The sequence below is a fragment of the Vombatus ursinus genome, unplaced genomic scaffold (genome assembly GCF_900497805.2).
Source record: "Vombatus ursinus unplaced genomic scaffold, bare-nosed wombat genome assembly UNPS02014802.1, whole genome shotgun sequence".
Taxonomy (NCBI): Eukaryota; Metazoa; Chordata; class Mammalia; order Diprotodontia; family Vombatidae; genus Vombatus; species Vombatus ursinus.
In genome coordinates this window covers 5993735-6063267 of record NW_020954580.1, presented here as the reverse complement: position 1 = coordinate 6063267, position 69533 = coordinate 5993735, and the positions used below count along the sequence as shown (strand labels likewise).

The 69533-nt window shown below is 45.5% G+C and overlaps 4 protein-coding genes across 15 annotated transcripts in view; all 4 read left to right on the top strand.

The window, feature by feature from the left end:
* PNKD (PNKD, MBL domain containing) overlaps positions 1–7178 on the top strand; it is a 21513-nt gene extending 14335 nt beyond the window's left edge. The window contains exons 6-10 of the mRNA XM_027873713.1: positions 1–62; positions 636–799; positions 1284–1370; positions 2175–2290; positions 4689–7178. The exon at positions 1–62 is cut by the window's left edge and continues 31 nt beyond it. Of these exons, the coding sequence (XP_027729514.1) occupies positions 1–62; positions 636–799; positions 1284–1370; positions 2175–2290; positions 4689–4862 (603 nt within the window). The 3' untranslated portion in view covers positions 4863–7178. The remainder of the gene's footprint in view (positions 63–635; positions 800–1283; positions 1371–2174; positions 2291–4688) is intronic.
* A 5377-nt stretch (positions 7179–12555) lies between these two features.
* On the top strand, positions 12556–20172 carry CATIP (ciliogenesis associated TTC17 interacting protein). Of its 5 annotated transcripts, XM_027873789.1 has the most exons (11): positions 12556–12606; positions 12809–12908; positions 13652–13848; positions 14238–14293; positions 15062–15148; positions 15338–15505; positions 15949–16073; positions 16963–17039; positions 18462–18550; positions 19016–19311; positions 20107–20172. In XM_027873789.1, the coding sequence occupies exons 1-10, from the start codon at positions 12594–12596 to the stop codon at positions 19304–19306; spliced, it is 1203 nt and encodes a 400-aa protein (XP_027729590.1). In that variant the 5' UTR covers positions 12556–12593; the 3' UTR covers positions 19307–19311; positions 20107–20172. The 5 variants fall into 5 exon arrangements, with proteins under 5 accessions (XP_027729590.1, XP_027729591.1, XP_027729592.1 ...); XM_027873790.1 differs by lacking the exon at positions 20107–20172 and having other exon boundaries at positions 12809–12904; positions 13651–13848; positions 19016–19487; XM_027873791.1 differs by lacking the exon at positions 20107–20172 and having other exon boundaries at positions 19112–19487.
* Positions 20173–33969: 13797 nt separating this feature from the next.
* On the top strand, positions 33970–49244 carry SLC11A1 (solute carrier family 11 member 1). 6 transcript variants are annotated; one of them, XM_027873676.1, is made up of 15 exons: positions 33974–34159; positions 35112–35245; positions 37481–37631; positions 37998–38149; positions 39371–39477; positions 42843–42913; positions 43348–43415; positions 43774–43929; positions 44639–44797; positions 45270–45356; positions 45658–45777; positions 46291–46440; positions 46666–46739; positions 47320–47473; positions 47963–49244. In XM_027873676.1, exons 1-15 carry the CDS (start codon positions 34135–34137, stop codon positions 48131–48133), a joined length of 1779 nt encoding a protein of 592 aa, XP_027729477.1. In that variant the 5' UTR covers positions 33974–34134; the 3' UTR covers positions 48134–49244. The 6 variants fall into 6 exon arrangements, with proteins under 6 accessions (XP_027729475.1, XP_027729479.1, XP_027729476.1 ...); XM_027873677.1 differs by having other exon boundaries at positions 33976–34159; positions 37481–37603; positions 38030–38149; XM_027873674.1 differs by having other exon boundaries at positions 33970–34159; positions 46291–46739.
* A 4844-nt stretch (positions 49245–54088) lies between these two features.
* On the top strand, positions 54089–63803 carry CTDSP1 (CTD small phosphatase 1). Of its 3 annotated transcripts, XM_027873585.1 has the most exons (8): positions 54149–54234; positions 56778–56984; positions 57344–57492; positions 59071–59172; positions 59400–59456; positions 60394–60486; positions 60999–61184; positions 61461–61765. In XM_027873585.1, the coding sequence occupies exons 2-8, from the start codon at positions 56975–56977 to the stop codon at positions 61587–61589; spliced, it is 726 nt and encodes a 241-aa protein (XP_027729386.1). In that variant the 5' UTR covers positions 54149–54234; positions 56778–56974; the 3' UTR covers positions 61590–61765. The 3 variants fall into 3 exon arrangements, with proteins under 3 accessions (XP_027729387.1, XP_027729385.1, XP_027729386.1); XM_027873586.1 differs by lacking the exons at positions 56778–56984; positions 61461–61765 and adding an exon at positions 61772–63803 and having other exon boundaries at positions 54089–54234; XM_027873584.1 differs by lacking the exon at positions 56778–56984 and having other exon boundaries at positions 54091–54234.
* Positions 63804–69533: the final 5730 nt, after the last annotated feature.

The window sequence follows — 69533 nt, the reverse complement described above, 5'->3', positions numbered from 1 at the left end:
CGGCATAATAGAGGATGCCGAGTCTACGGGAACCCCCAGGATGGCATTGCTCACCTCACTCAGTAAGTAATCTCCTGAGCTACTCTTCGACTCCCTTTCTTCCAAGTCTTTCTCTCAAGTCAAGACTTTAAAGAACTGTATTCCCAGTCCAAGCTAGCTGTAGCTAGCCCCCCACCCCCCACCCCGAGCCATAGTCCACTTCCTTAGTGGGCATTCTGTTTTTCCTCTTTCCCCTTCCTCCTACCTGCTGCTTTTCCCACCCTGCTAGGCTTCTGTAGCCCTATAGGCACTCAGTTAAGCAGAAGAGGGACTTGATACTCTTTCCCTGCTTTCTCCCCCTACCTAATTTTTCCACCAAGTGAGCCCTTGATAGGCAGGCCCCAACACATCCAGACCACCTCCGTGCCCTAGGACTAAGTACTATCCCTTCTTCCTTCTCATCAGTCCTTCCCCAGGACTTTTGGAACAAGAGTTTAGGGCTCTGAATCAGAGATTTTGAAAGCCTGGGTGACATAATCTGCTTTCATCCAGGAACCCCTCTCCAGAGTCTACTGCCCAATTGTCAAGCAGCAGTGAGAGTGGAGAAGGTTAAAGTGCATGCTAATGTGTTTCCTTCTCTATTCTTCCTTCTCCAGTCCCCTCTGTCACCGGGATATGGTGAGTGTGGGGAGGCTTCAGTTCCAGGCTCTGGCCACCCCAGGTCATACCCGGGGGCACATGATCTATGTGTTGGATGGAGAACCCTACAAAGGCCCCTCCTGCCTCTTTTCAGGGGATGTTCTCTTCCTCTCTGGCTGTGGTGAGTCCCTCCCTCAGATGGATGGGTGTGAGGGATGGGGTACTGGTGAAGGGAGAGAGACTCCTAGAGAAAAAGGGGAGGGGAGCCCCTGTATTAAGAGGAAGACACAGGGCCAGAAAACCAAAGTGAATGGTAAAGGTTCCCAGGGGTCCATGAGGTTAGCCAAAGGATGCTCCTGACCAAATAATGGAAAAGGACTACAAGTCCACCATATAATGTAGCATAACAATTCACTCAGTTTCCCCTAATATCTAGTAAAGAAAAGCAAGGCACAGAGGAGACAGGAAAATGCCTGCCTTGGAGGTCTTGGCTCCCCGGATCCCTAGATGAAGTTTATAAAATTGTATAAGGGGGAGGAGATTGGGGAAGAACAGAGGGCCAGGTAGAAGAAAAGAACCAAAAAATGGTGTGGTTAAGCCTTCCAGATTAGTCTGCTCCATGCCCTCACTGTATGTCCCATCCCATTCTCCTCTCTTTCCCCTAGGCAGAATATTTGAAGGGTCACCTGCAACTATGTTGAACTCGCTGGACCTCATCATGGGCCTGGGAGATGATACCTTGCTTTGGCCTGGTAAGGGAATCACTGCTGTCACGCTATGTGTCTTTACCTATCTGTCACCCTATCTTTACCACTGCATTTCCTTCTCCCTCCATCTGCCAACCTGGGGGCAAGGAAAACCGTCCCCCGAGTTAGAAATATTGTCTATATCAGATATTGGATACAAACGGGCCCAGAGAGAAAAAAAAAAACACATAACCTTAGAACGCAAAACCCCAACTCTGAAAGAGGTGATTGTAGTCTGGGTTTGCCAGCTGAATCTGCAGCCTGGATGGCACATTTGAAATCATTTGTCTCCCCTGACTCACCCCTTCCTAAGCAACTGGGATCATAATCTTCCTCCTCCTCCAGACCCAGTATCCTAACACTTCCCACCTAGCTGATTTAGCAGCAATAGCAGCAACAGGGAGAACCTCAAACATTCTGCTGGAATATATCCAGAAGAGATTGCCTAACTTGGTTATGATGGGAGGGAGGTGCACTCAGAACTGGCTTCTGATTAAGGAACCCAACTTAAGGTGTGCCTAATAGCCACAGCTCCATGAAAGACACAGTCTCAGATTTTCCAGAAGGAAATCAGTGTGAGGTACAATTTCTGATTGTCAGTGTTGCATATTAAAGAGTGGGTTCTCTATTGGTTGGAACTGGATCTTAAGACCCGCTCTGGAGAGGCTGCCTATGGCTCTGTACCTGTGATTCTCACCTTGATCCCCCTCCTCCCAATTGCCCAGCCACGGACTTCTGAGGGGAGGCGAGAGTTGGCACCCTTTTCTTATCAGGTGACACGCATCCTTATTTCTCTCCTGAATGGGCCAGGTCATGAGTATGCAGAGGAGAATCTGAGCTTTGCAGGTCTGGTGGAACCAGAAAACATGGCACGAGAGAAGAAAATGCAGTGGGTTCAGCAGCAGCGCCTGGAATACAGGAGCACGGTGAGGAGGGAAGGCATGGGACAAGGCACTTCCCAGGGAAGTGAAATAGTAACAGCATTTGTAGTGACGTGCCTTTTTAGCCCTTCATAGTATTCAGAGCACTTCCTTAACAATTTTCCAGGGGGTGAGGTAGGGTAATTTTATCTCTCTTTCACAGACAATAAAGTACTTTCCTCGTTTTACCGGTGTTAACTGACTGCCAGAAAGGGAAATGACTATGCATATGGTCATTGATGGAGTCAGGTCTTCTAGCTCTCAAGCCCAGTCCTTTATCTAATCTGCCAGCCCAGCTCGTCAATGAAAAAAAAATTACAGCTCACCTCCCCACTCTGGCTCTCCAGAAGTACCAATTTGCTTATCACCCTAGAAAGCACACTAGACTTGGCATTAAGAGATTTGGGTTCAAATCCTGACTTGGCTAATTACAAGAATCTATGCGACCTCATGGAATTAATTCAATTCAATAAATATTTATTAAGCCATTAAGCACTTCCCTTTTGCCAGGCACAGGGCATATAAGGATAAAAATGATACAACCCCTATAGACACAATAGTGTATAGTCTACTGAAGGGGATATGACATGGAAACAGGTCAATTTAATGCCAAGTAGGGGAGTATTATGTAAGGGAGTTAACACATTCTCATCATCATCCTCATTTTAAAGAAGAGGAAACCAAGGCTCTGAGAGATAAGCTCCCACAGTTAGCATGGAGCAAAAGTCACTTTTTGTCCCTCCAAAAATAAATTTGTATCATGCTGTATTCTTTCCAATGGCTTTGATATCTCAGGTGAGCCCACATATATCCTTTTAGGTGGGATGACAGAAAGAGAACACATAGCCATCCTTGAATTTCAGTGACCAGCCCCATATGACCTGCATCCTTGGAGTATCAAGAGAACTGGCAGATATGATTTTGGAATCATTGCCAGTAATCTCTGAAAAATCTTGAAAAGCAGGAGAAGTACTCCAGGATTGGAGAAGGGAATATGACCTGATTTTCATAAAAGGAAACACAATCTAGTGTGTAACTGTAGGCCAGTGAGCTTAATTCCTGCAAAATTCAAGAGCCCATTATCAAAGGAACGGTTACTGACCATCTAGAAAAGGAATTGGTCATCATAGTGATCCAGGATGGCCTCATTAAGAAAAGGTCAGGGCAGACCTCATTTCCTTTTTGGACAGATTTCTAAATTGGTGGAACAAGGGAATGCTATAGGTATGGTTTTCCTGGATTTTAGCAAAGCATTTGACAATCTCAAACTGTTCTTAAAGGATAGAGATCTTATAGGATCTTATAAGACGGAGAGATGTGAGCTAGCTAACTTACAACTGTGTGAATTTTTAAAAGGCTGAACAATCAGAACCAAAGAATAGGTATTAATGAGTTGATGACAATTTGGAAAGAGGTCAGTAGTGGAGTGCCCCAGAAATCTGTTCTTGGGCCTGTAGCCATCTTTATCAATAATTTGTATGACAACATAAATGTTCAGGTGATACAAAAGTGAAAGGGAACACTACTGCATTGAATGAGAGAATCAGAATCCAAGAAAAATTCAACAAGCTGAAACAATGGGCCAAATCTAATCAAATGGAATGTAGGAGAGATAAATGTAAACTCTTACCCTTGGGTTCAAGAAATCAATTTCACGAATACAAGATAAGGAAAGTGTGGCTAGATAACCACAATTCATTTAAAAAAAAAAACTTTGCTGTTATAGTAGACAGTAATCTAAATGACTCAAAATAGCCGCTGAGAAGCAAAGTGTTCTGCTCGCTCCTGGTTAGAAAACATCTGGAGTATTGTGGCACCACATTTTAGGAAAGATACTGATAAGCTGGAGAGCCTCCAGAGGAGGGCAACCAGGCTAGTGAGGATAAGCTGAAGGAACTGAGTATGCTTAACCTGGGAGAAAGACAACTAAGATAGAGACAAGGAGGAGAAAAAGACCAGAAGAAAAACAAAGTTGGGAGGATTGCTTGGGGAGGACCATGATTGATGTCTTCAGATATTTGAAGGGCTTTCAGGTCAAAGAGAGATTAGATTGGATGTGCTTGGCCTGAGAAGGCAAAACTGAAAGCAGTAGGTGGAAATGGTGGTGAGGCTTGATATCACAATAAACTTAACAATATGAGTGATCCAGAAGAAGAATGGAGTGTCCCCAAAGGTAGCAGGTGGCCCCCTTTTAGAGTTCTTTAAGCAAAGGTTGGATGACCACTTAGATATGTTATAGAAGGGATTCTTGTTCAGGTATGACATTTGGTGATGTGGCATAATAATGACTTTAATTACAATTACATTGGGTTCCCCAACTCCAAGCCCAAGTTTCTTCAAGCCCAAGCCCTCTTCAAGCCCAAGCCCTGCATGCTAATGCTTTCTATTGTCTCACTCCCCACAGTGCCCATCGACAATTGGAGAGGAGAAGACATACAACCCATTCCTGAGGACCCACTGCCTTGCTCTTCAGGAGGCCTTGGGACCACTGCCTGGCCCTGGCGGGGATACTGGCCCCTCAAGAGCACGACTGCTTGAAGAACTTCGAAGGCGCAAGGATCAACACAAGGGCAAATGATACCCCCATTTGCTGGGGTCCCTTTTAATTCTTCATTCTCTTCCTTCCCTATCATTAGTACATTTGCCCTTCCTGATATTGCCTCTCTCCCTCTCATTCTGATAGAAGAGGGAGCAGAAAAAGGCATTAACTTTATGGCGGACTTCAAAAGGAGGGTGTGGATGGAAAATGAGATCTCTAGGGAAAGGGGGCTGGCCACAAATGATGGGATTCATGGGTGGGGAGAAGAAGAGAGAAAGGAAATAAAGAGTATTCCCCCCTCCCTCAGCTCCTACTGCTATACCACCACCACCCCTCCTTAGTCCTGGGATGTCCTTGAAGGTAGGTTGGGAGTCTATGAGGAAACTGGGCAGTTGAGGTCTTCTGGGTCAGCCTGTCTATCTTGAGCCATCTCTGCTATCCTAACCTCTGACCTCTACCACTGGAAGCCTCCATCCATACAAACCCTGGCTGCCCAGTGCTGCTTTTTCCCACTGTAGACTCCAAATAGAATCCAGTACCAGAGGAGGCAGGAGGAAGGAGGGTCAGGTGAGATGAGGGCATCTGTGACTTAGATCTGGTCCTCTCTAATCTCTCCCTTTGCACTCTCCCTCCAGGGAGTTTGAAATGAAGTCCTTCAAGGGGATCAGCTAACGTTGGGCTTCTTTTGGAAAAGATTGTGGGGTTCAGTGTCTGTCTAGCTTTGGTTGTCCCAAAATAACCCCCTCCCCTCAAAAACAAAATCCCTTTGTCCACTGGTTTCCCTGGTACCAACACCTCCTGACTCTTTGGAGTCAGTCCCAAAGACCAAAAGAAAATAGAAAGGCGAGGGAATCATCCCTTTTTACATGTAGGTGCTCCTCTTCCCTTGACTGTATTTCAATGTTTCACCCCCTACCCCAACTCACAAAAAGAAAACGTTGCTTTAGAAGACCACCTTGCTTGACTACAAACCCAAGACCCTACATGGGCATTGCTGAAGTTCTTAAAAATAGGGACCTGCCCGTTCTAGTAGGCGTGACACATTTCAGCATCAGGAGCCTCTAGGGGTCATGCCGACCAACCACTTTGCCTTCGTCTGGGCTGGTGGCCCCTCCTTCAGAGAGACCGCAGAGCTTCTCGTTCCGGTTGTCTCCTGCTTCTTATTCATGATAAGTCTTCATCTCTATCGAACCTAAATACTTCCTGCTGGACTCTCAATCTATTTCCTTCTGTCTTTCATAGAGATGGAAAATACCTGGAAAATGAAATAACCCTTCTGACTGAAAATCAATTATTGGCCACCCTCCCCACTTCCTTACCATTTTCTTTTGCTAGACCTCTGATTTCATTGGTATAATGAGCTCCCTAAGAGGGTACTCCCTTTCCCAATGCAGATGACTACCTGCAACGGGAATAGTGTTGAGAGTTGGCTGGGGCATCCAGCCAGTATGTGTCAGAAGCAGAACCTGAACTCGAGTTTTCCTTAACTCAGAGGCCTGTTCTCCAGCCACTTCTGCTTTTCTTTTCTTTTCTTTTTTCTGCTTTTCTTCTTTATAAATATTGACTGGTTAATGATTTGGTTGGTTTGGTTTTTTGTTTGAGAGAGTTAACGATCAACTCCCCTTTACTTAAGTAGGACTATAGCAGTATTAATGACAAGCTTGAAGTGATAATAATTTTTACTTGACTAGAGTGAAAACAATGTGGCAAATTTCCATTTTTCTGAGCTGTCTAGCTTTTAAGGTTTAGGTTAGCCACTTTTATCCAAACCTCCAGAATAATCCATCATTATTGTTTTAAGACCAATGGTTCACATGGGCCAGTGTGGTAGTCCAGATACACCTCTGCCCCTTCTGAAGACAGGCTGTCTGCTGTATACAGGAAGATCTTCCTTCCTAGTATTCCTGCCCTGCCCCTTCTCTATAACCTCCTGTATCTGAAATTTTACTTGGTATAAACTCAGAACTTTCCAGCCAATTCTGGCTTACTAGCCTGAGGGTGGGAAGTCAATCAGACACCCCTGCCGGAGAGCTTGACCTTGTCTCTCTTCCCCCTCCCAGACCAACCCTGTTGTTTGGGATGGCCCCAGGTGTGCCCAATACAAGAGCATCATCAGGTCCGGAGGGCGCCTCTTTCTGGACCCCCTTATTCTTGCCGCAACCTAATCATCATTGTACCAGACCCTATGCACCCTGTCCCCTCTGGTGTTTCTTTGCCTAACGTGTGACTGTGATCCAATTGTATCTTTGTGCTCCGAGTTCCCTTATTTCTCCGCCTGTATCGCATTAAGCCGCTAGCCTTCCCTTGTGAGTTAATGTATCCCTAATAAAAGTCTCTATATATTTTTTGCATTAATAGCTGTTCTTTCTTTTTCAAAATTCCTTGAAGTCTCTATAATGGATGCCCACAACAAGCTTCCCGTGTAATGTCAAGAGTTCTAGACAGCTATGAACGTCTTGGATAAACTGCCTGTGACAGTTATGGAAGGATGTCAATAGTCAATGATCATTTCTTAAGCACCTAGTAAGTACCAGGTACTGTGCTAAGTGCTGGAGATATAAATATGAAAAAGACAGTCCCTGCTCTCAGGAGGCTTACAGTCTAGTAAACAAAATTGTTATTCAGTCATTTCCAACTCTTTGTGACCCATTTGAGGTTTTCTTGCCAAAGATACAAGAGTGGTTTTCCATTTCCTTCTCCAACTCATTTTACAGATGAGGAACTGAGGCAAACAGGGCTAAGTGACTTGCCCAGGGTCACACAGCTAGTAAATGTCTGAGGTTAAATTTGAACTCAGGTCTTCCTGACTCTAGGCCTGGCACTCTATGCACTGTGCCATCGAGCTTCCCTACTGGAGGGAAACAACACAAAACAAAGTTGAAAGTGTGGAGGGGGAAGTGATCCAGTGAAGGAGCATGGTAAATTCAAAGACATCCAAAATGAGTGCAGCCAGGTGGGATATGATACATCTAAGGAGAAACATGGACAAGAGTCACATCTCCATTGAAGACTCAAAGTACCACCACGACGATGAGGTTGCACTTCTGAAGACCAGTAGGGATTAGGTCTAGAGCTCCCATCATTCAGTCCTCTCCCTGGTCCTCCTTCCCTTACTCATTATTCCCATTCAATAGCATCGGTGCCCTAGGCTTCTTACTTTTGACCTTGGTTCTCCTACCTTTGCTTCTCCCTATACTCCAACATCATCCGCTTAGGACAAGCTCATCCTAGCTCCTGAGACTACAATTAGCTGATTTGTTCAACTCATTATATTAATGCTAGGTGGCCCAGTGGATAGAGTATAGGGCCTGGAGCCAGGAAGACTTATCTTCATGAGTTCAAATCTGGTCTCAGACAGTAGCTGTGTGACCCTGGGCAAGTCACTTAATTCTATTTGCTTCAGTTCCTCATCTGTAAAATGAGCTGATGAAGGAAATGGCACACAACCCCAGTAGCTTTGCCAATTTGGGATCACCAAGAGTCAAGTATGATGCAACAACACTAACTAGTATACATTGAATAAGATAATAATAGCCAATTCAAATGACCTTGGTGTAAAATATCTCTGGTACCCATTGAAAATATGTGTGTATATTATATATGCATGTAATATGTATATGTGTATATATACATATGCCTATGTATACACATATAAGTATATGTGTGTATATATGCAAAAGCATAGATATCTCTATGCAGATTTTATATTTGTGTGTGTGTGTGTGTGTGTGTGTGTATGTACAAGCGCCCATCTCTACACAGACAAAATCCATTCTAGGAAAATCTATCATTCATTTTAATAGTGTAAATTATGGAGCATTCCTGGACCCTCCACAAAAATTATCCCGTCACTTTAATATGCCCAAATAGACATGGTAGAAGGGTGGATAAAGAGCCAGCCACAGAGTTCTAAAGATCTGGGATCAAATTTGACCTCTGACACATACTGGCTATGACCTTGGGCAAAGTCACCAGATTTCTCAGTGCTCCCATGAACCTAAGTCTATAAATTTCAGAGCAGACATTCATATATATTCATGGAGGGAATTTCTTCCCTCAGAATTCCCTACCTGGATAACATAAGATCTAATCTTTTTTTTAAAATGTATATAGAAATGGAATTAGGGTTAGAATTAGAAACAGAATAAGAACTAGAGTATAGAGATAGGATTCTTCAAAAAGTTATATTTGATCATTAACAGAAACAGAAATCAATGTTCTGGGACTTGAAGATACTTGAAGCACACTCATTCATTGCTGGTGGAGTTAAAAACATGTAAAACCTTTTTAGACAGAAATGTGTCAGTGCACTTTTAAAGTTACCCAAAAAGTCATCCTACTCTTTGTCTCAAAAATTCCATTGTCAGGGCAGCTAGGTGGCGCAGTGGATAGAGCACTGGCCCTGGAGTCAGGAGAACCTGAGTTCAAATCTGGTCTCAGACCAAACAGTTGACACTTGCTAGCTGTGTGACCCTGGGCAAGTCACTTAACCCCAACTGCCTTGCAAAAAAAAAAAAAATCCATCGTCAGGAATGTACCCTGACAAGTGTCATCAAATCTAAAAACGATCTATGTGGTCAAAGAATTTCAAAATAACATAGGTAATCACACACACACATACAGAAAATCCCAACAATCCTGGAAACAACCTAAACGCCCAACAGGGGAACCACTAAAAAAAATTGTGATACAATAATGTAATAGAATGCTACTTATAAAATGGGCAAAGCAAAAAAAAAAAAAGAGAGAGAGAGAGAGACAGAAACCAGAAGTAAATATTAACTATAAACAAAAAGTAGGTGAAAAGGAATGAATAAAGAATTCTCGTGAGTGACTAAAAAAACTTTCATGATATTTCATCACTTGAAATTAATGAATTTAAATGTAAATACTTTGCAAGTTTGGCTGGTTGTAGTGATTTTCAATGTTATTTTTATTCTTTTTAATGTCCACATTAGTCATGTTGTTGAAAGAAGAAATAGAACAAAAGGGAAAAACCACAAAATAATTTTTTAAGTGAAAATAGTAAGATGGACAACTTTCAATATCATACATAATAGTTAACATAAAGACTTTTTTGAAATGAAAAGTTATTGCTATATATTTTGAATCCTCTCCTATGTTCTGCTGTGCACATAACATTTTTTTCTTATTTTATATTTAAGTTTATAATGTTTCTTTTTTGCTTATTACGTATTTAAGCTTTAGCATTTGTCTAAAATAAAAAAATTAAGAAAAAAATTAATGAAACAGAAAAAGAAAATAGTATGCTTTGATCTGCATTCAGATTCCATAGTTCTTTCTTTGAATGTGGATAGCATTTTCAATCATGAGTCTTTTGGAATTGTCTTGGATCAATGTTTTTAATTAAATATATATATTTTTTTAAATTGCAAGAATATTGGGGGGAGAACATCTCTTTTCCCTTAAAAGGTTGTTGACCTCTGACCTTGTTGAATATTGACTGAACCAATCACTACTTGTTTCATTTCCTTGGGTCACATATTGTGATGGTATTTAGATTGGGCAAGGAGATTGGGGTGAGGCTGGTGGATGGAGAAATAAGGGAAAGTAGCAAGGTGAAATGTGACCTGTGTGTCTTAGGGTGGATGATATCGGGGAGGGGAGGAATGTCACTTGATGCCTCCATGTGGTAGGTTACAACCAAAGTTGGGGATGGGGTGAAGGTTCGGAGCGGGGGGAACCTCTTCTGAAGCTAGTAGGGCAGTGACCCCTAGTGGGCAGTCAGCTTCAGACATCAACAAGACTGCTTTCAAGTGAAAAAAGACCTTAGAAACAGAATGCTGGAATGTGAAGAGTTTATTTGATGAATAGAGAAACTGAGGCCCAGAGACATTCAGTAGCTAATCACACATTTAACTAGGGGTAGGTCCCCTAGGTATGATTTTTACAGAAATGCAAAGGAAGAGACCTGTAGAGATCATCAGTCTCCTCTTCACAGCCACCCCCTTAGTTCAGGCCCATATATCACTTTTGCTAGGACTATTGTACTAGACTACTAATTATGCCCCAAGTTTCTAGTTTTTATTCTCTCCAACCCATCTTCCCCACAGCTGCCAAAATACTCCTCCTAAAGTACAAGTCTGATCTTGTCACTCCCTTGCTTAAAAATCTTAAAAATCTTCTTGCCTCTAGAACCAAGTACAAAATCTTCAGATTGGCATTTATAACTCTTTACAGTCTGGCTCCAGCCTACTTTTCCAGTTTTGTTACACATCACTTCCCCTTATGTCCTTTGTATTTTAAAAATTATTTATTTTTAACATTCATTTAAAAAAATTTGAGTTTTAAATTTTCTCCCTACTTGTGCCCCTCCCCCACCCACTGAGAAGGCAAGCAATACATCAATTATACGTGTGAAATCATGCAAAACAGATTTCCATATTAGCCATATTGCAAAAAAAAACCAAACACAATAAAAAGTAAGAAATGTAAAGTGAAAAAAGTATGCCTCACTCTGCACTCACATTTTTTCAGATTTCTCTCTGAAGGTAGAGAACATTTTTCATCATGGGTCCTTTGGAATTGTCTTGGATCATTGTATTTATCAGAGGAACTAATTGTTTCACAGTTGATCATTGCTGCAATATTGTTATTGTGTACAATGTTCTGGTTCTGCTCACTTTACTTTGCATCAGTTTATATAGGTCTTCCCGGGTTTTTCTGAAACCATCCTTCCTATAGTACAATAGTATTTCCATCATGATCATATGCCACTTGCACAGCTGGAAACGGTATTTGTGAAAATACATTATAGTAACCAAAGAACAAATATTTGGATCCTTTGCAGAGATGGGTGTGGAACAAGGCATATAAAGAATATGATGGCATATAAACCATGTAATGGTCCCTGGGTGTAGAACAAGGCATATAAAATCAAATTGTTTCAATGTATTGGTTGGTTTTATTGAATTTTTTTCTCTTCTTTTTTCTTTTAAATTATTGTACAGTATGGTTCTCTGGGAAGGGTAATCAGAGGAAAGGGAGAAATTTAGGTAATATAAAAACCAAAGATATCAATAAAAACCGATTTAAAAAAGATTCTAAAGGTTCCTTCAAGGGTCCAACAGAAAGGCTTTCCTGATCTCCCTAGTTCTTGGTGCCTTCCACTCAAAACTACCTTGTATCTATCTACCTTGTATATACCTTCATATGCATAAACATGTTATCTCCCCCAGCTAGATTATAAATTCCTCAAGGGCGAGAAGGCTTCACGAGGCTTCACGAGGCTTCACTTCTCTATTTGTATCCCCAGTGCCCAGCATAGCACCTGGTCCAAAGTAGGCGGTTAATAAATGCTGGTTGATGGAGTGACTCCCCTTAGTTGTTGGGGGGCTCTCTCCCTCTTGGAATTATCAGGTATTTTATTTGTTGTACCGCCTTCCTCAGTAAAATGTAAGCTCTTTGAGGACTAGGAGTAGGTTTGGGGTTCTCTTTGAATCTCTGGCACCTAAGACAGTACCTTCCACGTATTAAGTGCTTGATGAATGATTTTTGGATTGGGTTGGTTGATATCCCCTACGCACTCACACACACCCCAAACAAGGAGTGTCAACCACCCAGTATAGACCAGCGTGGCTAACTGAAGCGTTAATAGCTCAGCCCACGGTTTCCCTCCGAAGTGAATTTGGGAGCCGTGCTAGAAGGGTGGAGTAAAAGCAGGGTGATATTGGATGACGGCTCCTTTAAGAGGCAGTCGGCTGCCGGTTGCCCTGGGGACCAGTGGATACATTCTGGGGCGCCGGCAGCATGCCTGGCAAACGTAAGGGGTCTGCGCATTTAGGGTGTTGGTGAATCAGGTTCTGCAGCGAGGGGACTTCCTTATCTCGTACTGAGCCCACCTTAAGAATCCTGGGGGCCCAAAGGGGTGGGGGCTAGGAATTGCCTCCTGACTCCCTCCTCTTTCTGGACCTGCCCCACCCCCACCCCGCTCTCACCCCAGTCTGTCTAAACTGTTCCCCCAGGAGCCAAAAGCCCGGAGCCCGAAGTGCCGGAGGAAACCCCGCCGCCTCCCCCACCTGAAGCCAATTCCGAGGCTTTGGAATTTCTAGCTACAATAAGTGAGACTTAGAGCTTCCCAGGCCCGGGGGGTGGGGGGTGGGGCGGGCGGGTGGGAGAACAGAGAAAAAACTGCCCCTTGTGCCACGGTTCTGTTTAAGTGAGGCCCCTCCAGGAAACCAGCTGGATTTGGGCTCAAGAACCTGCAGCTCACTACCCGTGTGTGACCTTGGGCAGCTCACTTCAAGTCTCGAAGTCTCAGGGTCCCCATATGTAAAATGAGGCACTCCGACTACCAGAGGCCCTTTCTGGTTCTAGATCTGTAATCCTGTAATCATTAACTGAAATGGGTGGTTGGACTCATCCTTCTGGCAGTAGTGAAGCCCGTGGACCTCTTCTCAGAATAATCTTTTTAAATAATTGAAGTAAATACTAAATTTTAATTAAATCATAGTGAAAACAGAGACGTAATTTCCTTCCCCTCAACTTAATGGATCCTCTGAAATTTATCCAAGAGTCTTTGTATGTCCAATGACCCTAGGTTAAGAACCCCTCCCTGTATTAGATGATTTATAAGGTCTAGCTGGGAATCCTTCATATCTGAGTTCCCTCCTCCCTCCTGGCCTCAGTTTCCACTTCTGAACCATGATGGACAAATGTCTGTTGTTTGGGCAGTGGAGGCTAGCAGAAGCTCTTTAAAGATTACGGGACCTTAGAGGGATGGATGTGGCTGGGGAGGGGTACAGAACAGGTGCTCAGGTCTGGAGCTTTGTACAGTCCCCATCTCCTTTGCTTCTCTTGCCCATAGGTGAAGAAATTCAGTTGCTCTATTTCTCTGAAACTTTGAACATGATTTCTGAGACTAACCAGATTCTGGGGGAGTATTCCCTGGACATAAAGCAAGCCTACTACTATAGCTCTGATGGGGACACCAGACTCAGTATCCTAGTGCATGCCACCAGCCGGGGTCAGCTAGAGGAAATCCCCTGTGGGACATCTATCTCAGGTAAGACTTCTGATTCTTGACCCCTCCCTTGTACTCCCTCCCAGCTAATCCATCCTTGTCAACACCTCAATTCTTCACTAAGTATCTCTTCCCCATTGTTTTGTAAGGAACTGTGTGAGGCAGGTGAAACCTATCAAAAGCCTCTGCATGGGCAAGGCTATCTCCTAACAGTGTCAGGGCATCTCGAAACACTCCAAACATTGGAAACAGCCCCTAGCACTCCAGCAGACCCTTGGAGGCTAGATTCAACCTGCTTCTTCAAAACCCCAAAACCCAGTCCATAGACTCTCGGATCCCCCTTACCAAGAACCTCCCTACCCTTCTACCCTGCTCTCAAACAAATGAGTTCTACCCCATGCCTCCTCACGAATCTCTGGTCTTCCTTTCAGGCTATCTCGATTGGGATTTGAAAACATATGAGCAGCACCATCATGAATTCATTAAGGTGTCAGGACCTATTTTCTCCCCACCTCTCCCCTCGTTCCATATCATAGGCACTTAGCTTTGGCCTAATGACAAAGACTGCCCACCATAGGAAGATCTAGGAGCCTGGGGGGCAGGGTTGGGAGACCCGAGACCAGTTGAGGAACATTGGATGTAAAGTCAGGAGGCCCAGGTTCAAATCTAAACTTGAACACTTCCTGACTATCGACTCTGGTTCTCATCCCAAGTTTCTTAATCAGTAAAATAGAAATGCTAATCTTTGTACTTCCTACCTCACCAGGATGGAGTGAGGAAGGCAAATTGTAAAACTTAACCTACTGTGTAAATGTGAATTGTTATTAATATTCTCAGGTGTCCCAGAATCCTTTAATTTCTTAAATCTCCCTTTTTCCCGGTTGAAGCTCCATCCCCTAAACAGAACATAACTCTAATAGACAAAGGATTCAAAAGGTCAAGGGGTGGTTTTGTCCAGTGGTCCTGCCTCCCTCTCCTCATTCCCAATTACATGGTCCTTGGGGTCAACTTCCCCTTCACCTAACCTCACCCTAAGCCCAGAAAGCTCCCACACCATCGGAGCACACTCAAGCTCAGGGGTTCCAAGACTGTACCTGAGAATCCTAGGTATCCCACGTTTCTCCTCCCTCCCGGCCTCAGTTTCCTCTTCTGAACCTTTTCCTGTCTTTGGGCTCTTGTTTCCCACTCCTCTGTGTCTTTGGCCCCCTCATCAACTTGTTCCTATGCCCCCTCCCATTCCTCTTAAACTTGGCAGTTCCTACCTCTGTCAGTTGACAGGAAGACCACCTTACTGAAGCAAAATGCAGACATGCTGATGACTAGAATCCTCAAGGAAGGTGAGGTAAGTGGGGACCCTCACCTGGAGGGAAGGTGTCATTAGCCTGACTGGGTGTGTACTAGGCATGAGTGCTGGACTAGAGGAATCCTCTTACGTCCCTCCTACCCAAAGGCTTTAGCTACACCCATTCCCACCTACCCACCCCCTTCCCCTTGCCACCAGGAATTGTGACTCATGTAATGTCACGGGCAGGTTACAAATACAGAAAAGACATCGTTCAGCCTGAATATGATGGACGGGTTCATCTCAGAGTCTGCCAACCTGCTCCTGCTAAGGGTGATGGGCTGGCGAAGGAAGGTTCCCCAAAATGCCAAATTCCTGACCTTTGATGGAGAAGGAAAGCTCTGCCACTCCACCTATGTGAGGGAGCTCTGTGGCCTGGGAGTGAGCTGGGGGAAGGGCAGAGGAAAGGGGTTCTGGTGGATCAGGATCTGGCAGGGACGAGAGGGTTGAGTTGGGACAGAAGTTATCCAGTGGTCCTGAGGGAGAATGTTGCTAAGGAATAGAGCACATTGGGATTGGAGCTGGGCACCATTCACTGTACCCTCATCCCACCTTGGCTCCTCACTCATTGTCCTTCCTTGTGGCCATGGGGGAAACCCTCCCCAGGTCAGGAAAAAAGAAGAGGAGGTGCAGATCTTTTGGGGAGGATTGAGGGGCATACAGAGAAGGGTGGTATTGAGACAGGGTGTATGAGAAAGGGAGCATTAGGAAGGGGAAGAAGAGGGTCAAACTGAGCCTAGAGGAAGGGAGAGGAGTCCTGAGCCGTGGCCTCCTTGTCTCTCCATCCCCACCTCCTTTAGGAAGCCCTGGGCTTCCAAACCATTCACCTGGGCTCAGAGCAAGCTGAAGTGTTGGTGGTAGAACAGACAGTGCATTCTAATGAAGACATCCCCATGACGTGGCAATACTACCTGTTACCTGATGGGTGAGTAAGTTTACTGGGTGGAAGGAAGGTGGAGGGTTATGGCTGATGGCCAGTAATGAGAGAGAGGGCCTGGTGGTGAATATGGATGTAAGGGGTGGAGGTGATGACTGAACGAAGGTGTGAATGGTGCATATGGTTGTGAGTGGTGGGTGGGCCAGTCTCAGAATTTCAGGGTTGGAAGGGATCTCGGAGATCGACAGCCAGTACCTGAAATTTCTGCATCACTGACAAGTGATCATTCAGTTTTGGTCTTTACTTGAATACCTCCAATGACCAGGAACCTACCACTCCTGAGACAACCCATTTTATTTCTAGGATATAGATTTAGAGCTGAAGGGACCTTAGAGGTCAGTTAATCTAGCTCTCTCATTTTACGGAAAGGGAAACAGGCCCAGAGTGACCACTCCCCTAAGTCTTCTCTTTTTCAGACTTAAACATCCATATTTCTCGTTTTGTTTGTTTTTGCTAGGCGATGGGGTTAAGTGACTTGCCCAGGGTCACACAGCTAGTAAGTGTCGAGTGTTTGAGGCCGGATTTGAACTCAGGTCCTCTTGACTCCAGGGCTGGTGGTCTATCCACTGGGCCACCTAGCTACCCCCCCCCCCAGACCTTTTTCACATGAACTGTTGCCTATTTTCTGTGGTGAATACAGAGGTAAATGGGTTCAGATGATAGTTAACTATAGATGGTGATAAGTGAATCTGAGAGTCAGTGGGAGGCATGAATGATCTAGAGTCTGAGTAGTCTGACTCAGAGTGGGTAGTGAATAGATACTCCTAATGACCAGGCCAGGAGAAGAGAGGGGAGAACTGAATATTTTTCCCCTCTCCACACCCCACTTTTGCCATTCTTAGTGCCTCATACAAACTTTTCTTTCCTTCTGCCTTAGGCACCTGGCCAAGAGAATCCAGGTGGGGTCCCCTTTCTGCTGCATCATCACCAAGATGCCCATAATGAGGGAGGAGGGTAAGTAAGAGGTCAAGTCAGGCAAGGGCATGATGGCCTGGAGTTTTTCTAAGCCAAAAATCAGGACACAAGCTTGACCTGATAAAGGCTATTTCTTCTCCAAAGCCATGCTAAAAGCACATTTCTTGTTCTTGAACCTTGGACCATCCTAGATAGTGTCTACATTTATGGAGCTGATGATGGGGGGGCCAGTTGGAAGAGAAAAGGTGGGGGAAACCTCCAGGAGCCTTCCAGAAAGGGATAGCATTTCCATTCATTCTGCAAGTGAATAGTGTCTGAGACATCAGGTATTGTGGAAAGAAGAGGGAATTTTGAACCAGGCCTAGGTTTGAAACTTGCTTTTGCCAGTTACTACCCATAAGACCTTGGGACAGGTACATCCACGCCTGGACCTCAGTTTCATGATCTAATAACAATAATAGTATCTGGCATTTATATAGTACTGTAAGGTTTGCAAAGTGTTTTACATGTTATCTCATTTGACCCTCACCACAACAGATACTGGAATGGTTTGCTATTTCCTTCTCCATGTCATTTTACAGATGAGAAAACTGAGGCAAATAAGGTTAAGTGACTTGCTCAGGGTCACAGAGCTAGTGGCTGAGGGCAGATTTGAACTCCGGTTTTCCTGACTCTAGTCCTAGCACTCTGTGCACTATGGCGCCACCTAACTACCCCTTATTATTATCCCTATTAGTGAGTCAGCTGGGTGGCGCAATGGATAGAGCACTGGGCCAGGAGTCAGGAAGACTTGAGTTCAGATATGGCCTCAGACACTTACTGGCTGTGTGACCCTGGATAAATCATTTAACCTCTCTGTGTCTTGGTTTTTCTTCATCTGTAAAATGGGGATAAAAATAGCATTTAACTCACAGAGTTGTTGTAAAGATCAAATGAGTTAACATCAGCAAACCTTATAGTGCTATGTAAATACTAACTATTCTTGGGGCAGCTAGGTGGCGAAAGTGGATAGGGCCCTGGAATCAGGAGGACCTGAGTTCAAGTCTGGCCTCAGACACTTGACACTTACTAGCTGTGTGACCCTGGGCAAGTCACCCCATTGCCTAGTCACAAAAAAAAAAAATACTAACTATTCTTGTCATCATCATTATTATTGTTATTTAGGATCCTATAATTTGTAAATAATGAGTTTGTACAGGATAATCTCTAAGGTCGCTTCTAGCTTTAAATCTGACAGTCTTGGGACTGCTGCTGCCTCTGGGGATGGTACACAGAATATATGAAAAGACACCTTGAAGTCAAGATCAAAACTTGATATGTAATGAGTCTCCTACATCCCCTATTCCTGCTTCTTTCTGAGTCCCATCAGGCCATACAAACTTCAGAGGGAATGTGGAAGGCAATTTCCAACTTTCTAATCTTTCCCTTCTCCTTTCCACCTCTTCCTCCCTCCCTGCCCAGATGAGTTTGATCCCAAGCCAGTGTTTGAAAAGAAACACCTGGAATGGGAGGAAGATGTCCAGCTCTTTGCCATTTTCCGGGACCGGAAGGTAAGAGAATCACAGGGTCGAGAGGAAAGATCCTGATGCGTTCCCCAGAGAGAAGGCTAGGCAGGGGAAGGGGTCCAGGAACTATGATTTCAAGAGCACCGACCCATTGCTGATGAGTCTATGGAAACATTTCATCCTCATCCCAAGAGTGGGTCCTTAAGTTGAATGGGGAGGAGAGAGTAGAACCCGGAGGAAAGAGTTAAGCTCAGCAACAGCCTGGGGCACAAAAGATGGAGAAGAAAAGGGCACAATTTTTCCTTTAGCACAGAAGGAAACTGAAGACAAACTTTGGAGACCTCTCATTTTGGCTCTGGATTTGAGTTTGGGTTCAAATCTAAGCTTTACTGAGTGACCTTGGGCAAATCATTAAGTTTCTGGTGAGGATCTTTTCCTCGTCTCTAAAATGAGGTTGTCCCAAACAATTCCCAGGCTCTAACATCCTCTGTTCTTATGATCTCTGCCCAGGAAGAGCTCCAGGCCAGCCATGCCACTTACATGCGGCATCACCCAGAGGCCCAGACCCTGATCTCTGATTTTTTACTCTTCCTGTTGCTCCGCCAGCCTTCTAATGTAGTAACCTTTGCTGCTGAGTATTTTGGGCCCTTTGCCCGGGCCCTGGACAGGCCACCTCCTTTCCGGTCCTCCAGCCGGCCCAGTCCCTTCCGAAACCCTTGCTCTTCGTCTGTCCCACACCCTTCGCTAGAGGAGATAACAGAGAAATCATCAGAGGAGAAAACTGAAGACTCTTTCTCATAGCCAAGGTGAGGCAAGAGTCTGGCCACAAGGAAGGTAGATAGATACCTCCAGGCAAAACACCCTGGGGCCGGAGGGCTAATGGAGCCCTGGGAGCGTAAGAAATGGGGGGCAGGGCAGGATTGGGCTGGCATTTCCTCTACTATCAGGCCTCACTAGGAAGCCTGAAATAAGAATAAATAGGAGACCCTTTTGGCCTCTCCCTGACTTGTAATGCTCTGTGCCGAGTTTTTTGCGTCTTTGGCATGGGAAGCCAGTGGGAAGGGTGTGGTGTAGTGGAAAGAATACTGGTTTTGATGTCAGAAGAGCTAGTGTTTGAATCCTGACTCTGTCACTTAATACCCCAGACTTCCCACTTTGGACTTCCTCTCCTGCAAAATGAAAACATTGGAGTAAATGGTATCTAAGGTCTCTTTCAGCCCTAAGTTTTATGATCCTATGAGCTCTCCGAGTCCCCTATCACATTAACATCACAGAGATCAAAGACAGGTGTAGCGGCTGCCTGCCGTAGCCAACCCTATGGAAAGTGCTACTAGCCTCCCATCTGGCCTCTGCCTGCTTAATGATAATGCAAGGTACTAGGAATCCAACCCAGAAGGGAAAAAGATGCACAGATTTAGTGAAACTTCATTTAGGCTTGATGTCTATTTCCCTTAAGCCCTAGGCATTTATTTAGGGTTATGTGTATGTGATCACATCAGTGTATATGATGGTTGCTATCACTTCACCAATCTGTCTAGGAATGCAAGGTTTGGGGTTTGGAGAAAAGTGGTTTCCCCTTAGTTATTATTTCTGAAATTCAGGTTGCCACCAAGGGAAACGGGAAATCTGGTAAATAGGACCCTTTCATTCAACAGTCATTAAGTTGGTAAGTACCAACAATGTGCAAAGTTCTGTGGGGGGTGGTGAGCGGGAGGAACAAAAGTCATGGTCTTTTCCTAGTCGCAGGTTACAATGTATAGTGACTTCTGTGACATGCAAACAAGTGGAGTTTGTATGATTACACTGCTGCATTCCTTAAGCGTACAATAAGACGGCATGTCACTGTATTAATTATCCAGCAAGGGAATGCAATGTCTGGGTCACTTCTCAGTTGGCACTGTGCTTGAGACAGTAGCTTTAACTGTTTCTTGTGCTGCCCTGGGACAGCCTTCCTAAAAAGCTGAAATATCCCCACTGGCCACTAGAGGGTACTGATGATGAAGATACTTATACTGTTCCCCCTGCAATCAGTCCCCTCTCAGTTCACAATGCCTCACATTCACAAATTCAAAGACTATGAGGCAGCTAGGGGGCACTTGTAGTTAGGAAGACCAGAGTTCAAATCCAACCTCAGACCTTTACTAGCTATGCAACCTTAGGCAAATCACTTAATCTCCCTCAGCCTCAGTTTCCTCATCTGTAAAATAGAAAAACTAATAATAGCACCTACTTCAAAGACTTGTTGTGAGGATCAAATGTAAACATGTAAAGTACTATGCAAACCTCAAAACAATGTATAAATGGTAGTTATTGTTATTATTATTATTATCCTGATGTAGTTTATTGAATGTACAAGCACTCCTTTATGGAGACATCTATCTCCAGCCAACTTCTGAACCTTCTCCAGCTCACCCAGATCTTCAGATGTGGGGGAGGCAGAGGTGATGGTGGTAGAAATTTATGGCCTCATATAACTACGGTTTAAGGAAAAGAATTGGAAGGGGCTTCTGCAACCGATCTCAGGATCATGACATAGGAAAGACAAAGTGAGGGAGATAATCAAAGAAATCAGTCTCCCCCTCCCTGCTCACTTGTCAGTTCAATTAGACTGAGAAAAGCCAATGATTGCAGCAACTTCAGATTCTTTCTCCTAGAGGTTGTCACCTACAGCCCTGCTCCAGGATCAGGGTCACTCACAGCTCTGGCTTCCCCCACCACTGCCCTCTCTACCTTGTGGAAACCCAAAAGTAATAATAATGATAATTAGAATTAACAGTGCTTGGCACCTAGTAGGTAAATGGTAAATGTTTATTAATTAACAATAGCAAACAGTTATACAGAGCTTTAAGGTTTGCAAAGCACTGTACATGTTAATCTCATCTGATGTGTCTGAACATACAAGGGCAGAAAGAAGAAGCCAACTAGGCATTGAAGATCAAATTCCCCTCTTACTGGGTGATTTGCCTGTCCCAGAGGGCCCTTGGAACAGAACAGTTTCACTGTGTCCCTTTTTCCATCCTAGAAAGGATCAACCATTATGTGCCTATTATATGCCAGGCACTGTGCTCAGCCCTAGAGATACAAAAAGAGGCAAAAGACAGACCTTTCCTTCAAAGAGCTTACAATCTAATGGGAGCAGAGCAATTTTGTTTCCAGGAGGGTGTCTTATAAATTCTGTTCCATCTGTCTCCTCCTGTGGAGAGTTCCTGAGCTCTTGACCCACCTGTACTACTACCCCAAACCCCACAAAGATAAAAAGGCATTACGAAACACCTTTTATAATAGCAAAGGATTGGAATAAAAGATTCAGCCATTGAAAGGCTAAACAACTTGTGGAACACAAACGTGACAGAAAACAGCTGAGCTATAAGAGACAACAAATATGACAGAATAAAGATGGAACAATTTACGGGATCTGATACCAAGTGAAGTAAGCGTAGTCAAGAAAATGATATACTGACAACTCTGGTGTAAACAGAAGGACCACAAAAGAATGAAAAAGTGAATGTTGCAGAATTACAAAGAACAAGGAAGAGATATGAAAGGATACCCTCAACTCACCCCCTTTGCAGAGGTGGGAGCTTCACAGGTGTGGTGCATTGCACATATTTAAAGATTTTTTTATGTATTCCTGTTTTCCTGTTTTTATTTTCCTTTAAAAGATATTGTTTGTTATGTGGAATAACTTTCCTGGAGAGGGAGGGAAAAGGGATACTGGTAGAAATTTGGGTGATGTCAGAAAACAAAAGACATCAATAAAAATTTGTTTTAAGAAAGGCAATTTAGAGGAACTGGACACACGCAAACATAAATATCCACATGTATTTCTACCTTGAACCTCTTTTTCCCCCTTCTCCATTCCATTTGGGAATGCACATGTACACACAACTGAAATCTTTTCTCGTATAATATCTTTGAGGGTGTCATGTATGCCAACATCTATCATACATCAGAATGAGTGGTACAAACTAAGTATTCCAAGAGGTCAGAGGAGGGCAGGACCACTTCAAGTTTGCGGTGCGTTTTTGGTCTTTCTTTTTGGTGGGGGGGTAAGAAGAAAAATGAAGGGAGACTTCTGGGAAATGGTATTGGAGCTAAGCTTTGGAAAAGGGTAATAGATGGAGATGAGAAGTAAGAGGAGCAAAGCCATCTAGACTGGAAGGCACCGAGTCCCTATCAGAAGAATGATAGTCTCTCCTTTAGGGTGGATAGTTGAAAAAAAAAAAAGGAATATCATAGAACCTCCTAGTTACTCGATATTGCTTTAAAAAAAAAAAAGATAGCTGTGTGACCTTGGGCAAGTCACTTAACCCCAATTGCCTTGCAAAAAAAAAAAGGAAAAAAAAAAGGATTGTTATAGGGGAGGAAAGATTCTAATCCAGCCTACTGGCTCTGACCCCAGAGGTAGCTAGTGACCCCAGAGGTGGGTAGAGCGGTAGGTAGACCTAAGTTCAAATCCAGGCTCAGACATTCACTAGCTATGTGACCCCTGGGCAAGTCACTTAAATCGCTCTTTGCTTCAGTTTCCTCATTTATAAAATGGGGGTAATAATTGCACTTAACCCTTCTTCCCCCAGAATTTTTGTGAGGATAAAATGAGACGATATTTGTAAAGCATTTTGAAAACTTTAAGGTCCTGTATAAATGCTAGCTATTGTTATTTATTATTATTGACCCAGATCAAATCTTAATTTCTTAGTGTCCCAGAAAACTCTCTAAGACCATAAATTGCAAAAACAGTTGTTATCTGAAGGGTGATTTTTAAAAGACTAAATTAGTACTAGCTTAAAAAAAGAACCCTTTAAGATATGTGTATGGGTACCTTACCTTAAATTCTTATTCAGTGATGCTCAGTTTAACTCTACAGTACCAAACTACCTTGACTCGTGTCCAAGTTAGAAATCTTCCAGGCTATATGCACTCTGGGCTAGTAAGAAGCCTTGGCTCTTATCAGGTTGTTGTTGTTTAGTTGTGTCCAGCTCTTCGTGACTGCATGGACCATAGCACACCAGGCCCTTCTGTTCTCTACTATCCCCTAAGAACTGTCCAACCTCATGTTCGTTGTTTCCATGATACTATCTATCCATCTCATCCTCTGCTATCCCTTTCTCCTTTTGCTTTCCATCTTTCCCACTATCAGGATCTTTTCCAATGAGTCCTGTCTTCTCATTATGTGGCCAAAGTATTTAAGCTTCAGTATTTGACCTTTGAGTGAATAGTCTGAGTTATTTCTTTAAGTATTGATTAATTTGATCTCCTTGTTGTCCATGGTACTCTCAAAAGTCTTCTCTAGTGCCACAATTTGAAAGTGTCAATTCTGTGATATTCAGCTTTCCATATAGTCCAGCGCTCAAAGCCATATATCAGTACTGGAAACACCATGGCTTTGACTATATGGACCTCTGTTGACAAGGTTATGTTTCTGCTCTTATCAGGGCAAGTCCTCAATTTGCCTTGTACAGTATAATACCATAAATATCTTCTATTGCACACAGATCACTGTCCTAGGTGCTGGGGAATATATAATGCAAACAATCGCGACAGGAGTTTACAATCCAATGAGGAATGACACCAATAGAGGGAGCTGTAATGCATGATATTCCATTAAAAGGGTTCTCAATGGTATAGTTGTCCTGCATGGAGTAGGATAAGTGAAGAGGGGTAGGGGGGACAGGACTGTCTTCCAAGTGGACAACTTAGAACTTCTAGAGTTACTCAACTCTGCCTTTTTTTTTTTCCTTGTTGTTTTTCACTTCTTTCTAGGGTTGGGCTCCACTCCCATCCCTTTTGAAACATTTTCTAGATCCAATTGACTCAACACTTATCAGAGTTGTGATAAAAAAAAAATCCTTTTAATTCCTAGCATGCCCCTGGTTCAGGTAAATAATTTCTAGTTCTACATAGCTCAACTGCAAAGGAGCTGGTTAAACTTTGGCGAGGAGACTCTTCCCAACTGTGCCATGGGTGGCCCATGACTTGTCCCATGCAAATCACTGGGGCTGGTCTGCATGAAACAGGACTGATGACCTTTGCTCTATTTCCTTGTCTTTGTTTTGCATTCAAGCCAACAACAAAATTGCTACTCTCTCAACAAGTATATTAGAGAATCCTGGGTGAGGTCTGAGGAGGAAGGTTGGGTGGGTGGGATAGGAGGAGGACACGCAGGAATCAGAGAACAGTTCCTTAAGGGACTGGCATTTGAGTTGGGTTGTGTAGGTTGGTAGGAAATCAGCAGATAAAGAGGAGAGAGGACCAGAGGGAATAGTGAAAACATGAGCAAAATGAAGTGAAAGCAAATGCATTTGTAAAATGCTAAAGCATTTTGGCAAACACATTGACGGCCAAAGTCCTCTCTTAGCAAGACAAGTAGTCTAGTTTGGCATAAGATAAAATAAGATAAGCCTAGGAAGATAGGGAGGCATCAGACTGGAGGACCCTGAATGCCAGGTAAAAGCATTTGATCTTTACTGTCATTGCATTGAGCCACTGAATACTTTTTGGTAGAGGCTGGCACCAGAGTACGAAGGACAAATTAGAGGCAGGTGAGAACTCTATAGAAGATATTTAAAGTAGATAGCATTTATATAGCACCTTATTAATGTTACCTCATTTGCTCCTCACAATGACACCGTGAGGTAGTTGCTATTATCCCCATTTTATAGATGAAAAAATGAGCCTGGGAGAGGTTGTGACTTGCCCCAGATCATATAGCTCATGTCTGATGAAGGATTTTGAACCCAGGACCTTCCAGAGTACAGTGCTCTATCCACTGTGGTACTCAGCCACCTAATAAGATAGGCAGGTGGGAATGGAGGTCTTTGCTGCAGTGGTGGGAACAAAAATAGAGAAGAGCAGGAGATGTTTTCAAGTTAGATAGGACATGGTAATGCTGAGGTTGGGATCTGGACCCCAGAAAGGAAAAACCCTAGACTTTCTCACATGGCCAAATCTCTGGCATTTGCTTTGGGCTCTAATCCCATCAACTGGCCTATCATTGTGGCCATTCTCCCTTGGCCACGTGGTCCAGGTCCCAGGAGTTATGCTCACCCCAGTTTACTGGCCACTCCCATCCAGATCCTCCTTAGACCCCTCCTCTAGTCACTCCAAACTACTTGGCCACTCCTAGATCCCTCCCACAGTCTTTCTGTATATAAGGTCCATCTTGTCATCATTAAGGTGCTCAGATTCCTAAAATTTAGCCACTGCTCAGATTCTTATAATCTAGCCACTGCGCAGATTTTCTCAGATGCCTTAAGAGTCTAGCTAATATGACGAATCTTCAATAAACCTTGTTTTTGGCTGAAAGAAGGCTTAGGTTGAATTCTTTCAGGCAGGACCCAGGTGTTGTGATTTTGGGGTCCCAGCACCCCTAAATCTCTAAACCACATCAGTAACAGATCAGGTATGAGAGGCTGGAGGAGAGAAGAGTCAAAGATAACCCCAAAGTTGGCTCCTTAGCGTCTTACAGTTGGCCCTGGGGAGCAGTTCCCTCTGGGTCAGGAGGAAAAACCCCTTTTTTGTTCTCTCTTGGTGGCTGAAGCCCCAAAGAACTTGGGGTCAGGGATCATGTTGAGTTTCTTGGGATTGTCCTTCCATTACCCTTTGAAACCACTCTGTAGCTACTCAAGAAATGGCAAACCACTCCAGTATCTTTGCCAAGAAAACCCCAAATGGGGTCAGGAAGAGTCAGACAACAATAGAAAGCGTACTCAGGCTTCTTTCCTCCTCTCTTTTATCAATATTCAATTAACATTAAGGGATGATTCCCTGGAAAGGAGAGGCAGAGAAGGAGTACATTAGGGAGTCCAGGTGTTATAAAAACATAAGAAATCAGTGGAAATTAATTTTGTTGAAAAATGCTCAATTAATATTGAATTCCTTTCTGTTTTGTTATGGCTAGAAATTCTTCTATCTCTTTAAAGAGGCCAGACCCCTTTTCCTCTGGAAAAACCTACTTTAAATTTGTTTTTAACATGGTCCTGATTTATTTACATTTAAATTAATTTTTAAAGTTTTACTGATGCCATTTGTTTTTTACACCCCAATCATTTCTGAAATACTGTCTTGCTGTCTTCCATTGAATCCTTCTTTCAAACAAAAAAGAAGATAAGCATAAACCAACATTGAATGTTGTCATCCCTCTAATGGGGATGGGATCTGAATCTCTAAAAGGAAAAGACCATGTCTTTGGGATCTGGACCCCAAAAAGGAAAAACCCTAGACTTTTTCCAGAGAAAATCTCTGGAGTTCACCTAAGGCTATAATCCTATCAACTGGACTTTCATTGTGGCTACACCCAATCTCCCAATTTTGTTACCTCCCAATTGCCCCCGGCCACTTCCCACTCTTAATCTTATCTAGACTCCATTCTCCCTTGGCAGTATGGTTCAGCTCCCTGGCTTCTGTTCACCCCAGTTTACTGGCCACTGCCATCCAGATCCTCCTTAGACCCCTCCTCTAGTCACCCCAAACTACTTGGCCACTCCTAGATCCCTCCCACAGTCTTTCTGTATATAAAGTCCATCTTGTCTTATAGAAATTAGATAGTGTCTACCTTCAAGGAATGTAATTTCTACACATATACATAACTATGTAAATTCTACACATATATGTAACTGCAAGTGAACATATATGTAACTATAAGCATAATAGTCCTTGTGGGCTACTCCTTAATTTGATACCCATAGTTACAGGTTAGGTCCCCAGAAGGTGACTGCTACCAGGGGTTCGAGGTTGTACGCTGTGGCCATCCTTCTAAAATTATAGTTCAGAAGCCCCCACTGGTATGCTTTCTTTTAACAGTCAGCTAGTAGACAAAATTAACTCCTATCAAAGGCATTCATTGATATGGCATATTGACAACAATAGTTGCAAAATGTTCCCCCCACACACCTAAAACCTGGTGTGCACCCTCCCACAAACAGACACAATGTCTGTGGGAAGAATGGTAGAAACTTAAAAGTACAATGGTACTGAGGCTCACAAAGGAAGCCAAGACAACCCATAACTTTAGGGCCTTTTTCTGTTATAGTATCGTAATTTAGATCTGAAAAGAATTTTAGAGGTTATCAAGTCCTGTCCCCTCAGTTTATAAATGAAAAAAGTTAAGGCACAGAGAGGTGAAGTGACTTGCCTAGAGCCACACAGCTAGAAAGTATCTGAGGCACATTTGAATTCAGATCTCTCTGACTCCAAGTCAAACACTGGGGGTATCTACTAGGTAGATTGTTATCTACTTCCCCTGTTCCTTGCAAGAAGCTATTTCCACTCATCATTTGATGGAGACTCATGTGCTGGAACTAGAAGAAGTCTCCCTAGTTCTGCTCCTACAAGCCCTTAACATTGAGGTTTGCCCTCCAAAAATGGGCATATTAAGATGTAGCCATTTTTTTCAACAACTCTTTGTGTTACATGGCTAAGTACCCTTAATGAGAGATCTCACCCTAACTTATGGTGAATATCCAGTACATTTCCCAAATCTTTATCCCCGTAGGTTAGGCCATAACCACACAATGGCCAGTTGTCCCCAAATCACCAAACCAGCCTGTGGTTCAGGGTTCCCCAGTTTGTTTTTTTAAAATTCTGACTTTAATTTTGAGGTTTTCTTGTCAGTCAAATGAGTGGTAAATGCAAATGGGACCAACTAGGTGGTAAAGTGGATAGATCATTAGGCCTGTAGTCAGGAAGAACTGAGTTCAAATCTGGCCTCAGACACTTTCAGGCTGTGTAACCTTGGGCAAGTCACTTAATTTCTGTTTGCCTCAGTTTCTTCATCTGTAAAATAGGGATAATAATAGCACCTACTTCACAGGGTTGTTGTGAGGCTCAAATTGAGATAACAGTTGTAAAGAGCTTTGCAGAGTGCCTGCATTCAGTAAGACCTAAATAAATATTAGCTATTAACAACAACAATAATAAAATAATAATAATAATAATGATGATGATGATGATGATGATGATGATAGAGAAAAGGGTACAGAGGCAACCTGGGGATATACCCATTGTCTCTGTGATCCCTACAGAAGCCTTCCTAACCTTTTCATATGTAAATGAGCACACTCAATGATCCATTCAAATCTCATCCTCTAGGGTGCAAATGCTACATATGTCATTGTTCCCTTAAACCTACACATCTGCTGAAGTCTGAAAAAGGCACTCATATCAGCTAATTTGAGAAGGGAGATATTGCCAAGCCTAGATGATGGGCATAGGATTTGGAAACCGCTCCCCCCAACTTTAACTTAGCCTCTGAACCCAGATCCCTGGCATTTGCCTGAGGCGTCACGCTCATCCCAGTACAATCCTTTCAAAGTTCGTTCTTTGTGGCCCCCCCACCCCAACCCTCCATTCTCTGTTACCTCTGACCCAGCCCAACCCTTCACTCTCAGTTACCTCTGGACCACCCCAGGCTATTTGCCACTTCTGAATCCCACCCAAATCTTCCCACAATATTTTTCCCTATAAAAATATCCATCTTATCCTCATCAAAGGCACAGACTCACTAGGAGTCTGGATGGCTTGTTTTGCTATTTGGACTGGAAAGCTTGAGTAGTCAAATTCTTTTGAGGCAGACCCATGACCTGTACCCTTGCATTTCAGGGTTCCCAGCACCCTTAGACTGCAACATAGAGACATTATTTTTCATTCATTTTTATAATTTTTTGCTGTTATTCACTAGCATTGCAACCACTGTATATTGTTGTTGTTTTGATGTTGTTGACCTCTGTTCACTGCAGTTCCAGATTTAGAGTCTGGGAAATGGGTTCAAATCCTGACTGCTACTTCTCACGTGTATGACTAAGCGCATCGCTTAATCCTTCTGGGCCTCAGTTTCTTCTGTAAAATGAGGGAGTGAGTGAGCTCTAAGATACCTTCAAAGTCTAAATCTCTTTCTATGAACTAGGCGATCCTAAGGTCCTCCAACTGTAGGTTCTATGAAATACAGTAAAAGTTCAATAGGGAAAGCCTGGGAAGCTAAGCATTCTGTCTAACTGTGTCCGTGGGAAAATGCATTCTGGGAGCCAAATAGGTGACTTACAGAAGAAGCACTTTTGGAGCACAGGTATTTGTAAGCTGGATAAAGCCTGTACAAGATATTAACCTGTCAATCAATATACATTTATTCATTCCTCTCTGTGTGAAAGGAACTGTGTCAGTTACTTTAGGGCTTGTAGGGAGAATGCAAAAAAGTAGAAGACATTTCCTCTCTATCCCATGGTCTCCTCTCCCAAGAGACCAAGACACTGATGGGGAAATTGTGTGCAAGTCTCACCGGAAGGAGACGATGACAGACAATCTCTTGACTAACGCCATTGCACAGAGACGTCGATGATGCTTCCTGCCCTCCTGCTTAATCTCCAAGTTCCTTCCTCCCACCAATCTCAGTCCCTGTGCCTCTCTAACCCCAGCAGCCCAACCTCCTCCTCCTCCTAAGAGAACTAATTCTCCCCACCCACCCAGCTCGGATCTACCCTTTGCTCCAGAGCCTTCTGCCCCAAGATGGAGAAAAGCCAAGTCTATTTCACTTTCCTCCTGCGGCTCCTACCCACCCCAGTTTGCACCATCCCAGAATAGTCTGCTGGTTCCTAGAACTGGGGAGTTAGAAATGGGGGGAATGTCCAGAGGTTTAGACATTAAATCTTAAAAGGAAGGAGAATGAGTCGACCCAAGAGTGGAGTAAGATAGGGTGGTGCCTAGACAGTTTTAAAAGATCATAAAAAGCTGGTTCTTTGCAAAGATTATGCAACATGGCTAATATGGAAATGTTTTGTATGACTGCACACATACAGTCTATATCTAATTGTGTTCCTTCTCAAGGAGTAGGGAGGGGAAAGAAGGAGAGAATTTGGAACTCAAAATTTAAAAAAATTAATGTTAAAGTTTTTTGTTTACATATAATTGAGAAAAAATTAAATATAAAGTGGTCACTGAAAAAAAAAAGCAGAAAATAAAATCAGCAAAATAGCAGATGAGCAAGGTGAAATCACATCAAAACCTGAAGAAATAATAAGAATAATCAGAACTTACCATACACAGTTATATGCCAACAAAAAAAATTAAATTAAGGAGTACTTTCAAAAATACTCAAACTAACAATATCCACTAGAAATCGTAGATAATCCAGTCTCAGAAGAGGGAATAGAGATAGCTATTAAGGAACTAACAAAGAAAAAAATTCCTGGCCTTGATTCACAAGCTAATTCTATCAGACTTTAAAAGAACAATTAATAAGGGGCAGGTAGGTGGCGAAGTGAATGGAGTATGGGCCCTGGAGTCAGGAGAATCTGAGTTCAAATTTGACCCCAGATACTTATCAGCTGTGTGACTCTGGACAAGTCACTCAACCCCAATTGCCTTTAAAACCAAAAATAAATAAATAAAAGAACAATTAATGGCAATACTATACAAATTATTGTAAAACAAAAAACTCCCTCGAAAAGCACCTTATCAGACTCCTTTTATGAGACAAATATAGTCCTAACACTTAAGCCAGGGAAGAATAAATCAAAGAAGGAAAACCATAGATCAGTATCATTCACGAATATCTATTCAATTTTAAAAATAAAATCCTATCAAACTACAGCAATGTCCAAAATATCATTCATCATTAACAAGTTTGATTTATACTAGAGGTGCAAAAATGACTTGACATTAGGAAAACAATGAACATAATTAACAGTTGATTTTATCTTGGCAAAGATGATATCACTTTTGCAACATCTCTTGAATCTCCCTTTCTCTCCTGTGACATTGGCCGTCACTCTGGTATGGATCCTCATCAATCATGTCTGGATTTTTACAGTAGCCTGCTGGTGGGTCAGCCTGCCTCAAGTCTCTTCCCATTCCAATCCATCCTCCATTCAGCCACCAAGGTGACTTTCCTAAAGGTCAGATCTGACATGTCACGCCCCACCCCCCCCGGCCGCCCCCACTCAATAAACTGCAGTGGTTCCCTATTGTCTCCAGGAAATACAAAATTCTCTTTCCCACTCAAGGTCCTTCGTAACTTATTCCTGACTCCCTCCTTTCCAGTCTTCTTTCATTCTCTGACCCATTCTCTTCCACCCAGTGACACTGGCATCCTTGTACTTCTCAAACAAGACACTCCATGTCCTAACTAGGGCCATTTTTTTTGTCTGTCACCCATACCTGGAATGCTCTCTGTTTATTGCCACCTCTCGTCTTCCTTCAAGTCCCAACTAAAATCCCACCTTCTACAGGAAGTCTTTCTCAATCCCTTAGTTCTAGTGTCCTTCCTCTGTTAATTATTTTTCTATTTATCTTGTATATAGCTCACTGTGTACATATTTGTTTGTGTGTTATCTCCCCAATTAGATTGTGAGCTCCTTGAGGGCAGGAACTTTTACCTTGCTTGTACCCCAGTACATTGTAGACGTTTAACAAATGCTTTTAATCACATTAAAAACAAAAAAAAATCTGACATCAGAGAATTATAGAATAGAATAGAGTTGGAAGGGATCTTAGATATTATCTAGTCCAGTCTACTCATTTGACAGATAAGGGAACTGAGGACCCAGAGGGGAAAGAATTTGTCCAAGGTCTCACAACTAATTAACAGTGTCAAAAGCAAAAATAGAAGTTTTATGTATTTTTTATAAACTCTAGATCCATTTTGCTGCCTCACTTCTTGTTATTTTAAGAAATCCCTCTCCCATCCTTACTCCCACCTCCATACACTTTTTCTAATAGAGAATTCCAAGTGGAGGAAAAAGAGGCAGAGGCAGATGGAAAATGAGCCAGTGCCTATTCTCTGAACCCTCTCTCCTGTACCCATGTCTTTACCCTCCTTCTCTTCCTGGTTTATAGACTTACTGGATATTAGCACTAGAAGAAATCACCTAGCTCTAGTCCCTTTTACAAGCAAGGAAACTGAGGCCCAGAGTGGTTGTGACTTACCCATGGTCACACAAAAAGTTGGTATTAGAATGGGAAAGAGGACCCAGGTTTTATTGGGTAGGGAGTCAGGAAACCTGGGTTCTCACCCTGACTGTGTCACAAATTTGCCTCATGACTAAGGTATTCATTACTTCCTTCCTTTTTAAGCCCTCAGTTTTCTCCTTTCCCAAATGGGAGGAAAGTGGGTGAGTCCCATGATCTTAAGTAGTTGCCACATGCAGGAAGTCTATCTTAAACCAGAACTAACTTGGGAAATGGAGGGAAAGGTGCTAAAAAGAGAGCAAAGCATTTTGGTCCTAGAGAACAAATGTTGAACCATATTCTCTTTCTCTTTGTGAAGATGATGGGGGAGGAGGCAGTAATATCACAAATGTGTCAGAAGGACTGGTTCTGCTGGGGGCTGGTTTTGTTTAATTGCTTTTATTATAGGCATGATGATATGCAGGTGTGGAGGAAAAGCGGCAGGCTTATATCCAGAAAGGACTGGTATTTTTTTTTTTTAAAAAGGCATCAATACAATTTTTAAAAAGAAAAAAAATTTAAGTTATTTGTTACAAGGGATGACTTGGTGGGCAAATGAGGAAAGGGGTATATTCAGAAATGAAAGTAATGTGGAAATAAAAAAGTAATACATTTTTAAGAGGAAGAGATGGGGAAAGGGAGAGGGGAATGAGAGAGAGGAAAGAAGGGAAAAGGAAGGAAGAAAGGAGAGAGAGAGAGAAAGAGAGAATACTATTGTACTATAAGAAATTATAAAGGGGACAGTTTCAGAGAAACCTGGGAATACTTGTATGAACTGATGCAGAGTTCAGTGAGCAGAACTAGAACAGTTTATATAACAGTAATGTAAAGACAAATAACTTTGAAAGACTTGAGAACTCTGATCAATGCAATGACCAGCCAAGATTCTAAGGGACCAATGATGAAGCTCTTGACAGGGATTATGAACTCAGAGTGCAGACTGAGACATATTTTTTGGACATGATCAAAGTGAGAATTTGTTTGGCTTGATTATGCATATTTGTTACAAACGTTCCCCCACCCCCACAAAGGGGAACTAGTGAAAGAGAGAGAATAGATTTTTGTTCACTGAACAAAATCAATTCAATTTAAAAAGGAAAATAGAAATGGAGAAAATAAAGGAAGAGAAAGAAAAGAAAAGAAGAAAAGAAAGGAAGTTAGAAAGAAAGAAGGAAAGGGAGGAAGGAGAGGCGAGAAAGAAGAAAGGAATAAAGAAAAAAAGAAAGAAAGAAAAGGAACATAACTTTGACAAAGGTGAAACAAGGTAGCCTCTGGTGACAAGCTGAAGGCCTAGGGGAAAAAAAACAACCCAACAACAGAGAAAATATGCACCTGCTACCCTAAATGCCCCTGTCAAGGTGCAATGGTATATTGTTTCAGAAATAGCTACTTACAGCTCTGGGACAAAGGTTGTAGTGGATGGAAGAGTGGGCTGAAAAACCAAATATGATTGACCACTCTGGTTTCCGCTCCAGGGGAAGTCACTTCTGCCTTCTTGTCGTTTCACAATAAGTGTGTGTATGTTCAGAGTGATGATGTAAAGAATTCGCGAGAGCCACCCAACTCTTGATCAGGGGGGGTACAAAGAGGAGATATGGGCATACAGGCACACACCACATCAGTTGCCTGTAGAGCCAAGGAGTTGGTTGACTGTGCCTGGGACCCAGACCCTACCTGACATAGAGAGGAAGATGCCAATTGCTTCCCTGGCCAATGGTGAGTGTCCTGCCATCATTGATCGGTCTTGAGAACCTCTGTCCCAGACCCATGCCCATGGGGGCATCATTTTCTGAAGGGACGGGGCTGGGGGAAGATAAGGAGCATGAAAGGATTTCTCTTGTTTCCTGGTGAATCTTACCTGAACCCCTTGCGCTTTGTGAATCTCTGGTCTAGGTTGTTGTTCAGTTGGGCCTGGTTCTTCATGACCCCGTGGACTATAGCACACCAAGCCCTTCTATCCTCCACTCTCTCCAAGTCTTCTGGTCCAACACCAATTTCTAAAAACAAGACTAGGGACTATGTCTTTGGAACTCAAAGGAATTCACTTTCTTTTCTGTTTTCTCCTATTCTCTTATGTAAACTAATAAACCCTAGAGGGAATAGGGTAAGAATTCTGTTTTATTCTTAACTGTCAGGATGGGGTGGGGGCACATTAGTCTCTGGCCTCAAGTCATTCTGGGGTCTCATCTCTCCCTTTATAGTTATACATCCCTCCTAATGCCCTCCCTGTTGAGGGGACTCCTCTGTGGTGCTGAATAGTGTATGTGGTACGTGGGGTGACAGGCACAAAGATTAAGGGGAAAAATTTTGAGTTTGAGGATCCAGAGCATTGGGAAGTCCCTGATCCCTCGTACATCATTCACCATGGGTACATAATGTCCCCTTACCAGTGGCTTTATCTATCCTAAGTGTGACCACATAACTAGCTGGGCAGTTCTATGCCTCAGTTTCTCCACTCTTTTAGGTAAAGAGGATCAGAAGAGGTGAGGTTATGTTTTTGTGTGGGGGAGGTCACTTGGGCACCTGGGGAGATATGTGTGTGGTGGGGAGGGGGGTGATGCTTCCAAAAACAGATGGAGGCAGGGAAGAAGATGGGATGGATGGGATGGAGGGGATAACTTTAAAATACTTTTCTGAATCATGGTAACTGTTCCCTGATCCCTCCCAGATAACAAGGACCCTAGGCATTCAAGTCAAAGAAGCTATGGCTCCATCAGCTCCCCATACACACCAGGGCTGCACCAAGAAATTCCGAAGTCAACCTACTTAAATGAGAAGATCCCAATTCCTGACACAAAACCAGTAGGTTCCTGGGAATCCTTGGGCATTGTGGTGGAGATAGCAGGGTAGGACTCACCATGTATCATGTAATTAAATGAACTCACTTAGGATCAAGTCATTTTTTACAATGTTCTGATCATGGCACATCTTCTGACCTGACACATAGTAGGTACTTAACACATGTTTATTGACTGACTGGCTATTATGATATACTAGCATCAAAGTTCCCAAATGAATTGAGAGAAGCTTTTCTCCTTCCAGTTTTGGAATCATAAAATGAGAATGGACCATAAAAATCATTTAGATCAGGGGTTCTTAATATTTTTTGGTTCCTTAGACCCCCTCTGACAGTCTGGTAAAGCCCATTATCCCTTCTCAGAATATGATTTTAAAATGCATGAGTAAAGACGGCAGGAGAGATTGAAGGAGGAAATAATTTCATGCCTCAGTTTTCCCTACTATTAGAAGCTGAGAAGATGAATTGCGTGGTGAAATCGGCCCCCGGAGCCGAGGGAGGTAGAATAAGGAAAAGGAGTGGAGGCATAGGGAGCCAGATAGGTATGGCATGGTGATTACCCCAAGCCTCAGTTTCCTCATTTGTAAAGTGGAGATCATCTACTTTTACTTCTTTCCTTTGAGGCGGCTAAGTAGTACAATAGAGAGGGCACAGTGTCTATGGTCAGGAAGACCTGAGTTCAAATCTGACCTCTGGCACTTATTAGTTGTATGAACCTGGGACAAGTCAACTAAACTTTGTCTGCCTCAGTTTCCTTAACTATAAAATGGAGATCACAACACCACCTACCTCCAGAGTTGTTGTGGGGATAACTTTTGTTAAGGGCTTAGCACAGTGAGTGTGCTAAATAGGAGATTAATAAATGTTTGTTCCCTTCCCTCATTTCCTGCCTTAAGGGGTAAAATGCAGATGATGATAATGACTGATGTTTCCAAAGCTAAGATTTACAAAGCACCTGACACAGATTATTCCCTTTGATCCTCACGACAGCTCTCTGAGGGCATATTTTATCAGTCCCATTTTACAACTGAGCAGATTGAGGCTCACAATCACATAGTTGGTGTCAAAGACAGAACCATGATCTGGGAGGCTCTTTCATTGCATAAAAATGCTTCATTTGTAAGGGAAGTGAAACATAAATTGTAAAGCAATACACAAATGTGAGCTGTTATTATTGTTAGTTTAGCAGGACAAGACGGGAAGGAAAAAAAAGGGGAAACCCTAGAGATGCCCATTTCCTCTTGTGTAAGATACAAGTAGCACTAGGGGTCAAGAAAATTTGCCTCGTTGGGACAGATGTGCTTTGTCAGGGAGTTTTGTTAACTCAGATGTGACGGGCAGAACAGGGACCATGTGATGAGATGAAGATGTCCCACCAGTGACTCAGCAAATCCTAAGTCCGATCTATTTTAATCTGAGAACTCCTTCCCCCCACCGGTTCCCAACCACATGCACAGTCACCCTAAAGCTCTCTCCAGGATGCAGCCGGACCAATGGATACTGACATCAGGAAGGACTTGTTAACTGGGGCATGTGTGAGATACAAGAATGGGTGATTCCATACCAATCCACACGCACTCATGAAATGCCTACTGTGTGCAGAGCACCTTATCAGGGACTGGGGGAGCCCTTGCCCTCATAGGACTAACAGTCTAGTAGGGGGAATAGAAGGAGGCAAGAACACTCCTTAAAGGAGTCCCACTATAAGACCTCTCACTGGAGGGGAAAAGGTGATGCTATGTAGTCAGTCAGTCAGTCAGACAGTCAACAAGTAATTATTAACCACTTGCTATGTGGACAGGTACTGTACTAAGCACTGGGGATACAAAGAAAGGCAAGGACTGTCCAGTCCCCTGTCCTCAAAGATCTTGGATTCTAGTGAATACGTTCTAATGGAGTCCAGAGACCTGCATCTGGATCTGGTCTCTGTGGGATGGCAGGTTGTTGATTTCACCTCTCTTGACAGTAGCTTCCTCATCTGTAAAATGATAGAGGTAGAATAAGTGATGACTTTGATAGACAATCTGTAAGGTCTGTCTTTGAGACCCCTTGCTATTCTTTCTGGAAGTGGGGTGATGGATGGCCTGACTTGTAGAAGGGGCCCAGCTAGGTGGAAGAGAACTCTAGGACTGGCTTCTGCTGACTGGAACCTACCTTAGTTAGGAGAGCAGGGGTAGAGAAGCAGATAGGGTTGAGGGTGGAGGGAAGAAGGATTTATTATCTCATTCCTTATCCCTTAGGGGAGATTTAGCTTCCGGAAGCTGTGGGCCTTCACAGGACCAGGATTCCTCATGAGCATAGCTTTTCTGGATCCTGGAAATATTGAATCTGACCTGCAAGCTGGAGCCGCCGCCGGATTTAAAGTGAATGAAGGAATAGGTGTCAATCTGAGTGGGTCGAGACTCCCCCCAAGTCTCAACCGAGCCCCCATACTTGACACTCCTCTTCCATCCCCACCCCAGGCCTTTCCCTCTCCCAGGCATAGCATCTACCCTCAAGAAGAGGCCCCTGGGGCATTTTCCTGTTTTTCCCAGCAATCCAGTGGCTATAAAGCCCAGGTTACCCAAAGCTATAATCACATGGTCGGTCTGGGCCTGTGGCTTGAATTAGAGAAGAGGTCTCTCCCTTCCATTCCCTGAACCCCAAGGACAGCAGGAAGGGGAACAAGTTCTCGGTCAAGGGGCCCAGCCAATTTGTCAGGGTGGGGCAGTGTGCCATGGTTGGGGCAGGGGGGGAAGGGAGTGGTTTCCCTGTTAGCTGAGATTTCTCTCTTGCTGTGTTCTCCTCAGCTGCTGTGGGTGCTGTTCTGGGCCACTGTACTGGGCTTACTATGCCAGCGCCTGGCTGCCCGTCTTGGGGTGGTGACCGGCAAGGACCTGGCAGAGATCTGCCACCTGTATTACCCCAAGGTGAGGAGAGAATGGGGAGGAACCTGGAATGTTAGTATTCAACTAGGTCATCTTCATTTTATTTTTTATTTTTTTTTTTTTTAGGCAATTGGGGTTAAGTGACTTGCCCAGGATTACACAGCTAGTAAGTGTCAATGGTTTGGTCTGAGGCTGGATTTGAATTCAGGTTCTCCTGACTCCAGGGCCGGTGCTCTATCTACTGCACCACCTAGCTGCCCCTTTGCCATCTTCATTTTAAAGATGTTTATGTGCAGCTAAGTGTTGCCATGTTGGACTTGGAGTGAGTTTAAATCCTGCCTCAGTCACATGCTAGCTATCTGACCTCGGTAAAATCACTTAACTTTTCCTAGACAAAGTTTCCTCATCTGCAAAATGGGGATAATGGTAGTCCTTATCTTACAGCATTAAGTAGTATATAAATGTTAGTTATTAAATGAGGAAACTGAATATCAAGGATGGAAAGTGACTATCCCAGAACAGATGGGGGCCAAGCCATGCCTGGTTGAGGGATGGGAGGGTGGGAAAAAGTATAAGTTGTAAGTAGAATAAGGAAGCAGGATCATAGCTGTCTTGGCCAGGAAGATCGTGTTCTATGACAAAGCTGTGCTTAGGGGTGCATAATCCTGCATCCCATATTATGATATTTCCCAGACTATCTACGTCCCCCTTTTCATGACTCTGCACACACACTGCTTCTCCTGTCCCGCCATCCCCAGTGCCTCTCTTCCTCCATGCCCCCTACATGTCCTGGTGTTATATCACTTCATTTCTCCTATGAGAGGAAATTAGCAAACAAGCTCATTCACACTAGGCTGTTAGAGGCTTACTGGATTCGATCTTAGCTACATTTTAAAAGCAGAGAGGAGGAGAGAACAATGTATATCCCAAAGAGATGAATTACTAATAGTGGAATTTCAGGGAATGAGAATGGTCCTCCAGTCCCCTTTCAGTCATGCCCAATAGCCCCTCCTGCCATCTTGGGCCAAAGATAAGTCCTGAATTCCCCTGAAGCCAGAAACACCTGAAGGAATACACCTAGGGAAGAGTCTATTTGAACACTTCCTCTCCAAACCCCTACTCACATCACCTTCTATCTGCAAGATGCTCCCAGAAATAGGGGGAGAAAAGGAGAAACAGATCCCCAGAGCTCAAAAAGGAAGGAGAGTAATGGAGGGGACCTACCCAGGTGGGAGAGCCCCTCTGAGTCCTCTTTCCCCTCAGGTGCCCCGGGTCCTGCTCTGGCTGGTCATGGAAATCGCAATCATTGGTTCGGATATGCAGGAGGTCATTGGCACAGCCATCGCCTTCAGCTTGCTCTCTGCTAGGAGGTAGTGACCCTAACATGTATGATTAATATCAGAGCTTGGTGTGGTAGAAAGAACTGAACTCTCAGAATCAGAAAAGACTTGGGTTTCACTCTGCTCTCTGATACTCATTCAGTAAGCAACACTGCATAAGTCACTTTCCTTCTCTGATCCTCAATAAAATGGAGGTAATAAGGTAATTGCACTGCCTAGCCCACAAAAACTGTCCTGAGTAGAAAGCTCATAGTAGAATGTAAACTCCTTGAAGGCAGATACTGTCTTTATTGCATTTGATCCCCAGCTTAGCCTGGTAAGTACTTAATAATTGTTTTACATACCTGTTTATCCATCCATCCATCCATCCATCTATCTGTCCACCCTCTCTCTATACATCTATCCATCTACCATCTATACAGCACCTATCTACCTACCCATCTATCCATTCATCTACCATCTCTTCATCTACCTACTCATCTATCCACTCACCCATCATCTACCTATCATCCGTCCATCCACCCACCATCTATCTACCCATCCACCATCTATCTATATATTTACCTACCCATGTAGCCTTCCACCATCATCTAACAACCCACCGTATCTATCTATCCATCCATCCATCATATATCTATAATTTTAGTGGATTATAGAAATTTGCATTATTTTTTTCTTTTTTTTTTAGTGAGGCAATTGGGGTTAAGTGACTAGCCCAGAGTCACACAGCTAGGAAGTATGATGTGTCTGAGGCCGGATTTGAACTCAGGTCCTCCTGACGCCAGGGCCGGTGCTCTATCCACTGCACCACCTAGCTGCCCCTACATTATTATTTTCTGAAAAATGTTAGTTCAGCCCTACCTTCAACCCATCACCTGAAGGTAGATAGCCTACCACTTCAGCAGGGCCTTGAATGCAAGGCAATGATTCCTTCCTTCCCCAAGCCCAACCACCCTGTAAGCAGGGTGCATCAGCAGCTAGGTGCCAGGAGTCGGGGCAGGCCTCTAACATGCATTGAAAAAATGCACAACTTTTAAAAAATATACCAGCAGTGGTTTGGCGGGATGTATATAAGCTAGAAAGAGAAATGAAAGTGCTGGTAATAACTATAAGTTTATAATTGTAGAATGATAGGATTGAAAACCAGAATGGGCCTCAAGGATGATCTTTACAGGTGAGGAACCTGAGGCCCAGAGGTTAGTTAAATGACTTGTCCAAAGATTCAAACCCAGATCCACTGACTCAAGGTTCATTCCGCTATAGTTCCGTCACATAAGACTTTAATTATTTCTCTAAGCTTTCTTATCTCATTTGACCTTTTTACAACTTGGTGAGAGTGGGTAGGTGTTATTATCTTTATTTGACAAATGAGCAAACAGGCATAGGAAGGTTAAGTGAATTGACACCCTAACCACCCAACTCCTCAGCCTTAACTCCCATAACGTCCTCCTGCATTCCACCTCAGTGATGCAGGAAGGTCATGTCCTGAATCTCCCCATCATCCTTGGGTTCTACTTCTACCAATAAAGACGTTGAAATTCCTTGATCTGATCATAACCTCCTATCACCTGCTCTTTCCCTGTGCCTTTCTCCTCCTCCTAACCCCATTTCTTGCCCTCACCATGATCTCAAACCCCTCTATTTCTCTGTATTCTCACAGCTATCATCCCTGCTCAGATGTTACTTTCCTCCCTTCCCCATCTCAGCCTTAGGGCTAACCAGCTTGACTCTATACTGTCTTCTTCTCTCAAATCTCTTGCCCACTGGGTTCATGCCTTTCCAAACTCTGATCCTGCCTTATTCCCCATCCAACGTCTTTGCTCCCATTGATGTGGCTCTGTCTAGGGGAAGTCAGTCAACCAGACTGACTGGGTGCCATATGAATTAACATAGTCTAATCTCTTTTTTAGGGTTTGTTTGTGGTTTTTTGGTTTTTACTTTTTTTGGTGAGGCAATTGGTGTTAAGTGACTTGCCCAGGGTCACACAGCTAGGAACTGTTACGTGTCTGAGGTCGGATTTGAACTCAGGTCCTCCTGACTCCAAGGCTGGAGCTCTATCCACCACGCCACCTAGCTGCCCCAACATCATCTAATCTCAACTGGGCACTCCCTGCAGATAGAATAGTGAGAAATGTTCTAGCTTTTCTTAAGCGCTTAAAATCAGAGACTACATCTGGGCATACAAAGAAAGGCAGAAAATGCAGTTCCTACTTTCAAGGAGCTTCTACTCTAATGTAAGACACAGAGGCTTCAACAGTCTAAAGAGGAGAAGTGCTACCTATGGCCTTTAGATAGATAGAGCATTTATCAAGTGCTTGCTGCATGCAAAGTATTGTGCTAAGTGCTGGGAACAGAAATACAAGCAAGATAGTATCTGCTTGTTACCTCAAGGTTACCTTCTACTCAGAGAAAACAATACAGAGGGCACCTGGAAAGGGTAGGTAGGGATGCTCAAGGTGGAGAGAGAGGGGGGAGGGTTAGGGGTGTGGAAGCCTGGTTTGGGGCATGATAAGGCAAAGCTCACCTATCAAAGTCCAGCATCCCAAGGGCAGAGGGTGAGGTCCAAGCGGGAGAGCAGTGGCCAGAGGGGACCAATTTGGTGGGGAGGCAGAAGCTGGTCCTTCTCCTCCTTAATTGAGGCTCTAATCCACTTCTCATAGAGATTGTTCCTAACCTTCTTTCCTCTCTTCAGACCTCCCTCTTCCCCCTCAGATCTCCCCCTCCCTCAGCCCTTTCAACTGAGAACTTCACTTCATACTTTATTGAAAAAATACAAGCCATTGTCTGTGAGCCCCCCCCTTCTCTGAAGTTCAATCTGACATCACTCCTCAATCCTCCTTCTTGACTCTAGCCCCTGATGGAAAAATGTAGTCCCTCTTCTTGTCACGGCAAACCTATCTGCTTGTATGTGCCTCGGATCTCATCTTCTCCTGTCTCCTCTAGCGGACTGTCTCCATTCATTCTCCACTCCCTTCTTTAATCTTCAACCTTTCCTTATCTGCTGGTTCCTTTCCTGCTGCCTACAAACATGGATGCTCTTCAAGGGCAGACACAATTTCATTTTTTCTTGTCATATTTCCAATGCCTGACACAGAAGGTGCTTAATAAATGCCTGCTGAGTGATTGAGTGATCCAAGCTTTCCAGCTAGATGATGGTGGAATGGGGACTCCAGGCTGTGCCCCTCTCTCTTCTGACTCTGTATTTCTTTGAGGAATTTTTCTTGTCCTCTAGCATGTACACATATTCCCCGATTGGCCTTCCCATGCTGACCCCTATCTCCTGCCCCATGGGTCCTTGGGAAGCTCAGGGGCCCACATTCTCCAGTTCTAAGGGAGACTGGGCCCCATATCTGGGCCAGGACTCAGTCCTGCAACTGATGCTCATCTGGTTGCAGGATTCCCCTCTGGGGCGGTGTGCTCATCACCATTGTCGATTCGCTGTCCTTCCTTTTCCTGGATAATTATGGTGAGTTCTTGGAGAGGACACCAGAGGCCAGCTGAAACTATCAGAGGAGGCCAAGATCTCTCCGGTCCAAGTAGCTGGAGGAGAGGGGGGCAAGTGACACATTTCCCCGGGTAACAGATCTTAGATTTATTTGCCATTTCTGAGGCTTTTTTAAAAAATGTTCTAGATACCCTCTGTGTGAGATGTGCCCGATAACATTCTGTGATACTATGAGTCTATGATTTAAATTGCAAAGCCAACACTCTAGGAGAAAACCCTATCTGAAAGTTCCCTACAGGAAGGGTGGGAGACACAGGACCAGGAAAGCTGTGAAGCCCAGTCTCCCAGAATCCTCGAAGTGTGAGGAACCCCTCTCAGTCTAGGCAGGGAAAGGAGATGTCCCAGACTGGGATGATGTCTTCAACGCATCTATCTCCCCACCTTCTTTCCCCAAGGGCTGCGGAAGTTGGAAGCCTTCTTTGGGTTCCTCATCACCATCATGGCTCTGACCTTTGGCTATGAGGTGAGACACTGAAAGCATGCCAGCCTCCCTCATCACCTCTGAAGGACAAGTCTACAATTTCCCACCTCCCCACCTTCTCGGTCTAAGTCCTCGGAAGAGCATGAGAGAGTAAAAAGAGTACTAGAATTAGACATAAAGGACCCGAGCTCAAATCCTGGGTCTGGAACTTACAAACTATGACTCAGATACAAATCACTTTCCCTCTGGGGCTCATTTCCTCCTCCATAAAAGGATGGCCAGATGAGGTCCCTTCCAATTCTCAATCTGAGCTACTCTGGGTGGGGAGGGGTGGGCACCACTTTGGAGCTGGGGGTGGGACTCATGGTGACGTGGCTCCTTTTCCTTCCCCCCACTTCAGTACGTGGTGGTGAAGCCAGACCAGGGGGCACTGCTCAAAGGACTCTTTCTGCCCTCCTGCTCAGGCTGTGGCCAGCCCGAGCTCCTGCAGGCAGTAGGCATCGTGGGAGCTATCATCATGCCCCACAACATCTACTTACACTCTGCTCTGGTCAAGGTGAGAGAGGAGGGAAGAAGGGAAAGAAAGGAAAAGTGGGAGGGGAGGACGTGACCATGGGAAAAGCTGGGAACCTTTCTTTGAGCCACAGTCCTCTGACCCCATCCCTGGCTTTGTCCTGTCCCTACATCTCTGACTCCTCCATCCTTGCCCCTCCATCCCTGGTCTTTGGGAACGATGGATCCCTCTGGACTGTTCCCACATTTCTGACTCTTCCATCCCTGACCTTATACTGTCCCCACATCTCTGACTCCCACATTCCTGCTCCTCCATCCCTGGTCTTATACTGTCCCCACATTCCTGACTCTTCCATCCCTGGCCTCATCCTTTCCCTACATCTCTGACTCCTCCATCCCTGGTCTTACACTGTCCCTACATCTCTGACTCCTCCATCCCTGCTCCTCCATCCCTAGTCTGATACTGTCCCCATATTCCTGACTCTTCCATCCCTGGCCTCATTCTTTCCCTACATCTCTGACTCCTCCATCCCTGCTCCTCCATCCCTGGTCTCATACTGTCCCTCCATCTCTCACTCCTCCATTCCTGCACCCAAACCTTTAGTCCTCTCCCTTCAGTATGTAAGGATAGATCAATGCCTTGGAATTTCTAAATGGAGACTGGATTAAAGAACTAGGAGGATCCAACTCCAAGATTCTCTGAGGAGAGTCCTCCCTCCCTCCCTGAAAGCCCTCCCTGTCCTATCCCCCAGTCCAGAGAAATTGATCGTTCCCGAAGACAGGAAGTCCGAGAAGCCAACATGTATTTCCTGATAGAGGCTTCCATCGCTCTGTTTGTCTCCTTCCTCATCAACCTGTTTGTCATGGCGGTCTTTGGCCAGGCCTTCTACCAACATACCAACCAGACTGTGGTGAGAAATCCAGGGACCCTCATCGCATATCCACTCTCTGGCCTTGGGGACTCACTGGGTTTCCATGGGGTCCTTTACCCTTGAACCCCCTTCCCGTTCTCAGGATTCTGACTCTGAGCTGCTACCCCTCCCTCCCTGCACTCACCTTGGTTTGGGTTTGGCATCTGTCTCTCCATCAATTCTCATTCAACAAATAGTATTAAGCACCTTCCACCAGATTTAAAATGGCCATCCTTGTCCTAAAGCCTTGAGTCTGCCCAGCACACAGGAAAGAGCACTTGGACTAAGGAACAGAAAAGTTTGGTTCTTGTCCAGACTCAGACACTAACAAGCTATCTGACCTTGGACAAGCCCCTTCCCCTCACTAGTTTCCTCCCCTCTACAATAAGGGAGTTAGACCAGGTGACCCCTGAAGACCCAGCTCTGGTGTTCTGGGGTAACGCTTTCTCTGCCCTTGTCTTCATACCCACAGCATGATATTTGTGCCAATGGGAGTCTCTCTTCTTACACCTCATTTCTCAAGGATAACCAGACTGTGACTGCAGACATTTACCAGGGGGTGAGCCGGACGAAGGGGCCTGGAGCCCAGGGACCCTCTTCCCATTCCCTCAGCCTGAGTTCCCCAAGACTAGGCAGGAACCTTCTGGCTTGAGTGGGCAGCTGTTAGACTCTGAAGGGGGCGGCGTGGGGAAGGGGACCTATTCGAGACCTGCCTGGACCAGCCTTTAAACATCAGTGATATTCTGCTCAAGGGTGGGACCCCTGGTTGCCCAGCTATGTTCCAGCTCACTGGAATGGCCCTGAGGAGGGCACCACTCAGGCTGGACAGCTCATTTCCCCAACAGCCCCTTCTTCTTTAGGGTGTGATTCTCGGCTGCTTCTTCGGCCCTGTGGTCCTCTATATCTGGGCTGTGGGCATCCTGGCAGCCGGCCAGAGCTCCACCATGACAGGCACCTATGCTGGGCAGTTTGTGATGGAGGTACGTGAGCTCCCAAGGAGGAAATAGGGGCCCATTAGGGGTGGGCACAGACAGGGAGTAGAGAGGTTTGTGGGAGGATGACAGGGTTAGGATCTCAACTACTAGGAGCCTAGAGGGAGTCGATACCTGCCTTCCTTCCTCACCATTTGGCAAAAAGAAGAGTAGGTGATACTCTGGGGTGCTCTTTCATCTGGAGGCCAGGCTGGTCCCTTCTGGAATTCCCTTCACCTACTTCTCTACCTCCTTGGCTAAGGCTCCCCTCCCATAGAAAGCCAGAGAACATCAGAGCTGGAAGAACCTTAGAGAGCATCTAGGTTCTTGTTCAAAACCTTTTATTTTATTGGTGAGGAAAATAAGGAATCAAAGAAAGACTCCGACTTCCCTCTACTTCACACAAGAGGAAACTGAGGGGCCCGGTTAGGAATGGAAACCAATGCCCTGGGTCCAGATTGCAGGGTTTCCTCTAGTCGCCCTCGAGGTCCCAGACGTCCATCTTCCCTCCTGGCCTCCCAGGGCTTCCTGAAGCTCCGCTGGTCCCGATTTGCTAGGGTCCTCTTCACCCGCTCCTGTGCTATCCTCCCCACCATCATGGTGGCCATCTTCAGGGATATACAAGACTTGTCTGGTTTGAATGACTTGTTAAATGTGCTTCAGAGCCTGCTGGTAAGAGAGCTCACCTGCTCATGGAGGGGCTCCTTGCCCAGGGGCGGGGGGCTATACCCTTCTGCCTTCTTGTCTCCATCTGCCCTCCCCTGCCACCCTACCTTGCTGGACAGGCCAGCCAACAGCCTAAGGCCAGACCAAGGCTCACTCCCAGAATCCTCAGCCTCCCCCCACTTCATGCCCTTCCACCCCCCAATATTTACCCATCTCTCATCTCTCCCTCAGCTCCCCTTTGCTGTGTTTCCCATCCTCACCTTCACCAGTATGCCCGCCATTATGCAGGAGTTCACCAATGGCTTGTAAGTGCCCTCAGGACTCTTATAATAGTAGTAGTAGTAAGAATAGCAATAGTAGTACTAGTAATAATAATAATAATAACTAGCATTTACATAGCACCGTAAGGTTTACAAAGCACTTTACATGTCACCTCACTTGATCATAAGCTCAGGGAGGTAGGTGCTAGTATTATCCCCATTTTACAGATGAGGAAACTAAAACTGAGAGGTCACCCAGGGTCACAAAGCTCCTAAGTGTCTTCCTAAATCTAGGTGCATTACTTTACCCACTGCTGGCTCTGCTATATTACCAGGTGCTCCTCTCCATCTCCATCTCCTCCTCCCCGCCCCAGATTTGGAGACTACACATACCTCCCCAGCACAAGAAATATCAGACAAAAGGGAAAGCCTGGCCAGAGGTCCTTCTTTCTCTCACTTGGGCCAGGCCCTTGGGGGAGCAGGGGGTGGAGAGAAGAGGGAGGGTGGAATAGGTCTGTTCTGGCCATCCCAAGCAGGACAATGGGGCTGGGGAGGAGAGGTGAGGAGCCAGATCTAACTTTATTCTGGGACCCTGAAAAGGATCTCTCCCATATCTCTTCTCCAGGATATGCAAAATCATCACATTCCTCATCATGGGTCTGGTCTGTACCATCAATGCCTACTTCATAATCAGTTACCTGGAGGGGCTACCGCATCCTGGATACTATGGGCTGGTAGCTCTGCTGGCTGTGGTCTACCTCGCTCTCTTCTTCTACCTGGTGAAGTGGGAAGGGGCAGCCTGGGAGGTTTGGAGGGGAGCGGAGATCTGAAGGGCTGAGAAGGAAAGGGGCTGAGGGAGGGTGAGAAATGAAGGCCTCAGCACACTGAGGCTCCAGGAACAGGGATTTAGAGTGCTCTCTTCAGGGATGGGAAAGGCCAGGAAAGCAGATGCCGGTGTTCCCAGACAGGCATTTATTAAACACCTACTATGTACCAGGGGCTGTGCTAAGTACTCCGGGTACAAAAAAAGGCCAAGAATAATCCCTGTTCTCTAGGAGCTCACAGTCTAAGGGCCAATGGGGACAAACAGGCAAACTGCTCTGTGCAAACAAGATAAACACAAGATAAATTGGAAATTATCTCACAAGGGACTGGGTGGGGGGAGGGGGAGTACTAGGAAAGTACCGGGCAGGTAAGGGGGACACCAGACTGGGAAGTGCAGTCTGCCTCCCAATTCTGATTTCCCTCGTGCCTCTTCCCAAACCTAGATGTGGACCTGCTGCGTTGCCCACGGGGCTGCTGCTCTGATGCACAGTTCTCACCAGCATTTCCTCTACGGACTCCCACAAGAAGAGCACGAGGGGAGTCCCACCAGCTCAGACCCTAGCCCCCGGGGCCAGGGTAGGGCAGAGGAAGGAGGGGGAGTCCCACCTGCCTAACTGCTGGAAAACTCGGCTTAAGGCCCCTCACTTAAGGCTAGGATTAACCAGAGGGTCAAGTCGTAAGAGTGGTCCCAGGTCCAGGGACCCCTTCGCTCTTGAACTTCGGGACACTGAGTGAATAGGGGATGGGGGAGCGCGAATAAACTACTGATAACGGGAGAGAGGAAGACAGGAACGAAAACTAAACCAGGAATCCCTCAAACTCTCGGATTACTGGGGTCCTTGACTTCTTGCCCAATCTCAGGAGAGGCCTGGGATCCGGGGTCGCCCCCTCTTCCCCACCAGCTCTGTACCCATTTTCCTGGCGGGAACACAGTTACGGTTCACTCCCCAGTCGGGAGCCCTTGCCTTCCGGGCCCGACTCATTTGTCATCTCCCCGGGGAAGGCCAGGCGTCCGCAAATCCCACGCCTCAGTCATTAGAGGCGACCCACAAGTCCCTCAAGGGGCAGAAAAGTCCCCAACTTGGGGCACCCCCCCAAGGAGCCACAGCGAGATCAGTAGGGTCTCGGGGCGCTCTCAGCTCCGGCTGGGGAGAGTGAGTGCCCTCGCCTCTCATTCTACAGAACGTGGGAGGCCGGGGGAAGCCCCAGGGATTGGCTGGGGCTCCCCCTCCCTTCCCTACGCCCAGCGCCGAAGCGGCTCTTTACCGACGGTCCCTGAGCGGTTTCAAGGCTCCCCCAGCTCCCTCCTCCTTCTCTGCCTCCCGCCTCCACTCGCTGAAGTCTGGAGAACGGGCCCAGGGTGGGAAGGGGGAACATGGATTGGGGGTGCTGCGTTCCAGGGCCCGAAGCTTCCTGTAGATTGGGGTGCATGTGAAATAGGGGCGCCCGGGTCGCCCGTCTTCCAAGAACCCCCTAGTCCGGCTGTCCGGACCCGCTTCAGGGCTGGGGCGCTTGTTTTTGAGAAGAATTTCCTCTTTCTTAAAAGGGCGACGGCTTAGGTGGGGCCCTCAGTGTTGGCGAGATGGGGCGTGGTGTAGGAAGAGGAGGGGAAGGAAAGGGCGGGGAGTGGTGGAGAAGGGTGGGGAGGGGACCCACCCAAATAGCCTGGGTGGATTTACTGCCCTTCCACCTCGTCTCTCTTTCCCTAATAAACCTATGCCACACTTCCCGTTTGTGTGAAGTTTTTTGCACCTACCAATCAGTTAATCGAAATTTATCTCCCTGCTTTCCCGGACGAATTAGATCAAAAGTACTTAAGTGAAAGAGTTAGGATCCCAAACCTGGTTCCTTTGATGCTCATTCTTTTATTCAAGCCAGGACAGTCCCTAACCGAGCTATACAGTGGAGCCTTGAGTCAGTAAAGACAGGAGTTCAAATCCGACCTCAATAATCTCTACCGGCCTTAGGTTGTTCTAAGAACCAAATGACACTCTATTTGTAAAGTGGCAAGTGTAAAGTGGTAGGCGCTGTGTAAGTGTTCATTTCCCGTCCTTCCCTCGAATTTGCCCCTTCTACGTTACTGCTGTTGAAGGTCACCCATTTTCCAGCCTCAAGGTTATCTTCTACCCTTCCCTCTCCCTCCTTTCCACTAGAAGCAACAAACTGCCAGATCTAATTGATTGGCTGGGGACTCCACATGACCACTCTAATTGAGACTCTAATCACCTCTGGACCAGACTACTGCAACAGTCTCCTAATTGGTATTTGTCCTATTGCCACGTTACCCTATACATCCTCTGTACAGCTGCCAGATTAGTCTTTAAATACTGCGTCTGGCTAAGTCACCGCCCCACCCCCACCCGAGCTCAAGAACGTTCTGTAGCTCCCTACTGTCTCTAGGATAACATCCAAACTTTTCAGTGTGCTGTGTAAATTCTATAAATCTACCTCCAGCCTCTTCCAGGCTTATATCATATTTCTCCCCTTCACACGTTCTGAATTCCACGCAAACTGGCCTCCTGGTTCTTGTAATTCAGCATTCCATCTTCACTTTCCATAGGCCCCCGTCTGCCTCATCTCTGTCTCATGAGTCCTTAACTTTTTTTGAGGCTGGGCTTTTGGCCACTCCTATTGGAAGCTTCCCTGATTTCTGAGAGTTGTTACAGCTCTCTCCCTGCTCAAATTAGCTTCATGCATTTGTACATGTAGATTCCTCCCAAAAGAATGCAAATTTCTTTTTCAAGGCAAAGACCAGTTTTATTTTGCCTTCATAGGCTCCAGGACCTAGCAGAGTGCCTCTTACGTGTCATGGTAGGGATTTAAATGTTTGTTGAAATTAATTGACCTCAGCAGAGGAATCGGGACAGCAAAAGCTTCACCAGGGAGATGAACCAAAGCGGGGAAACTGAGGCACACAGAGATGAAGACCTAGTCGTGGGGGCCAAGAAACCTGATATTCATTCCACCCTGTGGCTCCTAAATAAAAATTTGGTCTATAGGACGAAGTCTGGTGAAATGGGGGAGGGGAGGAAAAGAGTTCTTTCAAACTGCCCACTTAGGGGACTAATCTTTTTGCAGAAATTGCCTGCATTCTATGCTCCAGTAATAAAAATAGCTCAGATTTGTAAAGCCCCTTAAGGTTTGCAGAGTGATTTTACATACATTTTTAATTCAGTTCTCACAAAAATCCAGTATTGTTAGTCTCTCCCTCCCCTCATTTTGCACATGAGGAAACTGAGGTTCAGAAGGGTTGTAGCTTGCTTGTAACTACTTGCTTGTAAATGGAGGATTCCAACTTAGTTCTCCCTGATGTCAAGCCCAGAACTCTAGCCACCGGGCCGGGATGATGCAGGAACAACCAAAATCAGTTTCCTTCCTTCCTCCACACCCCCCCCCCAAATCCATCCTAGTCATTGGAGACAGGATAGAGCCAGATCAACTTTTTATTTGTCTAAATCTAAATAAAAATACAAGAATCAAATTACAGCAAAAAAAAAAAAGAAAGAAAGAAAAGAAAAGAAAGAAAGAAAGAAACCCCAAACCACCTCTTACTCCACAGGCTGACCGCTGAAGAAGGATAGGACAGCTCTTCTTTCAATGGTCTTCTTTGTTCAGCTAGAAAATGGGTTGCTGCAGGTTGATCTCCCAGTTTCTCTTTACATTTGACCCCCTAGGGGTTCAAAGAAAGGAGTCCTTCCCCCCCTCCCACCCCCACCCCCCACCCCTTCCACATTTGTAGTGCTTAAGGTTTTGGAGGGAGGGTGGTGTAGAGACCAGAGTTAATCTCTAGAGCCAGGGACAGTTTCTGACACATTCTTGACTGTGTGACGTTGGGCAAGTCACTTACTCCCTAAGATTATGTTTCAGAGAAGGTGCCAAACTGCATTGGTAAAAAGAGTGTCTTCATGCAGGAATTCCTTATGCCAATGAAATCATGTGCTTTATAATTTAAAGTTTACAAAGCACTTTCCTCATTAACATCCAGGAACTCTAAGCAAAGTCTTTGTGATCCACTTCCTTAAATATAACCCCTGTCTCATCAATAGCCATAATTTCCCTCCCTGTCTCCCAGACCCATCAGGGCCAGCCATCAGGGTGATCAATTAGGGGAAAAAAGATTTGAATTTGGGAAGATAGTTCCAGGCCCAGTGCTCTATCCACAGCGCTATCTAGTGGCTAATCCTGACTCTTCACTGGCCCTTGATAGCGAAGTCACTGCTACCCAGATCTCATCTTTTCAGAGATGCAGAACCAGAAAGGACATTAGAGGTCATCTGGTGAACTCATACCTGGACAGGAAGCCCCTCTTCAGCAGCCCCAAGAAGTGAATGGCTTTAACCCCATAAGGATAGGGAATTCTGCCTGTATCCTCCTCATATAACAGATAAAGGTCATATCCTTTGCTCCCTCCCCACCCCGTCAGCCCAAGTACAGACTGTCCACCTCTAAGAGCCCAGTGAAGTGAAAAAGTCCTGTATTTGGAGTAAAAAGACATGGGTTTGAATCCCAACACTGCTACCAAACAACTGAATAAATCCCAATGAGGAAGTTGGCGCAGGTCCAGCTCTGATACTACTCCTGTCCCACTGGTGTCCCTGTGGCCAGGGAGGTCAGGCACCTGGCCTCAATGCAGATAAGCACACTGGAGAGAAATCTTCCTTGATCTCCCCCACCCCATACTTGAGGGCTTCATCCAAGGCAAATGACACCTGGGCAAGTGCCCAGGTGGCACTCATAGCGAATGCCTCCCAGAGCCCCATGGCCCTCTACTTTCAGATCAAGGCACAGAAGCTCCCCTAGGGAGGAAGGACCCCCTAAGACACAATCCAGGTCAGTTAGGTGGTGCAGTGGGTAAAGTACAGGAAGACCTGAGTTCAAATGTGACCTCAGACACTTACTAGCTGAGTGCCCCTGGGCAAGTCACTTCACCCTGTTTACCTCAGTTTCCTCATCTGTAAAATGGGTTGGAGAAGGAAAGGGTAAATCACTCCAGTATCTTTGCAAAGAAAACCCTGGATGGGGTTCGGAAAAGTCGGACACAACAGAAAAGACTGAACAAAAACAACAATAGACAGAGATTGTCTCTATTAGAGACAAATGGAGACAATCAGAGACCTAGAACTCAGGATAAAAACTAGGAGTGGATATGTACAGGGCAGCTAGGTGGCGGCATAGTGCATAGAGTCCAGGGCTTTGAGTCAGGAAGAGTCATCTTCATGAGTTCAAATATGACCTCAGACACTTACTTGCTGTGTGACCCTGGACAAGTCACTTAACCCTGTTTGCCTCGGTTTCCCTATCTGTAAAATGAGCTGGAGAAGAAAATGCAAGCCACTTCAGAATCTTTGCAAATGGAGTCACAAGGAATCGGACACGACTGAAAAAAAGACTGAACAAGAAAATATAATCCACACCGCACAAGACATAGACTCACCCCTAGGCAAATGGGCTTTGAGACACAGCCTTTCAAATTCCGAAAACACTACAGTCGGTATTATCGACACTGATGGAAAGTATTGTAAAGTGCCATGTAAACGTGAGTTATTATTAATTTATTGTTATCATTGATTATTAATCAATTTTTTATTATCATATGAACAGATGTTCATTATTAATTAACAGAATCTTGGACATTTCTTGGAAGTTAGGGAGGTCCTCGGGGCTCCATGCTGGTGAATACTGGTAGTATCAATACTGCCATCACATAACTCGTGTATTATATTTTGTTAATTCTATTAATTTTATTCTTTTTTAAACTTTTAAAAAATTTTGAGTTCCGAATTCCCTCCTTCCAGCCTCTCTCCCACCCATTGAAAAAGCAAGCAATATGATACCCACTCGTGTATTATATGTTAAATCAATATATTGAATAGTATGGCTTGAGTGTCCAGTATATCTGGGCCTCGTTCTTCCTGCAAGGAAGTTGGAAAACATTCCTACTCCAGATCCAACGACCTTTGGTTCTATAGACTTGTGGCATTCCTGGACCTACTAGGATCGAGAAAACCTAGGTTCTAACGGTTCAACGGTTAAATCTAACATAATCTAACATTAACTGTGTGCCCTTGGGCCAATCTGAGTCTCAGTTTCCTTATCAGGAAAATGGGAATAACAATACCTGCCAGAGGGGGTGGGGACGAGTTTGGGACGTGAGGAATGCTTCGGGAGAAAAGAAAGCCTTACTTAAATAGTAAGATTATCTTCAGTACTTTGGGCCCAGCCCCGAGCTGGTTGAATTTGATTCGGCTGAACTATCAATAATTATTAAATTCCGCCTCTAAACTCAGTCGGGGTGGAACTACCCGGCACCCCCCCCCCAAAAAAAGAGGGAGGAAGCGTGAATGTGGAGACCTGGTTACTCGGAAGTCATCGCCCTTTTAAGGGGGAACCTTGAAACGGCGCCAGGGTTCCATGTTTGTATCCGCCTCGCGGGGAGGAAACTCCATGTTGTAACAAAGTTTCCTCCGCACCCCCTCCCTCCCCCCCCGTTTTTTCTCCCTCCCCCCTCGAGCCTCCCCCCTCCTCCTTATTTCCTGGGGATCCCTATCTCCCTTCCTCTCCCTCCCCCCCCGCGCCCCCATTCCGGCCCGAGCTGGGGGGGGGGGCCGGGCGACGGGGGCAGAGTCCGGCCCAAGACCGCCTGGCCCCATGGACAGCTCGGCCGTCATCACTCAGATTAGCAAGGAAGAGGCGCTGAGTCCGCTGCGGGGGAAAGGTAGCCGGGCAGGCAGGGCTGGGGGAGGGGAGGGGGTGCAAGGTTGGAGGAGGGAAGGGTGCAGGGCTGGGGAGGGGAGAAGAGACGGGGTGCACTGGCCGGCCGAACGCCAAAGGGCCGCTCGCTCGCCTTCACTCTCTGTACCATCTCTCCTGGACGATCTCAAAGCACCAAGTAGTGCTCGGAAAGGGGAGTTTGAACTACCAGCTCTGGGGACTTGGGGCGGGGTTTCGCTCCTTTGGCGCTCTCGCTGAGCCAAAGTGGGGAAACTGAGGCTGGCGAGTGGAAGGTGGCAGGGGATGCGGGACTGGGAGGCTGGGGTAGTCTGAGGCAACAAGATCTTCTTCCGTGTCACCCCACCCTCACCCCGGGAGTCTGGGAACTGAACCCAAGCAGCTGGGGGCCTAGGGAAGTAACGGGCTGCGCCTGGGGGAATTGCATATTTGGGGGGTGGGAGGGGGCGAATCAAGGCCACTCAGACTCCACCCCCTTCTGAGCCGGGTGTCAGGTTGGGGTGGTAACGAGGAGGGGGTGTATGCTGTGGGTCCGAGGAGTGAGAGGGGACTGTACTTTGCTAATCTAAGAATGGGCCAGGGTGGAGTGGGGAGGGGGGTGCTCCGCCCCGCTCCTTCCCCCCACTTCCTGAATCGAGCTTGAAAGCATTGATTCTGAGTCCAGCCACTTCTTAGGGCCACCCAGCCCAGCTTGGAGCAGATTTCATAGTACCCTAGCAAGGGGGGTGAGGCGAGGGAGGTATCAGGCAGTCAGAAACTTGGGCTTGGGTCTGCACATTTGGGGTGGGGGGATACCCTATCTGAGCATACACGGCACACACCAGAAGAACGTCACTTGTTTTCAAACCCCGACCCCACCCCCAGCTTTCTATCACTCCCCAGCAGGCTTGCTTTGAGCACCCTTCTACACTCACGTAGCATCGAAGTGGGAGTTCCATTCAGAGACTGGGTCTCCCAACTGGATTGAAATTGACGTTATCGTGTGTGCTACGGTGGTTAAGCTAACTTCCTTATTATCCAACTGCAGGGGCGGGAAGACCCCCAGCCCCCGAAGTTCGGTGAGCTAGGGGTGCAGGAGGTTAGAGCTGCTTCAGGCCTAAGGGGAGGGGAGCGTGAGGGGACAGGGACTGAGACGTGTCGGTCCAGATGGTGCGGGACGGAGTACAGGCTCACCAGTGTCTGGCTATTCTCCTGACTCCCCCCTAGTGCCAGCTGGCGCTGTGGACATTGAACCCTAATGTCCAGAGGGAGGAGCTAGAAGGCAGGAAGGGAGTTGGTGGGAGGTAATAGCGAGGGTAGTGTGTGTGAGAGAGAGAGAGAGAGAGAGAGAGAGAGAGAGAGAGAGAGAGAGAGGGAGATCTGTCCTTGGATAGGGAAAAGAGCACAGATCTGAGTTCAAATTCTCACTTTGCTGTTTACCACCTATTTGATCCTTGGGCAAATCACTCTCTGAACCCGTTTCTTCATTTATAAAATTAAGACAGAGGTGATTGACGCAAGGTGCAGAGCCATAGATTTTTGGACCTGACAATTTTTGGTTTTTGGTGGACTCTGTTTACTTGTGACAAGCAAAGGTTTGGTTTTTTTCTCCTTCTGTTTTTAATTTAAAGGGGGTGGTGGTAGAGGAGATTAGCAGTAGTGATACCAAGAAACAGAGTAACATTTTTTTAATGCATAAGAAAACAGAAGGACTTTCAGAGGGGAGCGGAGTACAGTTTTGAAAGTAATGTATAGAATGTATTATATACTTTTTAAAAAGGCAGTGAAATGGAGATTCACAGTTTCGAATAAAATCATCTTTTTTGTTTTCTGCCCTTTTCTAATATTTAAGTTCAGAATAATTTTTCTTTTAATGAGGAATTTGGATTTTGAGTTGAAGAGCTTATGGTCCCTTCTTCAAATTCTGTGATCTCATCACATAATATTACTTCTCTGGGGTCAGCCAGTCTTAGAGACATAAACCTCTGTGTCTGGCATCTTGATTTATCCCTTGTAAATTTGTTTTTTCCCCCCAAAAACACTTCAGTATACACCAATGAATGAGGATTGTGTATAAAACCATGAGCTCTTATGTTCATTTTTTAAAAAATGTATCTTAAACTTAAGAAGGTAGTAATAAAATTGCCCTGTGTCCCCTTCTGAACTTTTTTGTTTTGAGTGTTTTACTGAGACTCTTTTCTTTCTTTTGATCTCTCTGTCACTACACACTAAACTATCCACCTCCCTACCCCCAAGCCCTCTCTTTTAACCCATAAATCTAGTCAGTAAAAAAAAAAAAATCCCCTTGGCAGTATCTGACAAATGTCCCACTCTGCACATCTATTCCATGGCTTCTCTCTAAGAGGCGGCTGATGTGTGTCACCATTTCTCCCTCAAAGTTCTGATGTCTTTCAAAGTTGTTTTCCCTTATGTTACCGGGGTCATCTTGTCGATGCATCGGTTCATACTAAGCCGCATTCTTCATTAGCATAATTTTTCAAATCTTGGTCTACTTCCTGACCTGAACTGATTTCCTTTGACTTCCCTTAGGGGGAGCCCACAGGTTGAGAGTCAAGGATTCAGCCCCACCGGTGGGAAGCAGCCAAGTCTGACTGAGGAAATGCTTGCCTGGCAACTGTCCCCTCCCATTTGGTGGCTATCTGTGTGCCTCATCCCCTCCTTGGCGGCCAGGGAGTAAGCAGGGCTTCAGTAGAGAGGAGACAGCTGGGAACTTAGCATCCTTGGAAATGCTCCAAGGTTAGGTGACTTGTGCCTCAGGCCCAGGTGGGGATTTTTGGAGGGTTTTAGATTGATAGGAGCATAGATTTAGAGCTGGCAGACACCTCACAGGTCACTGAGCCCAACTCTCTTTTTACATATGCAAAGAAAAGTTAAATGACTTGGCCGTTTATGCGCTAATAGTAAGAGGGATAGAAGCAGTATTTGAACTCAGACCTTCTGACTCATTCCACTGCGTCATGCTACCTTCCTCATTCTCCCCAAGCATCCTGGCTTTTTTGGTGTTCCGATCTTGACAAAGGGTGGGGCTGAGTGTGGGTCTTGGTGTTCCCGTCCACAAGGAGACCAGCCCACTGTATGATCTTTGGACTCTACAGGTGATCAGCCGTCATCACCTTCGAAAAAACCCCGGAGCCAAGGAATTATCCATTCTCTGTTTTGCTGCCTGTGTCACGACGACACAGAGCCTGTGCCCATTAACAATAATGCCCCGCTGCTGGTGGAGGAGAATGGGACTGTTCCCAAGGTCAGTAAACTGTCAGGGTGCCCCCTCAAGGGGCAATATAATTATTGTCATCTCCATCACCACATTATTAATGAACAAATCACTTACATTTAGACAACCTTTTAAGGTTCCCAGCATGCTTGCTTGCTTTCTATTTTTTTTTTTTTATGAAGCAATCAGGGTTAAGTGTTACATAGCTAGTAAGTATCTGAGATTGTATTTGAACTCAGGTCCTTCTGACTCCAGAGCCAGTGCTGTATCCAGTTCCACACCTAGCTGTCCCCAGCAGGTTTTCTTTGCAACAATTTGAGGAGGGTAGGGCATGTAGGTGCTACTATTGCCATTTTACAGATGAGGAAACTGAGGCCAGAGAGGTCAGATGTCTTGCCCAGAGTCACACAACTAAGAACATTAGAGCTGCTGTTTTGCCTTGGGCCTCCTGACCATGTGAGCCCCTGAGTTAATCATTAGAGTAATAGAACCTGTATACCGCTCTCAACTTTTCAAATTGCTTTCATAGAATTCAGTTCAGCTATATAATCATTAAGTGCCTAGCCTTAGCTTTAATATAATAGAGTGGATGGTGGCTAAGTATTCCACATACTTAATGGATGCATTTAATTAGATGAGTCATTTAACTTTAATGAAGCCTCAGTTTCCTCATTTGCAAAATGGGAAAATAACGTTTATTCCTACCTCACAGGAGTGGCTCAAAGGATCAAGGATAGGGACTAGATCTGTGTTTTCCTTGGCACAGAGAGCTCTGGAATGAGGAAAGCCCTTCCAGCAATGTGCAATGGCCCTATCTGTTTTATGTCTAGTCTTACAGAATTTACTAAGCACTGGGATGGTAAGTGATTTGCCCACAGCCTCAGTCAGTCATTGGGTGACTGAGTGGGGCATTTGAGCCCAGGTCTTCCGTACTCTTGGAAGGTCAGTTTTCTGTGCCAAAACCACCTCATTATGAGCATCAAATTAAGTAACATACGCTATATCTCAAACCTTCAAGTGCTTTACAAATGTCGGATGTTTATTATTGTTGTCATTGTCATTTGCAAGGCTTGGGGGATACAGGCATTTTGTAGTTTCATCCTCCCAGAAGCCCTGGAAGACAAGATAGGGCAGATAACTGTGCATTTTACAGATGAGGAAACTGAGGACAAGTGAAATCATTTGCTTCCAGGTCTTCTGGAAGTGAGTATCAGAGCCAAGACCAGAATCCTGGGCATCTGATTTTCCATCTGGGACAATTCACTGTGCTCTCCTGAGGAGGGGCAGCTGAGGAAGTGTTCTTTAGGAAGTAGGGATTGAGGGGCAGCTAGGGCAGCTAGGTGGTGCAGCTAGGTGGAGCACTGGCCTTGAAGGACCTGAGTTCAAATCTGGCCTCAGACACTTACTAGCTGTGTGACCCTGGGCAAGTCACTTAACTCCAATTGCCTCAAAAACACACACATACACACACACACACACAAACACACTAATAAAAAGGGAAGTCAGGACTGAGGCATAGAAGAAGAGGCATTTGGGGACATTGACTTGTCCTGTTGCTTCTTGGTGGACAGCCATCCTGTTACCTGTCCCCCTTTGTCCTCCCAACAGGCACCGGCTAAATATCTTCTTCCTGAGGCCAAAGCCCAGGACTTGGGCAAAATCTGTGTGGTCATTGACCTGGATGAGACGTTGGTGCACAGTTCATTTAAGGTTGGATTATGACTTTGGGACCCTCCCAGCCCCAGCACGACCCCTCCCACCACCCTCTAAAGTCCTGGGGCTGGAGCTCCTTATGCCCCCCTGCCAGCTGGCCTGTTCTCCCTCCCTCCTTTTCCTTCCCGCTGTCTCCGAGGGAGTGGCTGGAAGTGTGCTTCGGCCCCACTGCCAGAGCTCAGTCACTCGGTCACTCGGCCACAGCCTTTTTGCATTTCCTACAGCCCGTGAACAATGCAGACTTCATCATCCCTGTGGAGATTGATGGAATGGTTCACCAGGTGAGTGGATGGGGGAGGGCCATGGGGTCAAGGGCAGGGATTAGGGGGGTGGGGGAGGGCGGAAGGGTAAGAAGGCAGGGAAGAGCCAAACTCACTGGTTTCCTTTGAATTTCTGAGGCTGTCAGACTTTAGGATCTCCTCGCTTCCCACCATTCTCTCAAATGTTAGAGCTGGAAGGGGCCTTGGGTATGACAGAGTTTGGGGTGGAGGTTTGGGAGTCCTTAATCTGGGGTCCATAATTTTTTTTTCTATTTTGATAATTGTACTAAACAGTTTAATTTATGTCCCTTGTAATCCTGTGAGTTTTGTCTTGTGCATTTAAAAACATGATTCTGAGAAAGGATGTGTAAACTTCACCATACACAGTAAAGATTAGAATGTTTGATCTAGTCCAACCATCCCATTTTACAGATTATGAAGGGAAGGAAGTGACTTGGTCCAAGGTCGAACAGCTATTTAGCTGCTTTCTTATTTTGGCTCTATTGAGAAAGTCTAGGGCCTTTTGCTTATTTCTCTTCTTCCAAATCTCTGCCCTCCTCTCACCTCTCACCCCACCCTGTGGCCGGGACCCGTTTCAAGTAATCCAGGATAGGCTGTTTTTTCTTCAGCCTGTTCTCCATTACTTGGTTCGGGGGCCGGTACCCAGCATCGCTTGGGGTGAGGAGGGCCCTAGGGTACCCTGTCCTGTGCCCCTACCCCACCTGTAGGCCTTTCCCCTAGCAATCTGAATGTGACCTCATTCCTCCTATGAGACAGGTAGAATCAGAGAATTAGTCATGGTGGCAGTGTTGGGTGTGGAGAATAGGGAAGTTTGGTCCCTGCACCTTCAGATCAGCTAGCGTTTCTGGGCTTCTCCACCTTCAGTTCCCATGGGAGGGTAGCTGGAAAGTCTTCCCCTTCTCGGCCAGGCCAGTCCCCTCACTGACCCTGCCCCCAGGTCTATGTGCTGAAACGGCCCCATGTGGACGAGTTCCTGCAGCGGATGGGGGAGCTGTTTGAGTGTGTGCTCTTCACAGCCAGCCTGGCCAAGGTGAGCCCCTGCCTTCATAACTCACCCCCACCCCTTCCCTCACTGCTATAGGGCAGCTCCCTGGACAGGCCTCCACTCCTTCCTTCCTCCTTTTTCTATAAGGTGGGTGCGTATAAGAGTTAGGACTTCTCTCCTGAGTCCCCCTTTGCTAGGATCCCCATCACTCTTCACCACTAGTCAGGCTGAAGTAAAGATATCAACTTCCCCTTCAAGCCCTCCTACTACAATAACAGTAATTAATAGTAACAATAATAGTAAGAATAGTAATAATAGCTAGCTTTTATGTAGCATTGCAAAGTTTGCAAAGCACTTTATGTTATCTCCTTTGATCTCCTAACAACCCTGTGAGACAAATGTTATTATTTAACATTATTGTTTGTTATTGTTTAAGTAATTTGCCCACACTAGCTAGTAGCTGAGGCTGGATTGAAACCTCAGGTCTTCCCTGCACCAAGTGTAACATGCTATACATCATGCCATCCATTTCTGACCCCCCCCCCACTCCCTCCCAGTATGCAGACCCTGTTGCTGACCTGTTGGACAAGTGGGGGTCTTTTCGGGCCCGGCTCTTTCGAGAGTCCTGCGTCTTCCACCGAGGGAACTACGTCAAAGACCTGAGCCGTCTGGGTCGGGACCTTCGGAGGGTGCTCATCTTGGACAATTCTCCAGCCTCCTACGTCTTCCACCCAGACAATGCCGTGAGTATGAGGGATCGCTGGGGAGGGGAGGAAAGAGTCAGACTCCTGGAGTTTGGGACTGAGCGGAGGAGTGGATCAAAGGTGGGACAAAGGATTTGGAGATTAGCAGGGCTGATGAAGAAACGCCAATGGATTTCCCTACTCTGGATGGACCCTTCCAGGCACCATCTTAAGACAGGGTGACATGGGATTGTTGACCCAGTGGGACTGGAACAATGGAATGGGATCCCTGCAGTAGCCTTCACCCTCCTCCACGGTTCACATCCTTCTTCTTAGGTACCAGTGGCCTCGTGGTTTGACAACATGAGCGACACAGAGCTACAGGACCTCCTTCCTTTCTTTGAAAGGCTCAGCCGTGTTGATGATGTCTACTCGGTGCTCAAACAACAGAGGACTGAGAGCTAGTAGGGGGTGGGGCTGGTGCCCCTCCTGGTCACCCAGCTCCTAGGCCCCCTGCTTGTCTCACAGAGCTAGGTCTGGCCAGGCACTCGCCACCCCTGAGCCCCCACCTCAGCATCATGGAAGCTGATTCACTCTCTTCACACTTGAACTTCCTGTCACTCTCTTCCTTTTTTTTTTTTTTAAAGGAACGAATCAATTTTTAAATTCAGTGCCATGGGGAAGGACTCTATCCCCTTACCACTGCCACCAGCCAGCCCAGCCCACCTCACCAGATCCAGAATGGGAGGAGTGGATGAGGGTGATCAGAGAGATAAAGGAGCGGCAAGACCGAAGATGACCTCAGGCTTCAGGCTTCACCTCCTTTGTCCGACTCCCTCCACATCTGGCTGGGTCCTCTAGTACCAAGCATCAGTGCCTTAGATACTCTCCTGCTCCAGAAATGGAACTGTGGAAGGGGGTTAAGGTTGGAGGTGGGGACCCCCTACCCTTCTGTTCTCTTTCCTCTCTTCCAGTATTGCTGAGTTTCTCTGCTGCCAAATGTTGGGGACCCTTCTTAGGGAGGTGGGGAAGGGGAGTAGAGGGTAACAGTTCTTGTTCTGTGACCCAGTGCCTCAACCCCCTGAACTGCCACTCCCCTCCCCCCCAGCCTGCCCTTCTTGGTAGGCAAGGTTGGATGCAAAGTGCCTTGTTCAGAGCCCTTTCTCCCCAGAGGTTGGGGGTGGTAAGGAAAAATATAGGAGATGTCCCCAAAGCAGGTTTCTCCCTAAAAACAGTTCAGTTGAGAAGGATGGGAGGGGAGGTTTGATTTCAGGCAGCTCCCACACTCTCCCTCTGAAATGGATTCTTTCAATTAGTCCCTCTTAAAAGGGGGAGGATGACTATTACAGATGGGGAAACTGAGTCATATTAAAGAAGGGCCTACTGCCCTAGACCTGAAAAGGACCTACAAATACTGCCTCTGACCCCTAGGGTCTGCATGGGGTGGGCTAGGGGGCAAATACAGGAATCCCCTCAGTAATGTAACATTCTCAGGCCTGGGAGGCCCATTCTCCCCTAGTTCTTCCTGCCTTCTCCCCCCCCCCCCCCCGTCCCCCACACACACCCCTCCTTTCTCTCACGTCTGCCTTAACCATTAATATCCCAGGCCAAATGAAGCAGCCATTTGGGTGTGACTAACCCTTTCAGTCCCCAGGTGGTGTCTGGGGGAGGGGAGGGAAAAGGGGCTGGGGACCAGGGCTCCCAGCCCTACATCGTGCCATATAAATATGTATATGTGTATATAGATTTTTAGAGGAAAGGGGCAGGGAGTTTGAAAGGGTGGGAAGTCACTCCTTATCCCTCTTCTGGTCCTTGGACCTGAGAGGTAAAGGAGAGTGGGATGGGAAAGGATTTTTACATTTTTTTAAATTGCTATTTTCTGAACGGAGCGAGTGGGATTTGGGGATTCCAGTTCCTCATTCCCCTGCTCCACTCCTGCTCCGGGCCCACTAGTTCCGGAGCTAAGTCTGGTGCACCCTTAGTTTCCCCATATACCCCTGGTGGCTAATTTGGCTGAAAGGTTTGGTTGCAGCCCCAAGTGGGGTGGAGTTGAGAGCCTCTGGTATCTCCTGTCTCTCTTTCCCCATCTGCATGGGGTTGGGGGGTGGAGGGAGCATCCCTCAGCTCAGTGCAATTCAATACCTGCTTCTATCTGTCCATTCTCCATATGCCCCTTGCTTTGGGTCTGGCTTAAGGTGACTATGTGGGAATCCCCCTTTTGCCCAGAGGTGATCTCTTTCCCAGCAGACTCCTGGTCCCAAAGTTTCCCCACAGGGCTATTAGGATGTCAGGAATTTTGGTGGCCAGACCAAACTTTTTTTTTCTCGTGCCAACCTAAGCCATACAGCCCTTATCCCTAACTCCTCTATGCTTGCTCATTGGGGGTAGCTCCCAAGAAATCCAGAGACTGTGCCCCCTCCCTCCCACCCTGATCCCCTTGGTTCTAAGATAGACCCAAAGGTCAGCCCACTGGCCTTTTCCAGTGCCAAGGGGGAGTCAGAGTGGCAATACATATCAGAGTTTTTTCTTATTTCTCTTAAGCAAGGAGCTAGAGTGGTGGGCAGGGAAGATTGGACAGGGTTGGTGTAGGATATAGCTCCGTATAAGTGCCTTTTGTGGGACCCTCGTGTGATGGGAGTTCCTTGAGTGATAAAGAGAAAACCAGATCCCTCCCAATTAGTTTCTCTGTGTGTGCTTTTTTTTGGAGGGGGGAGAGAAAGGAGGCAATGGACAGGGGGTGAGATCCTGACCATGGGGTTATATGTGAGAGATTGAGTGTCTGGAAGCTTGTGACTAATACTGTGTATTTCTTAGAATGTGTGGGTGCAGGTTGGCCTCTGAAGATATACTCAACATCAGTCATTTCCCCCCACCCTCAAAGGAAACCAGGAACTCCCATAACCTGGGAAGGAATTAGTGGTGTGGTAGAACTTCAAACTGAACTGAATGAGATGAAATTTAATAGCGGTCAGTGTAAAGTCTTAAGCTTGAGATCAAGCAATCAATTTCATAAGTGTCAGATGGGCAAGACATGGTTAGAAAGCAGCTTGTCTGAAGAAAATCTGGGGTTTCTAGTAAAATACAAGCTTAATATGAGTCGACAGTATTATATAGCAACCAAGAACAGTTAATGGGGTCTTGACCTGCATTAAGAAAGGCATAACTGTCAAAGGACAACAGGCAAAATTTATAAAGCACTTTGTCACCCTTAAAGTGTATATAAATGCTAGCTATTGTTATTGTTATTATCATCACCACCACCACCCTCTTACTCTTAGGGTCAGACCAGATCTAGGGGGCTAAGGGGGGCCACAAGGTTGTAGAACTGGGGATGTTTAACATGGAGAAGGTTCTGAGGGGTAGGATAGGGGGAACCCATGATAATTGTCCTCAAGTATTTTAAAGGTTATACTGAGAAAGATTAAATCTAATTCTGTTTGACTACCACTCTATTGAGGAACAATTAGTAGAATAGTAAAGAGACCATGTGGGGCTTGATGTCAGGAAAAAAAAAACAGAATGTGCTGCCTAGGAATGTGCTCTAGAGGTTTACAAGCAAAGGCTGCGTGATTCTTCATTCGATGGTAAGGGGTAGTCTGCCTAGGCTGGGCTAGCTGGCTGCTGAGACCCTTACCAGCTCTAAAATTCTGATTCTGATGTGTATACTTGGGACTTCTGGAAATCAGATTGGCCTCCAGGGTTCCCTGCTTTTCCTTTCTTATTGGCTTCTAATGGGAGCAGCAAAATCCCTTCTGTTGCAGTTTGGAACTGGCATACAGAGCCTGCCATGGGATGAGTACCTCCTTGTAGAAACCCTTATAATTTGGAGGACACTGAGGAGAGGGAAAGAGACCCTGAGCCCCTTCTTTTAGCATCTGCAGGGCTGTCATGTATTGTATTTGAGCAGAACTAGGGCCCATAGGTGGGAGCAATACAAGGAAGAATTTTTTTTATGTAAGTATGTTAATCTTGGTTTTTTTAAATGTCTTTTTTTTTTTTGGCATCATCTACATAGCTCACCCCAGCCCTACCTCACCCAGTGAGCCATCCCTTGCAACAAAGATTTGGAAGGAAAAGGCTTAAAAACCAATTGGCAAAGACAGCTAACATCTATATGTAAGGCTCCCTCTCATAGTTGCCCACCTCTGCAAATGGCTAGGAGGTGCATTTTCTCAAACACTAAGGAGAAGCTTGTTAGTAATGGGACTGCCCCACAATGGGACGAGCAGGCTTATAATATTAAAGAAGTAGGTCATAGAATTTAGAGCTTGAAGGGGCCTAAGCTATTCTCTAGTCCAGGGGAAATGAAAGGATTTGTTCTGTGAAGTTTGGACTCAGTCAAAGGGCCACACTTGAGGACCTAGAGGGCTGCATTTGGCCTCAAGGCCTCTGATTCTCCACCCTGATCTAGTCCTACTGTGGGGTTGCAGAGAACCCTGTTTTGGAACCTGCATCATGGTTGCTTGCTACCTCTGTGACTTTAGGCAAGTCTGGAGGCCCAGAGATGCTAAATGATTTGCCAAGTGGGCTACAATGACAGGCAAAACCAGCCACTACCCTCAGGGAGCTTACAGTCTAATAAGGGAGACAACATGCAAAACATCTATGAACACAAAAGATACATGCAAAATAAATGGGAGGGAATCTCTGAAGGCACTAGCATTAGGATGGACCTGGAAAGTCCTCTTGCAGAAAAAGGTGACCTTTGAGCTGAATCCTGAAAGAGGGCAGCAGGTGGAGGGGAGAAGGGACTTTGTCCTCAGGTGATGGATGTTTTGGCCATCCAAAAAACAAATACAACATGTGGGACCCTACCCAACCCTTTCTGCAGTGGTAGAGAAACAGGAGTGCAGAGCCGAGAACACTCATCTCTGGACTTGACATGAACCAGGAGCTTCTCATAAATTACTCTTCAGCTCATGCTGTCCTTCCCATTGAGATTCACCCTTGTGATGTCATTGGACCTCGACAATGGAGGGACAACATACAACATACATACATACCTCCTGGGAGCTCAGGTTTCTACAGACGTGAGTGAAAGGGTCCTCACTGCCTATGCAAATACTTGAGTCAACACTATATATTTTAGATTCAATACAGCCTTTATTTTATCCCACTTAGAAAGGGTAGGAAACAACTTAAGGGACTAATAGTCCCATTGTAAATCATAAGAATTCTCTTTCCCACTATGGTGAATCACATCTTCCTTTCCCATCCTCAACAGCAATGCTTCCCACCTCCCAATCTATACAGTCCAGTCTATATTTGTAGTACCACCTATACTTCAGACTTTGTTCTCCCAGAAACAAAACAAACCTGGGATTGCTAAAAGGGACTTTCCACCTTTCAGTGAACCCCTTCACCTTCCCTAGGATCCTATATCCAACAACAGGACAGGTAGCCTTAATAAAACGGGATTCCTTATTGCTGGAAATGTTAAAGAAGAGGTTCATAGCCCTCCAGACCCATAGTATCACCCTTCTTGGAGCTCTCCTTGAGGTTTTAAGGGCATCCCCAGGTTCATGATTTAGATGTAAAGGCTGATACTGTAAGCAAACTGGGAGAGCAAGGAATAGTTTGCCAATCAGATTTGTAGAGAGCAGAAGAATTCATGACCAAACAGGAGATAGAGAACATTATGAAATGCAAAATGGATAACTTTGATTACATTAAATTGAAAAGTTTTTGCACCAACAAAGCCAATGCAACCAAGATTAGAAGGAAAGTAGAAAATTGGGGAAGAATTCTTACAACCAGTCTCTCTGATAAGGGCCTCATTTCTAAATTGCGTGCCATCTTGGGGAGAGAGGTGAGGAGGGAGGGGGAGAAAAATTTAAGACTCAAAAGCTTATGGAAGTAATTGTTGATAAATCAAAATATATTAATAAAAAAAGAAGGATACCCCCATTCCCATCAGAACTGCACCATCTGAATGATCCACAGCAATAGAGAAGGTTCGTGTTCCTCCACATAGTAACTCAGTCTACTTGCTTCTCTTTAATCCAAGATTCTTGCATCCTTCAGGCATTCCCAGGCATTCTTCTCTCCTCTCTATAATGTTGAGTCCCAGAACTGCCAATACTTCTTCCCACATCTAAAAGTTCAGGGACTCATACCACTCTGCTGTTACAACTTTTCAGGCCGTGTGATTTTTCTCTTCTCATGGGGCCATGTGGTTCCCTTGTCTCTATCTCCTGTGTCTAAGACTGAGAGGTAGTCCCATCTGGGCTTGAAGAATGGGTAGTCACAGGGATGGGTCTTTGCTGATGTGCAGGATTTAACCTCACCCCCCACCTCCACACCCGAGGAACCAAAATTGTTTCTTTGGTGGCCCTGTGTAATGGATATGAGAGGACAGGATCCACTCCAGGCAATTAAACAAGGATTTTCTGACCCTTAGAGTAAAGCTTCTGACAGAGGCCATGCTCTTAGTAAGCAGGCAATGGAGGTTAAAAATAGATTTAAGCCTGTGGGCAGTAGTTAGCTGAAACCGTACTGTGTTTCTAAGAGTTGAAGAATCCTTTTGGGAAGGAGACACTCATTTTAGCCAAGGCTCTGACAACAGACTCCCTAAGGGAAAGGGAAGAAAAACTGCTGAAGGTTTTTTTCTCCCTCATCCAACAAATGGGTGTGTAAGAGTGTTGCTTTCCCCAAAAGAGCTAAAGCTCTAAGTTTGCAGAGTCCACTCTCTCAAAGGGAAAGGTTGAGTCTCAGCTGAAGCAAGAATGTGGAAGCAGAGAGGGGTTCCACAACCCAATGCCCAGTGGATCTGTACCTGGCAATGGCCAGCATTCACCAGGGGACCAGTTGAGCATTGTCAATAATTGATCACTAGAGGCTATTAGGGAGAAAAACTTGTGGAGGCAACATGCCTAGCAGAGACCATCACTTAGCAGAGATCCTCAGAGAGCAGTACAGTGTCATCACTAGAAGACATGGGTATTCCTGAAGCACTGGAAACCCACATATGTGACTCTAAATATTCTTCATGTGTCTCCACTCTTTTGATGGATATGTAAGAGTGTGTCTTCAAATTTATGGGGAAAATGGATGATTGCTACTTTCTTATTAAACTATGTCAATGTGTCTTTGGTTTGAGTTAATTGTGCCTGGCTAACTAGCAAAAATAAACGTATCAGTTAGGGGGAGGAGGGCCTTGTGAGCTATGGTTTGGAGTGGGTCAAGACCCACAGAACACTTTGAACCCAAGGCAGTTTTGTTGAGGGGCCCCATCTGCTAGTTGGGGTATGCCCCTAGAAGCTACACTTGTTAAGTTGCCCAGGTTTGCTCCCATACGCAGGAAATAGAAGAGGCAGTTAGTTAAGTGGCTCAGCGGATAGAGCTCTGAGCCTGGAGTCTGGAAGATCTGAGTTCAAATCTAATCTAATGCACTTATTAGCTGTGTGACCCTGGGCAGGTCATTTAACCTTTGTCTGCTTCAGTTTCCTGAACTGTAAAATGGGGAGAAAATAGCACCACCCTCATAGTGTTGTGAGGATCAAATAAGACCTTTATAAAGGAACTTAGTACAATGCCAGGCATATAGTAGGTACTTAATAAATGCTTACTCTATTTTTTTCCCTAAGAATCAGGTCTTTAAGTGCCTATAAACATCAGCCAATAGCACTGTGCTCTACATGTGATATATTTGTCCAACAATAATATAGAAACAACAGAACTACATCAATATTGCCATTTTAATTAGATAAAGCAGAAGACAAATGAAAGTTGGCACCAGATGGAGGGATGATTTACAGGTTATCTATCCATGGAGAAGGAAACAAAGACATTGGCAGAGCTGGTTTTATTTCAGCCCCAAGAGCAACAAGCAGCATTATTTCACGGAACACCTGGTCACCTCCTCTCACGAGAAAACCAACAGCCATGGTAGTAATTACATGTTTGCTTTAACAGACCTTCTTAGTTACAAGAGAGACTTCTACAGCAGGTAGAACAGCAGATCACTGCAGCTTATGCAGCGGCAGAAGGGAAAGAGGATGCAGAGGTAAGGAATCTGACAAGGAACTCAGTTATGTTGATGTATACTGGAATATTCATTGACATCGGCTGTGAAAGGCGGGTGTGGCAAAGAGTATGCTGGAAATCGTGTCTCAGTCTAGAGTATCCAGTGACTTGGGGACTATTCAGAAGTCTCATGCTTCTAGATTATGCATCTCCTCTTGAAGAAGAGTCAGAAGGGGCCCCCCAGCACTAAACAATATAACAAAAGGAAAGAACTACATCTTACAGGCTATGCCTGCCCACCGCCTCACCTTGCGGGCTGAGAGTCTGCAGAGAGCTTGGTCTGGAAAACTGTCTACACGTCCGTGGGGTTGCTGTTCTAGGGCTGAGGTCCTAAAGAGCATGCACCCCAGCCTACAGGTCAGCTCATCACACTTTAATCCAGTT

Coding starts and splice junctions, on each gene's coding strand:
- CTDSP1 (XM_027873584.1), top strand. CDS start 54,168: ATGGACAGCTCGGCCGTCATCACTCAGATTAGCAAGGAAGAGGCGCTG. Junction 59,457..60,393: donor TTGATGGAATGGTTCACCAG/GTGAGTGGATGG, acceptor CCCTGCCCCCAG/GTCTATGTGCTGAAACGGCC. Junction 60,487..60,998: donor TCACAGCCAGCCTGGCCAAG/GTGAGCCCCTGC, acceptor ACTCCCTCCCAG/TATGCAGACCCTGTTGCTGA.
- SLC11A1 (XM_027873674.1), top strand. CDS start 34,135: ATGCCAATTGCTTCCCTGGCCAATG. Junction 39,478..42,842: donor AGCTTGCTCTCTGCTAGGAG/GTAGTGACCCTA, acceptor ATCTGGTTGCAG/GATTCCCCTCTGGGGCGGTG. Junction 47,474..47,962: donor TCGCTCTCTTCTTCTACCTG/GTGAAGTGGGAA, acceptor TCCCAAACCTAG/ATGTGGACCTGCTGCGTTGC.
- CATIP (XM_027873789.1), top strand. Junction 15,506..15,948: donor AGCTCTGCCACTCCACCTAT/GTGAGGGAGCTC, acceptor CACCTCCTTTAG/GAAGCCCTGGGCTTCCAAAC. Junction 18,551..19,015: donor CCATTTTCCGGGACCGGAAG/GTAAGAGAATCA, acceptor ATCTCTGCCCAG/GAAGAGCTCCAGGCCAGCCA.